The sequence below is a fragment of the Xenopus laevis genome, chromosome 7L, assembly GCF_017654675.1.
Source record: "Xenopus laevis strain J_2021 chromosome 7L, Xenopus_laevis_v10.1, whole genome shotgun sequence".
In the NCBI taxonomy this organism is placed as follows: Eukaryota; Metazoa; Chordata; class Amphibia; order Anura; family Pipidae; genus Xenopus; species Xenopus laevis.
In genome coordinates this window covers 132555345-132627433 of record NC_054383.1, presented here as the reverse complement: position 1 = coordinate 132627433, position 72089 = coordinate 132555345, and the positions used below count along the sequence as shown (strand labels likewise).

Genomic DNA, 72089 nt, shown 5'->3' with positions numbered 1-72089 from the left:
TCAGCATTGGGTTTTTTAAAAAAACTCAAAAAAGTCAAAAAATTCAACATAAAAAGTACAACCAGATACATTCAGAGTTTAGTAAATAATCTCCCTACTTTGTCCAACATTAAAGGGATCCTGTCATCGGAAAACATGTTTTTTTCAAAACGCATCAGTTAATAGTGCTACTCCAGCAGAATTCTGCTTTGAAATCCATTTCTCAAAAGAGCAAACAGACACAGATTTTTTTATATTCAATTTTGAAACCTGACATGGGGCTAGACATTTTGTCAGTTTCCCAGCTGCCCCCAGTCATGTGACGTGTGCCTGCACTTTAGGAGAGAAATGCTTTCTGGCAGGCTGCTGTTTTTGCTTCTCAATGTAACTGAATGTGTCTCAGTGGGACCTGGATTTTACTATTGAGTGCTGTTCTTAGATCTACCAGGCAGCTGTTATCTTGTGTTAGGGAGCTGCTATCTGGTTACCTTCCCATTGTTCTTTTGTTTAGCTGCTGGGGGGGGGGGAAGGGAGAGGGTGATACCACTCCAACTTGCAGTACAGCAGTAAAGAGTGATAGAAGTTTATCAGAGCACAAGTCATATGACTTGGGGCAGCTGGGAAATTGACAATATGTCTAGCCCCATGTCAGATTTCAAAATTGAATATAAAAAAAAATCTGTTTGCTCTTTTGAGAAATGGATTTCAGTGCAGAATTCTGCTGGAACAGCACTATTAACTGATTCATTTTGAAAAACATTTTTTTTCCCATGACAGTATCCCTTTAACATTTCATTATCTGCTGATGACTTTTGGAGAGTGGATGGTGCAGGGCCTGGTACAAGAAAAAGTGAAAAGAGCCACAGTCAGCCCAAATAAACATTAGTATCTGGCCATCATTATACAGTAGATGGAAAATATATCACTGTACTGTATATGCATTATATGTCTGAAACTGGGCCGACCATTTGCATATCATACTATGACGTTTGGCAGAGTATGGTAACCTTCTAAATACAGTACAACAGCAACTGTTTCACAAACAGGGTGTGCCTGTAATTCATGCTTGATTCATCACCGACAATAGGGATACCATTCTAGGTGACTTCCTAAATTTGGCTCCCTTCTTTAAAAAAAATTACCATAATTCTCAGGAAATATTATCCTTGTAGAACAACTTCAGCTCCATTTTATTGCCAATTCCTATAGGGGAGAGTGCATCATTTCTAATATCTAGCCATTGTCCACGCACCTACTGTATATCATATGTACAGGTTATCCAGAATGCTTAATGCATCAAGGATTTTTCCTTAATTTGGATTATCATACCTTAAATTTACTAGTAAATCACTGAGACATTAAATAACCCCAATAGGCTAGTTTTGCCTCCAATAAGGATTATTTATATCTTAGTTGGGATCAAGTACAAGCGACTGTTTTATTATTACACAGAAAAGGGAAATCATTTTCAAAAATCTGGATTTTTTTTGGGATAAAATTGAGTCTATGGGGGACCATAGAGCTTTATGGATAACAGGTTTCCATATAATGGATCCCATAACTGTATTTGAGTGAGGAATATTTCCTTCCTCTGTTTGCATCTAAGGTGATTTCGGGGCTGCACCTGGGCAAACATGCACTTTTATACATGACGGCCTACTATATCCACACTATACACACAATTTGTTTTTATAAATGAAGTTCCTATTAAGGAGCACCAATGTTAGATCCTACTCAAAGCTGGAATAAAAATGACATTTTTGGATGTTAAAACTTGTACTTTGTGACTGTATAGAATACAACCTTGGATACACCACTAGTGATGGGCGAATTTATTCACCAGGCGAAAATTTGCAACAAATTTCCGTGTTTCGTCGCCATAGAATAAATTCGCAAAATTGCAGCGGAACTTCGCCACGTCAAAATTGTAACCAGCACCAATTATGACGCCCGCAAATTGACACAGGCATCAAAATTCTTGTTTTGCAAATTTTTTGCCGTTTCAGCAAAGCGGAACAAATTCACCCATCACAATACACAACTCCATTTATAGATTGAAACAGTGGCGTAACTAAAGGTGGCCATACACTATAAGATCCACTCGTTTTTCAAGGTTGACAAACAAGCAGATCTTGACCTGATATGCCCACTAACGGCTGGCCCATATCGGATGAATCCGAACGTTCGGCCCTGGATGATTATTACGATACTACGAATGGGCTTCGATGGGTCGCAGTCCTGTATCGTACAAAAAAAAAACAACAAACTTGACCGATCTATATCTGGCCGATTTTTGGCCTGATATCGATTGGTTGGACCCGTCGGGATCCCCCACACATGGGCAGATAAGATGCAGAATCGGTCTAAAGGGCTGATATTGGCAGCTTTAATCTGCCCGTGTATGGCCACCTTAAGTGTTATTGGGCCCAACAGCAAATTATTTTTGAGGCCCCCAAAATGTTTAGCAGTTGACTTGTTATACCAATATTTATTAAGACTTTATATGAAGTAGGGCCTCATGGGGCCCCAATACCTCCTGGGGCCCTCTGCTTCCTCTGTAGTTACTCCACTGGATTGAAACACTGCCATATTTGTTTGGCTCAGGCATTCAGAAGTGCACAAAACGTGTGATTAAAGCCGATTTTCTACATGAGATATGAAATTTGGTGAAAAGTTAGTGGTCTAGTTAATTGCTTTGGAAACACAACAAAACCTGCATAATCCCACTGGAAATCCCTGGCTTCCATACTAATACTTCCAATGAAACTTAGATTGGTTTGTACCCAAGGTAAATGCATCTATTATTTGTGTGGTTATTATTTATGGTACAGCCCAAAAATTACTCAAAAGGAAGTCTATTAGTAATATTATAATGTCTATTATCTTCTTTGAATACATTTTTCTGACCTTGCCCAACCTCTTATACCTACAGTATGATATAAAAGTAGGACTCTGCCTGTACTACATCACTTCTCTCCTGTACACGATGCTCACAATGAGATCAGCTCTGGGAGTCCTGTGTGTCCTCCTATCTCTTCTTTCTACTGGTAAGAACTAACTTTATGGGGGTTATTTATCAAAGTCCAAATTAATCTCAATATTTTCTGCTACAAACTCCGATCAAATCCGCTCAGGGTTTTTTGCACAATATATTTCACAATATATTTTTCATCCGATTTTCAAGATTTTTTGGGATTTTTCACCTGAATACTCAGATTTTTGCCCGAAAACTTGCACAAAACCCAGTGCACATCAAAAAATCATGGGGACTTCTCCCATTGACTTATATGCAACTTCAACAGGTCTGAGATGCTGGATTTTCTGATTCGGACTTTTCAATCTTCAGGGTTTAATAAATTCAAAAAAATTCGTGATTTTTTAAAAGTCAGATTTTATTAAAAAAAACTATTTTTTTTCGTGATTTTTACATTCGGAGTTTAGTAAATAACCCCCTATGTGTCTGATGAAATCAAGATCAAGCAATATTGAATAGTTGTAGAATTGATTAGGTTACACATTGTTGTATTTGTTATTTAGCTCCAGAAATCGTTTTTCCAAATTTATGGAGGAAAAGTAACTTGCTTAGTCAAGGAAGTAGCAATCATGATTCCTTTCTCTCAGACACTGTACTGAGCAGTCAAGTTGTAGAACATGTGCTGAGCTAGAGAGGTCCAGGGTGTCAAATATTCCTTCAGAAGTTCTTTGGGTCCATCTTATAGAAGGTTGTATCTGTTTATTAGAGAAGAGAAGCTAGACTATGGGCCGGGAATAAGAACACTGAGGGTCTGCTGTATGGTCCTCATTAGGGATGTGCAGGTCGGGTTTTTCCTGACCCTAACCCGCCATCCCGACTTCCGGGTTTCTTTTATAGACCCGCCCCGCCAATGATGTCACAAAAGGGGTGGGGCGAGCAGGCACGTCATCTATAAAAGAAGAACCTGGAAGTTGGAAGCCGGCACTGCAACATAGCGGGCGGGGAGAGCAGGAGAAGAGCTCAACCCACACCCGCCACCCGCGAAGAGGAGTGCGAGGTCGGCCTGCACATCACTAGTCCTCATGGTTTACCAATTCACTGTCTAGCACCTCTGGAGTTACAAAGTGTTGTTGCCCATGTGTTGTGGCTCTAATTCTAAAATATTACATCAAGGGGCAAATAATTGAAAATTTTAAGATCGCATTTTCTACTGCAATTCGAGGCGAAAGATTTGAGTTTTACAAATTAGAATTTTCAAGCTTTATTCATCAAAATAATTTGTAGTCGGTGAGAGTTGCATTTTTGACATTCAAGATTTTTTAAACAAATTGTAAAATAAATGAACAATGCCTTTTATATTGCAATTTTGTTACAAAAAAAGGTTTTTCTATTGTAGTTTTATATATGCAAGTAATTGAGAAAAAAGTTGCGATTGTAAAAACTTGGGATTAATTTGAAGTTTTGTTTTTTAAATGCACAAAATTAAAAAATTAGCAAATCTTTTTCCTTCACTCTGGGGGAACTGAGAACAAGCACAGTGGGTTAAATAATGTAGTTAAACTTCAGCATCATTTCATCTTTAGATTGCATTGCCCTAGTAATGTAATGTATGCAATGAAATACAAAATGATAGCATCGACCAATAAATTCTAGTAGCGCCCTCTCTGGTGAAATAGGGGATTGAAGGAACAGCAAAAACCTGATTTATAACTGCTCACATTGCAAGTGAAATTATCTTTATACAGATCCAAATATATATATTTATTTTTAAGTTTTTCTGCATTACCAGTCATCTGTTCTTATCTCAGCCTCTTCTATACGATACAATAGGCTCATTGACATGGCACATCTGGTTGGACAGTGGTGTTAATCATATATATAGACAATTTCTGAGCCCCTTAGTCCTTTTGCAGCCAGGGTTGCAGTCAGAGTTCCATGGTGTTTCTGAGACATAAGTAGGGTTATTTATTAAAATAATTAAAATTAATTAAAATTCAAATGTATCTTATTGTTTTATTTAAACAAGCTCGACCAAACTCCTGATCATGATTTTTACCTTAATTATCAATAAAATAACTTTAAAAAGTCAGATCGGGAAAAGACTCGGATTTGACACCTGAATCACTAAATTTTTTCGGGTTATCGCCCGAAAACCTGAATTTTTTGGATTATGGGGGGAAACCAAGTGCAGATCACAATATCTTACAATATCATATTATAAAAGGGACATCTGCCATTGACTTCTACATGACCTCTGCAGGTTTGAGATGGTGGATTTTCAAATTATGACTTTTAGAAGCTTCAGGGTATAATAAATCTCTAAAAATGTGAGTTTTTTTCCATGAAAAAACCTCGACCAGAAAAAATTGAGGTTTAGTAAACAACCCTCTAAGTGAACATTCATAACATGATATTGTGATTTATTCCACAGCTTCTTCTCTCTCCTGTGTGCATTGCACTCAGACCGGCGCCAGAACATGCAGAGGACAGAGTATACCATGTGCCCAAAGACAATTTTGCGGATCTTTATTAACACTCTCCACAAATCCAGGTATGTGTGTGTGTCTGCCACTTGCTTTATTTCTGTTTGAAATTCCAGATATTTTAGTCTCTGTTTTGTTTCAGTGCTGGAGCGGGCCCATCAGAAAACCTTAGACCTGAGTTTGCCTTGCAAATTCTTCCTTGTCCTCTCAATTTGTTGTATATCTCTTCTCCTATTTGTTGTGTCTGCTGTACTGGAGGTAAAATAAAAATGCTCTTCCTTGTCATCCTTTAGAGGGAACCACCGTGGCCATCACAAGAGCATGCTTTGATAGAAACCAGTGTATCCTGCAAAATGCAAGTTATAACGTTCTGGATACAAAAACCAAGATGGCCATCTCCTGTTGTTTAGGTGACGACTGCTCTCCAAGTAGACCCAACTGTAAGTGTTTCTATCCTGCCACCTGAATATTCCAAAGGCTCCATATTTCATCAATAAGAGTGGAGTACCTTATGCATATGTTTACTCTTTTACACGAACACAGTCACTTACCTACAAGGAGTGCAATATACTGTATGCTACTGTGTATATAGATACTTATACCTTCTAATTGACAAGTTGCCCAAATAGCAGACTGCTACCTTGCAGTCACACAGGGTGCTCCAGTTACATTGCTAGTCAGAGTAGCCTTGTGAGAGGGTATGAGTCTGTTGATCCATTGCAACGGCTGAACCTATGTTAGCTTATCCAGTGGAAGGCACGGCTCTCTGGAGCCCAAGTCAGTCCTGCACTTATGAATGAGGTACAGAGCTCCTATTTAACCTCACAGGTGCTCCTTATAATGCATGTGGAATGGCATTAGTAAGTAGCATGTAGGTCAGTGATCTCCAACCAGTGGCTCATGAGCAACGTGCTGCTCAACAACTTCTTGGATGTTGCTCTCTTTGGTCTCAAGGTAGGTGATTATTTTTTAATTCCTGTTTTGGAGGCTCACGAGTAAAAAAGGTTCGGAACCCCCAATGTAGGTGGATGGCCGTGTGCCACCCATAGAGTAAGATGGCCAATGAGACAGACAGAGGGGCACACCTACACCTGCTACATGCCAATATATATATATAATACACAAAAGCCATGAATATCCTGTAAATTATATCCTTATAAACGGTGAGTTCTGATGTCATCAGTTATAAACGGTGAGTTCTGATGTCATTTCTGTCACATGACTCATTGAAATTTGTGTATTATAATAAATAAAGTACCCCCAGTTGTAAAATATGAGGATATTAGAAGTTACCTCGGAGTTCCATGACCTGTATAAAAACACTCAGCCTTCGGCCTCGTGTTTTTATATGGTCATGAAACTCCTCGGTAACTTATAATATCCCTATATTTTACAAAAGGGGGTACTTTATTCACTATATATATATAAACATATCATAACTTTCAAACATTTTGTCAGCAGGAATCTCTTGCCATTCCATTGCCCTAATACTACAGTGACGGCCCTCCTATAACCTGTGACTTAACTAAAGAGAAACAGGAGGCTACTTATAGCATTACAGTGATGTAAAGATAGAAAGCTTTATTTGTTATGGCCAATTTATAAAATAAAGCACATCTCTTTTCTTTCTCAAAGTGCCAGAAGATAACAACCGACTGAATGGACTCACTTGCCCAACCTGTTTGTCTACGGCCTACAAAACATGTTCTGGCCCAGAGACTCTGGGGTGCACTGGGAAAGAGACAAGCTGCTTTACACAGTCCGTGAAAATGTCAGGTAAATCTAATCATACGCTACTACTCTCTGAACTCACTGCATCTTGCACCCATGTCTAAATCATATCTGCTGAATTTTGTTTGGTATATCTAAGGATATAGTTTTCTAGAAGACAGGTTAGTCAACCAACGTCTTGATCCATGTATGGGCACGGAAAAGATTTGGATGCATCAAGTAATGTTTTTAATAAAGAACTGCTCTGAAGTTATATTTGTTCTCTACAGGAATCCACACAAGCACCGTGGTGTATCATGGTTGTTCTACCGAATCCTTCTGCAAAATGGGCAACCGCACCATGAACTCTAACATTCTAAATGTGGACACTACAATTTCCTGTACTAATGGTGTCAAAGGCAGTACTGGCCCCACCACAGGAAATAGTTGGACCACCACCAGAAGCACTGGGACCACCACAGGAAATCCTGCAACCAGCAGCATCAATGCAACTACTAGAGGAAGTCCTTCCAGCACAAGGGGAAATTTTACCACCACTATGGGAAATTCTTCTCGCACCAGTGGAAATGGTGTAACTTCTAGAGGATTTCCTTCCAGCACCAGAGGCAATATTACCACCAATATGGGAAATTCCTCAGGCACCAGAGGAACTCCTGTAAATACCAGTAGAAGCGGTGCAACTACTATGGGAAACCCTTCCAACACAAGGGGAAATCTTACCACCAAAATCGGAAATTCTTACAGCACCAGAGGAACTCCTGTTATCACCAGTATAAATGGCACAACTACTAGAGGAAGCACTTCCAGCACCAGAGGAAGCTCTACCATGACTAAGGGGAACACTGCAACAACCAAAATAAATTCTACAAGCACCAGTGGATATACTGCAACTACTAAAGTCAATAGTTCAAGCACCAGAGGAAGTTATTCCACAACTAAGGGGAACACTGCAACAACCAAAATAAATTCTACAAGCACCAGTGGATATACTGCAACTACTAAAGGCAATAGTTCCAGCACCAGAGGAAGTTCTACCACAACTAAGGGGAACACTGCAACCACCAAAATGAATCCTACAAACACCAGTGGAAATGTTGCAACTACTAAAGTCAATAGTTCCAGCACCAGAGGAATCTCTACCACAACTAAGGGGAACACTGCAACCACCAAAATGAATCCTACAAACACCAGTGGAAATGTTGCAACTACTAAAGTCAATAGTTCAAGCACCAGAGGAAGTTCTACCACGACTAAGGGGAACACTGCAACCACCAAAATGAATCCTACAAGCACCAGTGGTACTGTTGCAACTACTAAAGTCAATAGTTCAAGCACCAGAGGAAGTTCTTCCACGACTAGGGAGAACACTGCAACCACCAAACTAAATCCTACAAGCACTAGTGGGAATGCTGCAACAACTAGAAGAAGAAGAAGGAGGACTACTCTCAGCACTACCACCAGACGAATGGTGTAAGGCACCAGTGCCACTGCCTGTTGGAGCAAAAAGCAAGATATATTTAGAATACCAGTAAATATATAAGTGATATGAATAATAAAACTAGATAATACAAAACACAGTGATTTGCACAGTTTTACTTATAATGATTAACTAGTTTTTTAGTAAATTAAAGGGGACCTGTCACTAAGAAATAATTACAAATCCTTTTTTAATCATGTTTATTGAGTGAAACACACTTCATTAACTCCACATACATTATTTAACTCGTTTTCTTCAGTCTGGTAACTCGTAATCACAGCAAGCAGGCAGGCGCCACTTTGTGGACACTGTTAATAAAGGAAAGTTTTGTCACCCCAAAATCTTATATATGAGCCAGAATAAGGGACCTAAAGCCCACGCCTATGCACAGGCTAAACAATTATAGAGCACAGTGACTTCTGGGAAGTACTGAATGAATACTAATTGACTGCTGAGACAGACGCAGAGCTGGCAATATATAATTAATAGTTCAGCTTTTTAAATACATTTATAACAGTTTTTGATATTTTAATAGAGAAGGAAACCCCCAAGTGATTGTATTGACTTACCTGAAACCCAGGGCTGGTGCTCCTATCAGCAGAAAACTGCACCGGCACAGGGTTATACCAGTGAGCACCACAGAGCAATTCTCTTCCAGCTTCAAATTTCCCGGGGCAGACGCATGCAAGTAGAATGAAAAAGCCGACTTTTTTAGTTAGATTTCGGCTTTTCACTCTAATGCGCATGTGGACCCATGAGAAGAAAGAAGAAGCCAGAAGAGAAGCAATCTGTGGTGCTCGCTGGATTAACCCCGGGCCGGTGCAGTTTTCTGCTGATTGGAGCACCGGCTCGGGGTTTTAGGTAAATAAATACATTCGCTTGGGGGTGTCTAACATTTGGCACCCCCAAGTGATAATCGACTTTCCTTCTCTTTTGATATTTTTGTGCCCCCTAAGAATCCATATCACGGATATATGGATTAATTTGCAGTCACTACTATGTTAGTAGACATAGACACACACAAAAATACAAAGAATCCTTCACAGGAGGTTCCTAACACATTCTGGGGGGTATTCCCCCCCAGTGTATGACACTTCATATATACTCGAGTATAAGCCGACCCGAATATAAACTGAGGTACCTAATTTTACCTACGAAAACTGGAAAAACTTATTGACTCGAGTATAAGCCTAGACACAACTACAGCCCTGTCTCCCAGCAGCGCAGATTCCGCCAAAGCGACCCCCCCAGCAATCAACCAGACTTCTTTGCAAAGTTGATGGGTGACAGAGAATTGCCAAATGGATTACTGTGTGCATTGTCCCACTGTCCCACTACCATGTGCAGAGGGTGCTGTGTGATATTGCCATCACTGTTAATCTTTCGTATAACCAACAGAGGGTGCTGTGTGATATTGCCATCATTGTTAATCCTTCATATAACCAACCAACCAACCAACAGAGTGTGATATTGCAGTCACTGTTATTCTTTCATATAACCAACAGAGGGCGCTGTGTGATATTGCCATCACTGTTAATCCTTCATATAACCAACAGAGGGCACTGTGTGATATTGCAGTCACTGTTATTCTTTCATATAACCAACAGATGGCGCTGTGTGATATTGCAGTCACTGTTATTCTTTCATATAACCAACAGAGGGGGCACTGTTATTCTTTCATATAACCAACAGAGGGCGCTGTGTGATATTGCAGTCACTGTTATTCTTTCATATAACCAACAGAGGGCGCTGTGTGATATTGCAGTCTCTCCCCAAGCGAACTGTTGGTATATGAATGATTAAAAGTGACTGCAATCTCAGCTACTGCCCGCTGACCCGAGTATAAGCCGAGGTAGACTTTTTCAGCACATTTTGGATATTGAAAAACTCAGCTTATACTCAGAGTATATATGGTAGTACATTTTTCTCTGTACAGGTATGGGACAAATGCTCGGCACCTAGGGGTTCCTGTAATTTGCATCTTCATACCTTAAGTCTACTAGAAAATTATGTAAAAATTAATTGCTTCCAATAAGGATTAATTATATCTTAGTTGGGATCAAGTGAAAGGTACGGTTTTATTATTACAGAGTAAAAGGAAATCATTTTTAAAAAATCTGGATAACAGAGCCTAAGGGATGACGTAATTCAGAGCTCTCTGGATTTCTGGATCCCATACCTGTAATAATAAAACAGTCGCTTCTAATTGATCTTGAATCTTGAATAAGATATAATTAATCCTTATTGGAAGAAAAAACTGTCTATTGGGTTAATGTGGGGGGGTTATTTATTAAGGTCCGAATGAAAAAAAAATTGTAACATTTGTGATTTATTAGTCCTTGATGCTGCAAAAAGCCAGAATCCGAAAATTCGGCATCTCAGATCTGTCAAGGTCCTGTACAAGTCAATGGAAGAGGCACCTATCTCAAATGTAAGTTATCGGGGTATTCAGGGGTTTTGCCCAAAAAAACGGGGGTTTTCGGGAAAAAAGGCCAAAAAATTTGAGTGATTCTGGTTTTTCTGTGCTTCGATTAAATCGAGTTAATTGATTAATAAATTATGGAAAATCAGGCATGGGAGTTTGGTCGCGGTTTCTATTAATGAAATATGAAATAAATTCAGTAAATAACCCCTTTAGTGTTTAAAGGAGAACTAAAGCCTAAATAAAGAAGTAGGTAGATATGTTGTACATGATGTTTTGTGCTTCTGTACCAGCCCAAGGCAACCACAGCCCTTTAGCAGTAAAGATCTGTGTCTCCAAAGATGCCCCAGTAGCTCCCCATCTTCTTTTCTGTTGATTCACTGCACATGCTCTGTGCTGCTGTCACTTACTGAGCTTAGGGAGCCACTCACAATATACAGTACACATAGAATAGAAATGTCACAATATAAGGCTGATTAGTAATTAATACACATAATTACTACATGGCAGCACAGAAACCAGTGCAATTAGCATCAGAATTTAATAATCAGCAAACCTGTAGCATCAGCTTATATTACAGCCAGGGAAGCTCATTTTCTGCTGGATAATTAGTGACGAGCCCTAAGCTTAGCTTCTCAACAGCCAATCAGAGCCCACTGAGCATGTGAGTGTCACAGACCCTTTCCAAGATGGTGACCCCCTGTGACAAGTTTGAAGTCCTGGATCATTGCTGCTATTGACAAACTCAAACTTTAGCCTCGTGCAATGAGTTCACTATATAAAATATGCCATTTTTAGCCCTATTCGTTGTTAGGGTTTAGTTCTCCTTTAAATGATTATTTAGCAGACTTAAGGTATGGAGATCTAAATTACTGAAATTCTGGATAACAGGTCCCACACTAAGCTGTACTTCCTGATTGCTTTTTGTCTGTTTAGCAGTGGTGAGTCATTATCAGTCCTGGAGTATCTTCACCCTGGGTAGTAACCCATATCCACCAATCAGCAGGGAGAATTTTTTTTTTCTTTAATGAAAGAGAGAAGTGCTGGAAGAACGGCTTTACTTATTGAGAGGTGCACGTGTGAGATCCCTTAGAGGACTCCATACCAAAACCATGGAGAGGTTCTCTGACAAGTCTGTGGAGGTGGGGGAAGTGTGGCCAGTGGGGTTTTAGGAGGTAATTTATCAACGTTCCAATGCCAAAAACTCGAAAAAAATCACGTTTTTTTCCTATAAAATCTGAATTTTTAGTGGAAAAAAAACTAAACTTTTTCAAAATTTACTAAACCCCAGAGGGTGTTAAAAGTCTGAATAAGGAAGTAGTCCAACTGAGACCTGCTGAGTTCATGTAGAAGTCAATGGGAGATGTCATGAAGATATTATGATCAGCGATGGGTTTCGAGCAATAATCCCAAAATTTTGTGGTTTTCTGGGCAAAAATCTGTACGATTCGAATTTTTCACAAATTTATTGAGTTATTTTCCCGCACAACAAATTTTCGGAAAAAAATGATTTGGAATGAAAAAAAGATTTGGTCGGACTATTTTACTGAAAATGATCAGAAATGTTTGGACTTAAATAAATAATAAATATAGTACAGTTATAGGATCCCTTATCCGGAAACCCGATATCCAGAAAGCTCCGAATTACGGAATGGCTGTCTCTTATAGACTCCATTTTATCCAAATAATCCAAATTTTTAAAAATGATTTCCTTTTTTTTTGTAATAGTAAAACAGTTGCTTGTACTTGATCCCAACTAAGACATAATTAATCTTTATTGGAAGCAAAACCAGCCTATTGGGTTTATTTAATGTTTAAATGAATTTCTAGTAGCCTTTAGGCATGAAGACCCAACTTACGGAAAGATCCGTTATCCAGAAAACCCCAGGTCCTGATCATTCTGGATAACAGGTTCCATAGCTGTATGATATAGTATATTCCACTTATTGTAAAAATCATGCTACTCTTGAGCATTCTCATAAGCAACCGGTGGCTCAGACACGAGCTCTATAAAGCAAAGCAAAACAAGTATATCATAGGAGGTTACAACAAATCCCCTTGTGAAATCATTCTGGGCAAGTTCTAACACATCGAAATCAAGGTGTGATTAATTGTTTATAGCTCAAAAGACTTCAGCGCTACTCTCCATTGCATAATGAAGTGTAAGCTTGCATTTCCAGTCTTGCTCATTTCAAATTCTGTAACTCCGGTGTATAACTCATATGGCGTTGCTTTAATTGACTGTCGCTGCTGTTATTATTCTTTCTATGAAGTAGACGTTAAGCAAATATAATAATATTGTATATGCTATATTATATGAGTGAGTGTTGAAAACTAGTAATAGGTAGTAAATGGTTTAAACCCCCTTCCCACTGTAACATCAACAAGGTGGATATAGAAGATATAAACCTTGGGCTCCCAGGTGTCAGGAGAGCACCAGAGCGCCCACTCCCACAGCGAATTCAAGATGGGTTTGCCCAATCCTCTGAAGACACCTTGTGTAGTGACGTGTCGATGTGAGAATTCATTATGCCAAGTTTTGTTGAATAATTTTGAAATAAAGACACCGGAGACCAGGGTTCAATGCCCAAATATAGGTCCTTTTCCAGAGAGTTCCTGGGTGCTCTATAACTGTTATATGACTCATTCCGATCACTGCCTGCCCCTGACTTCTTGCCTGGAAATCAACTTCTGCTAAACCCCTTGTCTACTGCAAATTGGACTATTTTCTGTCAAGTTCCAACTCCAACTCCCTCATCGGTCCTGACTCTAAGCTATTGACATGTAGAGTTCAATGGTAGACTGGCACAAAGACTGGACTTCCCTCCAAAAATAGATGCAAATTAAAAAAAGTTTGATTTATACAAAAAGGAACATCTCAGAGGGAGGCCTTACGCGTTTCGTGCCTTCTGGGCACTTAGTCATAGGCTAGGGATACTCTGTGCAACCAGTGATATTTAAATGAAAATACACCAATCAGAGAAGTGATCTGGTTAACCAATCAGAATGCACATAGCATTAGTGACAGGTTTATCCAGAAGAAATAAGCACAAGTACAAATAGAAAAATACAAGTAAAAATAGATAAAATGACATGTTATACAAAGCAGACAAATGTATTTATAACATGAGAAAATACTTTTTGTAATAAAAAAAGTTGTTTCATTATAAGTAATATATAATTCAGTATTGTAGCTAAGGTGACAATTCAGTTTCTATTATTAGGACAGAGAGGATGTATATTAACATCTAGGGGGCAGATTTATCAAGGGTCGAAGTGAATTTGAGGGAATTTTCAAAGTTAAAAAATTCGATGTAATTTTTTGAATACTTCGACCATCGAATAGGATACTACGACTTCGAATTTACTTCGACTTGGATTTGAAGTAAAAATCTTTCGTCTATTCCACCATTCAACTATTACAAGTGGTAAGAGAATCCTGACCTTTTACAATGATAGTAAAATACCGGTCTTCTATTTTACATGAGAAATTGCTGAGGTTGAATGACCCATCTGATATTTCTTCAGTAAGAAATTGTATCCTTAACTCTGCCCTTTTTTCAGATCTGCAGGAAAAAGCAAGAGAATGCAGAATCTTCTTGCAGTGGGACTTGTGATATTATTCGGTAAATTTTCATTGTTATTTTATTATTAAAAGTATGCTATCAAAGTATGCTAGCTTAGTTATTTGATCAGAACTTTGCTTCTATTAACATCGTATACCGAGCAGTTAAAGTGGAAGTTGTATTTAGGGGGCAGATTTATCAAGGGTCAAAGTGAATTCGAGGGAATTTTCGAAGTAAAAAAATTCGAAATTCGAAGTAATTTTTTGGATACTACGACTTCGATTCGAAGTAAAATAGTTTAAATATTCGAAGTACTGTCTCTTTAAAAAAACTTCGACTTCAATTCTTCGCCAACTTAAACCTGCCAAAGTGCTATGTTAGCCTATGGGGACCTTCCAGAATATGAAATTTTTTATATTTGAAGGAAAATCGTACGATCTTACCATAAAATCGTTCGAATCGTACGATTCAAAGTATGATCGGAGTACGATCATACGATGAATAAAATCCTCCTACTTCGAATTCGAATGTCGGAGGATTCTATTCGATGATCGAATTTCAAAGTATTTTCCACTTCGAAATTCGACCGTTGATAAATCTGCCCCCACTGCGATTTACTCAAAAGTATATTACTAGAGACAATTTTTCATTTTTAGGGACAAATTTCCTCAAATGTGAAGGGAAGTTATGAAGAGAAAAGTTTCAAGCAAAACAGGATACATTGTATTGAGTTCCTGTGAATTGTATTACAATGTTGTGGTTAAAGAGACATTTACGAATTTCAGTATTTGGACAGAAAAAAAAGATATATATATATATATATATATATATCTATATATATATATATATATATATATATGCTAATATATATATATATATATATATATATATATGCTTAGCATCTATGGTTTCTCGAAAATATTTTTTGAGCCAACAAAATGTAATGGCAGATAGAAGTCTACTGACTATGGGTTGGAGTTTTCTGAGCCAACAAAGTGTCCTGGCAGATAGAAGTCTACTGACTATGGGTTGGAGTTTTCTGAACCAACAAAGTGTCCTGGCCTATAGAAGTCTACTGACTATGGGTTGGAGTTTTCTAGGCCAACAAAGTGTCCTGGCAGATAGAAGTCTACTGACTATGGGTTGGAGTTTTCTGAGCCAACAAAGTGTCCTGGCAGATAGAAGTCTACTGACTATGGGTTTGAGTTTTCTGAGCCAACAAAGTGCCCTGGCAGATGGAAGTCTACTGACTATGGGTTGGAGTTTTCTGAGCCAACAAAGTGTCCTGGCAGATAGAAGTCTACTGACTATGGGTTGGAGTTTTCTGAGCCAACAAAGTGTCCTGGCCTATAGAAGTCTACTGACTATGGGTTGGAGTTTTCTAGGCCAACAAAGTGTCCTGGCAGATAGAAGTCTACTGAGTATGTTGGTTCTAACTAACCCTACCATAAAGTAAGTAATGTACAGAAAAGTAAAAACACCACATGAAGGCCCAGTGTGATGATTGTAGAAAAAAATAAGGTTGCCTCTTCCCCTAATAACTTTCTGTTCCAGGCACATGGCCAATTTTGGCTTCTCACAACTGGGACTGGGGTCTGCACCATCTTTAAGTCCTCTCCTAATTGTTTAAAATTAGCACTTACAAGGCCATAGCATATTATCTCTGTACAGCAAACCAGCACATCATACCATGTGGCACCTACTCAGTGATCTAATGATAACCTTAGTCACATGTAACATCAGTTTATCTGTATGCATCTGAAGGTTGGAGATTATGGAGAAACCCAGAATTAAATTAAAACCAGAAATGCTCTGGCTTGTTTATGACTAATATTCCCTCCCCAGCTACACCTACAACTGGAATCATCAATTAAACCTCTCTTTCAAGCTGAATCCTCTCACTTGGCATCACTGTCAGTATCACTATTGTTGTGGAACCTGCTAATAATGATATTCGTATTGGGGCTCCTGCTCTCGGTTGTTGTGTCAACAGGTAAGAAATCACATTTTCAAACTATTTATACAGGGGTTATCTATTGAGTGGTCATAGTTATACTTTGATATACTTTTTTGTCCAGGAACCCCCATATTTTCCCAGCAGACCCATTTTTTTAAGGTCTAAAATTGAGAAGGATGAAATGGTCTCCCTGCTGTGGGTCACAATATCAGTTTGGATAAACTGGTAAACTGTAAGTTTACATGTAAAGATGTTGTTGCTGAGCTGAAAAAACCCCAGAGAAAGAAAAATGATATTTCCCCTTTTCTTGTGTTCCTGTTCCTACCTTAGGGGCAACACTATATGTTTTTGCACATTAAAGGGCAAGACTTATGCAAAAAAGAAATTAGCTTCTTGACTTGTTCTTCTTGACTGTTGCCTTGACCAGTGATGTGCTGGGCAGTACTTGGGAGAGAAACAGTAAAGGAATGAACACAAATGTTTATGTATATATTTGTGTGGTGCAAAATGAATAGTTGAATTCTGGCCTTTGAAGAGGCTACAGTAACATAAGCACGTGGAGAAAAGGGCAGACTTTGGAGTTCACATTAAACAAATTGCTGCAATTTGCTTTCACAAAAAACAAACTCCTTTCATTATTCATGTGCAACTCCCATTGATCAATTGATCTCACTTTCTCCAACTACTAGGTTTGGAATCTTGGTTACCTGATCTCTAAATACTTTTTTCCTAGTGTGCTACAATAATAAGACATTGCATACCTTGCATACATTAGATGCTTTTACTGTTGGATTATCTTACTCCTAGCTACAGTAGGATTTGGATTTTTCTCCCTGCCTTGTCCATATCTATCACCTGATATTTCCAGAATCTATGATCACATTTCTTCCTTCACTTGTTTCTGCATTGCTGGTTGCACCAACAGCAGAAACATCAACAACCAAACTGTCAAAAACAATGAAATTATCATTGTAGACTGTCATAGTTGGCATTGTTTGTTTCTCTGGAGAAAAGGCACTTGTAAGGGGAGATGATTACTCTTAGAGGATAGTCTACAACATAGAAGCTTTTCTCCCATAGAAAATAACAAAGAACCAGAGGCCACTCCTTTAGACTTCAGGAGCTCAACTTACATTTGAAGCCACATAGGTGGTACTTCACAGTGGGGACAGTGATGTTGGGATAACTGATTCTATTAATGCTTGGAAGATTTCCTTAAAAAGCATAATATCCAAGGCTAATATGGTCTCAACTTCTACAGTTTAATTTAGATACTGTATGTGTGTATAGATCTTATATTCCGAATGCTGCCGCCAGGCTCATTCATCCATCTCACCGCTCAACATCAGCTGCTCCCATATGTATGTCCCTTCACTGGTTTCCAATCTCTTCTAGAATCAAATTCAAATTACTAACACTCACATTCAAGGCCCTTAACAATGAAGCCCCTCCCTATATATCATCTCTAATCTCCAAATACACTCCTTCACACAACCTTCGATCTGCTTCTGACCTTCGCCTCACTTCTCCTCTCATCACTTCTGCCCATTCTCATCTACAAGACTTCTCTCTGGCTTCTGCTTTTCTCTGGAACTCTCTGCCTCGAGCTGTCAGACTTTCTCCTTCTCTCCAAACTTTCAAACACTCCTTAAAGACCCACCTGTTTAAAGAAGCTTATTCATTGTATCAAAAATCACAAAATTGTATCCTAACTTTTAGTTTGTAAACTCTCATGTGTAGGGTACAAAAGAACTACCAGAAGAGTTATATTGTGTCGCGCCATCCATAATGGATGGTAGTTCTTTTGTAAAATTTTTTGGAGTTGTCTGCACATCCATTTTCCTTCAATTTCAATAATGATATGTTAGAAGGTGCAGAGTAAAAAAGATCAACAGTTTTTGATTTAATTCTTATGTGTAAGACCCTCTAATCCTATCGTACTCTATAAAGCCTTGTTTGTTATTTACCATTTATTCCCTGTTTGTTATAACTACTGTAAAGCACTGCGTAACTTGTTGACGCTATATGAATAGATGATGATGATATATGTATGTATATATGCACTGGGGGCTTATTTGTAGGGGTTGATCTTGATGGCATTTTTACTTTATTTTAACCCAAACTAACTATAGAAAAAAAATTAGAAATGTTGTTTTTGTTGTAGGCAATATACAGATCTTTTACAACAGTCAAACCATGAAATAAAAAAAGAAGGTGTCATTGTTGTGCATGGATGTGAGAAAAGGTTCTCCTTAGGGCCATGGTAGAGCTGGTGCATTATAGCCATCTATAAAACTACAAAAAATGGCTCCTCAACATTCTGCTTAAACTAAATGCAAGAAAAACCTGGCCAAACCAAGCCAAATGCAATGGATTTGCTCATGACATTAGGACCTGCCTTATACAGTATTTCCATCCAAAAGCTCATAAGAATATACAATGTAAATAAAGCAGTTATGATGAAAAACAAATTAAAAATGTAATAAAAAACTTTATCAGAATAATTATGTTCCTGTTATTCAATTTAAAGAGGTCCTTTATTGTTAAAATGCATGGTTTTTCAATATTTACTAAATACACCTCGTGCAGGGTACAATTTATGTTTTGTTGACATTCCTGCTAACTTTTATTTAATATTGTTTCTATATTTTATCCAATCATTCAGCGACTTGTCACATTTTGATATAAACTGCCCTGTGTTTATTTATTTACAGCTTCTTCTCTTTCCTGCATAACTTGCTCTCAGAACAATGCCACGTCTTGCCAAGGATCTAGCATGCTATGTCCCATTGAAACAATTTGTGGCTCATTATCGTTATCCATGACTAAAGGTAATTTGATTTTTTTTTAAAAATTATTTCACTTTATCAGTTGGAAATTTGGAAGTCGAAAAGAAAATATCTTTGGCTTTTGGCCATTGACGGGATGCTGAAAGTTGCCATAAGAGCTAGACATCCCTGGAATAATCAGCATATCTAACATGTGTTACAACCTGTCCATTATACTGTTATGGAATGGTTCTTCTCTAATTCTGGGGCCTAGGGTAAGTGCTGCCTCCACCTCAGCCTAAATCTGGCCCTGCCTAAACCTCCTCCTTCTTTGTTGTTCTTAGATGGACAAACTCAAAGGAATATTGCTAGAGGATGTTTCCAGGAGAAGCAGTGTAATCAAACTATGATATTCCGAATTACTAATGCTACAGGCAAGAACATCATCTCCTGTTGTTCCTCAGACGATTGCACTCCACCTGTTCTCCAATGTAAGTGTCTCTGTGCTCTTTAAAGACAAGTTCTGATGGGTTACCAAAAAGCTGCAGGAGCTAAAGAGTGGAGGAAAATGAAGTTATGTGTTGGTGTGGTACAGTCAGTTAGCAACAAGTGCACTTAATGGGCAATTAATGATATAGGTACCATGGCCCAATGCTGTCCATGCTGTGGGTGTCAGTAGTGCATTGTTGGGTGGAAACAAGTTAAGTTCAAGTGACATCTGTCAGTGACTAACAGCATGAGTGTTTGCAGCCAGAGAAAACGTTAGGTTGAGAAACTTAAAAATTGATTACATTAGCTGTATCAACAACAGTAGGAATAATATAACTATATCTCCCAACAAGGGAAATCAGTGCAGGGCTTCCTACAGGAGCAGGAGAGGGCCACATCTATAGAGGTATTGCCCCAAACCCCCCAAACCCCAAAATGCTCATTCCATTCACTTTTACAATCTAGTTGACAAACATAAGCTTCTTTCAGCTTATTGAATTACATTTCAGGTGCTAGTATAGAGATGGCGTGCTATTTTCGAAGGAAACCGATAAGGTTCTTAGGAGAATTGCTGCTCTCACCTTATGGGAATGAAAAGCCAGGTTGCTCTTGGATTGCAGCCCGGATTGAAACCGAGCATGGAAAGCTGGCCCTCAGCCCGTTTATTTAATGACAAGAAAACCTGATGTATGGCTGCTCCTGTGGGAAAGTGCACTCAGTAACTTCATTAATATTTATTAAATGTTTCATCACCTTTTTCAGGTGTTGGACATGTGGGTGTGGTGCCATGGAAGACTTTTCTTGTACTGTGTTATCTTTGAAACAACCCTCAACAACAATAGGCGTTAGACTTATGAAATAGATTGTTTCCAGCATTTGGCAGCACTATATTCATGAAAGGTGGGTAGGAGAGGCACATAATCATCCCCCTACTAGCCCCAAACTTGTGCACATGTCTATGGGGCAAATTTACTTGGCTACGCCGCACTTCACCAGGCATCAATTCGCCAGGGCTGCGCAAATTCACGAAGGTCCGAAGTTGCGCACAAGTTACCGTTCATTTGCGAAGTTGCGCTAGCGATGTTACGATCAACGGTTCGAAGTTACGCTAGCGAAGGCAAATTTGCATACGGCGTGCAGTTAAAGTACAATGGACGTATATGCAGCAGCAAATACATGACACTATACAAGGCCAGGGAACCTTAATAAATGTGTTCTAATGCCCTACACATGTGTCCACAGTATAGTTTAGGTGCCATGTGTTATCAAATGTAGGGGGGAAGGAGGGTACCCTAAATACCCTAAGTACCCTATAATAAGTAAAAGACACCAGTGTTTTTTTTTTAGACTTTTTTTGTACCATCCCTATCTACTCTATTGCACTTCGCCTCGTCTGGCGCAAGAGGTAACGTTCACAAAAATCCACAACTTAGTGAACTAGTGTAGTTATGTTCCTTCACCAGAGAGCAACTTCGCCTGGCGTAAGGGTGCAAAGTAGTATTAGAGTAGGTCCACTTCGCTAGCGAATTTAAGCCAGCACCTGTTAGTAAATCAGTGAAGTGGCAAAATGACGTCATGCTGGCGAATTTTCACAAGCGTTAGCCACTTCGCCCTTTAGTAAATTTGCCCCATGCCTCTATGGGTGCTGATAAACACAGGGTTGCCTTGTGCCACCCCACTCTTCATTCTACACCTAGGACCGGATTCAAAATTACAACAAGACCAGACCCTGGAAAAAAAGTGTGTGTTTGAACCACCAGGGCACATGATTTTTCATCCCTTAGTTTTCTGCATCTGTGGTCAAAGTAAATTACCGCTAATTTGATATTTATTGTTGGTCAGCCTGGGCACAGTGCAGATCATATAGTAAGGTCTTGCCCTTTTGGTTTTTTTATTCACTAATTGACCTTTCCAGGAGACATAAGAATATCCCTTGGGATACAGGTTTAATCTGCAAGACAACGATACATATGATGATTCTAGGCATTTAGTTGACCAGGCAATAAACCTGTGGGAGGGTAACTGCTGCAAATTTCTCCTCCTTGAGTTGAACATCAATAGCTTGAGGCATATGCTTTGCATTCCTTTTTGGCAAATGAGAAAATACAAAGCCATTGGCATTAATACTCCAAGTACAATGATGGTCCAAGGGCTGGACCAATTACCTTTTTTTGGAGACAAAAATTAGTTTCAGTCTCCTGAAGAAACATTGGAAACAGTTTTCATGGTCTACGTAGGAATTATTGAGATAATATTTGAACTTTATGAACGAGTGTCTTTTTTCCAAAATTTAGCTACCACATAGACCTTTAATTTACACTAACAAGCCAGAAACAACTTCAGGACATGTCTTAGGTCTACTATTAGTATCATAAGCCTCTCCCTTTTTACCCCAAAATACCCAGTTGGGTTTCAATGGATTTATTTAGCAAATCTCATAGGCTATGGTAATTATAGGCAAGATTCTGAACTGGATACCCAACAGTGCCCCCCTTGTTTGCTGGGTGTTTTACTTTTTACAAATCTAAGCAAAACTGTTGCTATGCACAAAGCCTGAGTTCTTTCCAACCGCTCCTTCCCTGTCAGTGACCTCTTTGATACCTGGAAAGAATTACTGTCGCCCTCCAGGTATTGTTGTATAATTTGTGCAAAAGGTAAAGGCATGATAACCACCAGGACTAGTACATATTCAAAGACCCCAAGACATATATGGGTGCAACTCTGGTGTGTACATCATCCAATAGTGTTACCAAGCAGCCTAATGACCTGCATTCATCTGCTTTCAGCTGCTATTGGCACTGTTCACTTAAACCCAAAAAGCACTGTACTGAGCTCCACTGTATCCGCACCAGTATAACCACTGCGCATTAGACTCCCAGCCATATATAAATTATCAAAGAGAATATAAAGTATTTATAACATTTAAAATCTAAACACCTAATGTTTAATTGTTAATCTTTCTTGCTTACAGTACCAGATGATAACAACCTGCCCAATGGCATGACTTGCCCAACTTGTTTCTCCGATCAATCTAACGATTGTATTGTCAGTGGGACAATAAACTGTGCCGGGACGGAGACCCAGTGCGCCTCTGTTAAACTGTCAGGTAAATACAAAAAAACTGCAGCCAACAGTAACATAGAAACATGACTTTATTGGTGTTTGTGTAGATCGTCTATTAACCACTTCTTATACGCCTGCTGGCCAGAAGATGATGCAGGCCCTTTGCTGGTGCCGGTGTGACATGGTTAAAGAGATAATTATCATTTTAAAGAGAAATTAAAAGGGATGCCCCTTTTACATTTTATATTTGTATTTAATTTATTCTGTTACTTAATATATCCAGATTTCATCAAATCGCATTACAACCGATGACAAGTTGTATCGTTTCCCTCTTAAGAGCTAAATATCCTGCAGTGATGTGGACAATAGGTTTTAAGTAGGACCTCTGGAAAATTCTGTCTTCATTTTAACAGAGAAGCCTCTTTATATTGAGCTGCTCTTAACCTATAAAAATAACCAGCTCTAGCGGGGGGGGGAGGGAGAGGTCTGTTTATACAGAGGCTTCTCATTGGGCTGCTGGCTTGATTCATTTTGATCCTTGGGATCATGGAGTAGAATGTGGATTTAGATTCATTAGTTATCAAAACCCATAGATATTCACAAATGAAAGAAATAGGCAAAACTATGTTCAACACAAGCCCTATTCATTGAACCAATGCATTGCTGAAAATATTCGACACAAATCCACAGAAATTGATTCAGAAAGGATGAACAGAGAAGGACTCTGAAACTTGCTTGGTCCAAATCACCTCTATTATACGTATAAAAAGAAAGCTCTAAATACTGTGTATACAGCTCTCCAAACACGGAGACATGGCAATCCAGAATCTGAGCCAGGCCAATAACTAGATTTATCTGTTTGAAGGCAACACAATAGGGCACATTTGCTACCCCCTGGCCAGAGTGTAAGAGCACTAATTGGTGCAAGACTGAATCCCTTGATCGAGTTGCATTAGAAGTTGGGGGGGGGTCACCAACTTGCCTCCCCCTATCTGTACTTTATGAGTGTTTGCAATTTAGATCAAAATCAGCCTTGGTTCTATTTGCATTAAAGGTCATATATTAATAATACTTTTCCTATGGTTTTTATTGTCAGGACCCTTAACAGGAACAGTCTCATTCCAAGGTTGCGCAAACGTCAATCTCTGTACATACGCCAATCACACTGTGAATGCCTCAACCAGCTCCAATTTCTGCTCCAATGCTACTAACATGAACACCACCACTGGAATCACAGAAAGCAATTCTACAACCACCATTGGAAATAATATAAATACAACTGGGTCTTCTAATACCAATAACACATTTGGCTATTCAACTTACATTCCTTTTACTATTACTAGTGATATTAAGGAAGATGCTGGAAATGGCTGCGGTGGACTTCAGGGGGACTTTTTATTGGCAGCCGCTCTTTTTTTTGTATTGATGAACCTATTATCTTAAAGGGATACTCTCGGGAAAATTTTTTTTTTCAAAATGAATCAGTTAATAGTGCTGCTCCAGCAGAATTCTGCACTGAAATCCATTTCTCAAAAGAGCAAACAGATTTTTTTATTTTCAATTTTGAAATCTGACATGGGGCTAGACATATTGTCAATTTCCCAGCTGCCCCAAGTCATGTGACTTGTGCTCTGATAAACTTCAATCACTCTTTACTTCTGTACTGCAAGTTGGAGTGATATCACCCCCCCTCCCTTTTCCCCACCAGCAGCCAAATAAAAGAACAATGGGAAGGTAACCAGATAACAGCTCCCTAACACAAGATAACAGCTGCCTGGTAGATCTAAGAACAACACTCAATAGTAAAAACCCATGTCTCACTGAGACACATTCAGTTACATTGAGAAGGAAAAACAGCAGCCTTCCAGAAAGCATTTGTCTCCTAAAGTGCAGGCACAAGTCACATGACCGGGGGCAGCTGGGAAATTGGCAATATGTCTAGCCCCATGTCAGATTTCAAAATTGAATATAAAAAATCTGTTTGCTCTTTTGAGAAATGGATTTCTGTGCAGAATTCTGCTGGAGTAGCACTATTCACTGGTGGGTTTTGAAAAAAACATGTTTTCCGATCCCTTTAAATACAATCAGGATTATGATGATGATGATATGTATTCAGGTGGGTCAGTAGCAACCAATAAAAAATATGATTTAATTAATGTCTTAGACCAGTTAAATCTACTTTAACTGCTAAATGGTTTCTATGGGTTGCTACACTGGGGTCACCTCTGTCTAATTTGCTACAAAATATCACGTTAAAACGACTGTTCTTTAGGGGCAAACACAAATGTTTTATAAGGTTATTCCACTTTCTGTCAAACCCTGTGACACTGTTACCTCAACATTGTATATTTGAGATGGATTAAAGGTGTTTATTATAATCATATGTGTCAGGGACTATACAAGGCTCCTTATACTGTGAAAATATTCTATGATTGGTCTAGTAACCCATAACAGCCAATCAGATGGTTGCTTCAAACATCAGCCCAGTGCCGTCTGACTTGGACACTTGGGGCTCAGCAGAAAGCGATGACAAGAGCCCCTGTTTTAATTGTGGTTCTATGAGTCTCTCAGAAGTAATTCAAACACACCAGCTACGTATAAGCAAAGGTTTATTACATACATAGAATGAAGAAGATATACATTACCTTGTGAGCAAAGTATGCAAGCCCCCCCTCTCTGTCTATATGACCCCTGAACAGTCCGCAGATTGAGGCTCAAACGGTCTCCAGAAGACCCTGCGCGGGCACGCGTTATCCCCACAGCCGAATCTCAACTGACCGAATGGAGACCCCCAGTTTATATAGGCTTAGCAAACAATGAGCTCATATAGTAATTTAGTAAGAAGATACAATGATTTGGTTAATAACAGATGTTGCTTCCCATGCGCTCATCAGGATCTGGCCAGACTCCCAACAAGCACATCCGAAGCAGAGATCTTATCTAAGCTAACTGGTAGCTGAATAGCATATTGTGCCCCTATCTATAATAAAGAAGAGTCTGATAAGGGCTTCAGAAATCATAAGCATATTAGATAATATTATAAGAATATCCAGAATAAAGAACAAGTATTAAGTCATCGAGTTAGTTAGTTCCCATGACTTCTCTTGCACAAAGCTTCATTATACAGAATTATAGATTATAAGGCCATACTATGATACAAAGCTTTGTTATACACAAGTATACGTTATAAAGCTGTCTTTTTACACTATGAGGCAAATTCACTAAGATGCAAAGTTGCGCCAGGCGCAACTTCGCCACACTTCGCCAGGCGTAGTTTCGCCAGCGGTTCGCAAATTCACTAAAATCCGAAGTTGCGCACAGGGGTAGCGTAAGGTTGCGGAGTTGCGCTAGCGTTGTTTCGCTATATAAAGCGAAGTTGCGCTCGCGAAGGCTAATTTGCATACGGCGCAAAAAGGAACACGTATCTGCACTACAAATGCCTAGAAAACCTTCAAATCTGCAAATAAAAATTTTATTTTGCCCTACACATGTGCCCACTGTCTAGGTAAGTTGCCATGAGTCAGGAAATGTAGGGGGGAGGAAGGGGAGCCCCAAAAAAATTTTCAATCTTTTTCAGCCTATCACCCGTCATGTAGAAAACAGGCCAGCGTTTTTTGGGAATTAGAAAAAATTTTGACTTTTTTTGAAACAATCCCTATCTACTCTATTGCGCTTCGCCTGGTCTGAGGTGGCGAAGGAAGTCTAGCGTAAAAGGTAGCGTTCGCTACACTGTGCAAGTTAGTGAATTTGCGTAGTTTCGTCGCTAGTGAAGATTCGCCTGGCGTAAGGTTGCGAAGTAACGCTAGCGAAACTACGCCAGCGTTCGTTAGTGAATTTGCGCAGTAGCGAAAATGGCCAATGCTAGCGAATTAACGCTAGCGTTCGGTGCTTCGCGCTTTAGTGAATTTGCCCCCAAATTGGGCTCAACATACGACATTGGGTTCAACAGTAGCACAGTTCTTTGTGTTATATTTTTATACAGTTCTTTATTAAAGTATTGCCATGAGCTATTGGGTTTAATCAGAGTATTACCATGAGCCATTATTGAAAAAATTCCTATTAATACAGCCCCCAAATAATTTCAATATTTTTTCTCGTTTAAATGCAGCAAAATATATCACGTATGCCAAGTAATGACCTTCATGCTTAAATTGGTTTATTCCATGGTGAACTTCAAGTAGATATTGGTTAATGGGCACATGGCTTAAAAGGGTGTGGAAAGAGCTAAGATCACTACAGGTAAAGCTGGATTCAGGATAAACATTATATGGTGCTACAGGGCCAAGGGACCTATAGGAATATTATATACTACACTGGCCAAGACTGTGAGAAGTGGAACTCAAAATCCTGCCAACATCATTATTCCACGCTCATTTAAAGGCATGGGGTGCTATTTGTCTGAGATGTACCAAGAAAGAGTATCTTACACTATGGGGCACATTTACTAAGGGTCAAATATCGAGGGTTAATAAACCCTCGAATTCGACCCTTGATGTAAAATCCTACGAATTCGAAATCAAATGATTTACCGCAAATCCTACGAATGAGTGATCAAAGGAAAAATCGTTCGATTGAACGATTCAAAGGATTTTAATCGATCGATCGAACGATTTTCCTTTGATCAAAAAAACCTTAGAAAAGTGATGGGGAAGGTCCCCATAGGCTAACATTGGACCTCGGTACGTTTAAACTGCTGAAGTATGTAGTCAAAGTTTTTTTTAAAGAGACAGAACTTCGACTATCGAATGGTTGAATAGTCAAACGATTTTTACTTCGAATCATTTGAATCGAAGTCGTAGTCGAAGGTCGTAGTAGCCTATTTGATGGTTGAAGTACCCAAAAAAATACTTCGAAATTCGAATCCTTCACTTGAGCTTAGTAAATGCGCCCCTTTGTGTGTACTTCGACTTTCGAATGGTCGAATAGTCTAACGATTTTTACTTAGAATCATTCGAATCGAGGTCGAAGTCGTAGTAGCCTATTCGATGGTCGAAGTACCCAAAAAAAATACTTTGAAATTCGAATCCTTCACTTGAGCTTAGTAAATGCGCCCCTTCGTGTGTATGAATAGAGTAGAAGAAGGTAGGTAGAAGGAAAACTGCATGAACTGCAGGGACGGTAGGTAGTAAAGAGTTGGACAGTCTTGGCAAACAATTAAGGATCTAAAATGCATGAATAATTGATAATGAGCACTGCATCCATGATCAGCTGGAGACTTAGCTGAACACATCCGAGCAAGTTCAGTTTAAGCCTGAGACAATGTCTATAGCTTTGCCACTCTGTGTAACTGTACAGTGAGTACATACACACAGTGAGTACATACATACAGTGAGTACATACATACAGTGAGTACATACATACAGTGAGTACATACATACAGTGAGTACATACATACAGTGAGTACATACACACAGTGAGTACATACACACAGTGAGTACATACACACAGTGAGTACATACACACAGTGAGTACATACACACAGTGAGTACATACACACAGTGAGTACATACATACAGTGAGTACATACATACAGTGAGTACATACACACAGTGAGTACATACATACAGTGAGTACATACATACAGTGAGTACATACACACAGTGAGTACATACATACAGTGAGTACATACATACAGTGAGTACATACATACAGTGAGTACATACATACAGTGAGTACATACACACAGTGAGTACATACATACAGTGAGTACATACACACAGTGAGTACATACATACAGTGAGTACATACATACAGTGAGTACATACATACAGTGAGTACATACATACAGTGAGTACATACACACAGTGAGTACATACATACAGTGAGTACATACATACAGTGAGTACATACATATAGTGAGTACATACATACAGTGAGTACATACACACAGTGAGTACATACATACAGTGAGTACATACATACAGTGAGTACATACACACAGTGAGTACATACATACAGTGAGTACATACATACAGTGAGTACATACATACAGTGAGTACATACATACAGTGAGTACATCCTCTGCTGCTCGATGTGCCTTCACCCTAATACATTGTCTCGGCTTGGGTCCAGACAACATTTCATACCAAAATCTGCCAGGAGCATCGAGCTGCAGTGGAGGAGCGGATTGTTGATCTGCATCATCTGGAACCAGCTTTTGTCCCCACATACCATTTCTATGCCCTACTGTTCTCAGTTCTACAGCTCTCTTCTATTCCATGTCCCTAATCTCATGAGCCATTATCTCTACAAATGTGTTTGTTAATCCCCATAGTGGAATGTGCTGCCGGACAGATGAAAGCACTTGGTGTGGATTGTCAAGCAATTTCAGCACTCTGTTCCATCAGAAAACAAACTGAAGATGTTCAATAGACCAGCCAAGCCTGCATGGGGCTAATTTCGGCATGGACATCATTTGCAAAATATTCACAAAATGGGAAAAGTTCCCCACTCATATTAGTCCAATCTTTGCACCCTATTTATTTTATAATCTCTGGAACACTCCAGTGTATTTCTACATTCACTTCTGTTTCCCAACGTCGAAATCACAACTCTTGTGCAAAAATGGGCAAGGATACGCATGTGAGCTTCTTATGGCTAATAAATCACCATTATGGCTTATTGAACTGCCAGAGCTGGGATAAATGCCAATGGGAAAATGGATAGAATTGATTTATTTACTTTTTTTAATTGGCTATTTGCTTCATTTTCTCTAATAGCTTCTAGTGGAGACTATGGGTGCAGAACCCTCTGTATTGTTAATGAAGGAAGAAACAGAACCAGCCGACAAAGAGAGAGGCTGATGCCATGTTCCATCATCCCTCAGCCTGGAGCCCATATTTGTCACCTTATAAGAGCTCAGCTTCTTTACGTCCCAAGGAAGCTTTGGACTAGTTCTTACAAGTGGTAAGAGAATCCTGACCTTTTCCAATGATAGTAAAATACCAGTCTTCTACATTACATGAGAAATTGCTGAGGTTGAATGACCCATCTGATATTTCTTCAAGTAAGAAATTGTATCCTTAACTCTGCCCTTTTTTCAGATCTGTCAGCAAAAGCAAGAGAATGCAGAATCTTCTTGCAGTGGGACTTGTGATATTATTCGGTAAATTTTCATTGTTATTTTATTACTAAAAGTATGCTATCAAAGTATGCTAGCTTAGTTATTTGATCAGAACTTTGCTTCTATTAACATCGTATACCGAGCAGTTAAAGTGGAAGTTGTATTTAGGGGGCAGATTTATCAAGGGTCGAAGTGAATTCGAGGGAATTTTCGAAGTAAAAAAAAAAAATCGAAATTCAAAGTAATTTTTTGGATATTTCGACCATTGAATAGTATACTACGATATCGACTTCGATCGAAGTAAAATAGTTTGATTATTCGACCATTCGATAATAAAACTTTGATTTCAATACTTCGCCAAATTACACCTGCCGAAGTGCTATGTTAGCCTATGGGGACCTTCTAGAGCATTTTTCTACGTTTTTGGAAGTCGAAGTAAAATCATACGATCGATCGCTGAAATCCTTCGAATCTTCGATTCAAAGGATTTAATCGTTCGATCGAACGATTTTACTTCTACCGCAGGATACCCAAATTCGATGAAAAAAAATTTGACTTCAATATTTGAAGTCGAAGTTTTCCAATTCAATGATCGAATTTCGAAGTATTTTTAACTTCGAAATTCGACCCTTGATAAATCTGCCCCTAGATGCTTTATTTACCAAAGTAGCTGGTGCCATTTGAAAGCCCGTGGTTACAGACTAACTTCCCTAAAATAGATTGGGAAATATGGAAATAGTTGCCAAATTGCTTGACTGGGTTGAATCACAGATCATAGAATAATCATGGCGTATACGCAGTTGGATGGATGCGGACTGTAAGAAAACAATTTCTTTACTCAATGAAAAGGAAAATATCAACTTCATCATACTGAAATAAGAAACTTTGTAAATATAATCAAACATTTGGTACCATTTCAGAAATAATTAATTTTATCTTCAATTTTATCTCTCAGCATCTGTTTCCATTTAGTCTTCTTCTTGCATGATTTGGGTGTCAGATTTTGATTGATTGAATAAATTAGATCCAATCTATCATTTGGGAAGGCTCTGTTTATTTAGCAGATAACTCTGATAACTGACTCCAGCATAAACAAAATCTTACAAAATAACTGACTCTGGCTCCTGCAAGTATTTCTGGTGATTTTAAAAGAATGAGCTCTAATAAATCTACTAGGCAAAATGAGCCCCCAAATGACCTAACTGTCATTCAAAATAATAATTTTATAATCCACAGAGCCCCATAAAACATATTATTCTTCTTCCAATAAGGGAACATTGTTTTCATATATCAAAACATGGCAGATGAGAGAGACGCAGAAAGGAAGAGAGATACCCAGACTAAGTCTAAATCAATTTGGGTTTCTACTGCAATTTGTGTTAAACCTAAAGGGTGGTATTTACTAAAATCCAAATTTTTGTCATGGTTTTAATAAAAACAAAATCGACCATCCACAAATTTCTCTTCTTTACTAATATTTGAAATTGAAAAAATTGGATTGAGAAAAAACGTGAAAAATTTGAATCAAGTGACAATCAGAAAAAATTGAGAAATTAGAATTGATGAACATCAATCCAATTTGTTTTATCCGAATGTATTGAGTTTGACACCCAAAATTCTTTGGATTATCATACAAAACCCAGTGTACACCATGTTATTTTCAAACTGGGATAGGGACATCTGCCATTGACTTCTACATGATCGCAGCAGGTTTCAGAGTATTTTCGAATTCTGACTTTTAGCAGCCTCACGGGATAATAAATCTTGAAAAATTAGAGTTACCCCCTCCAGAAATAACACAACTGGATCTTAAATAAATAACCCTTAAATCAAGTATAAAGTATCAAGTATAGCTAAAGAACTCAAACACTCAAATGTTAACCTTTGGCATCTAAAAGCTTGCAAGGTCATGAAGAAGTCAATGGGAGCTGTCCTAGTCCTATTTATTCTTATATTAATTTAATTTTTTTGAGGTCGTAAACTCACTCAAGGTATTCAAGTGTTTCCCACAATTTTATTTTTAAATAAGTTAATACTTACTTTTTTTTTTTTAAATGTGAGTTTATCCGAGTAGAAAAACCTCTAAAATTACACAAATTAAACTTTGATAAATAGGTCTCCAAGCACCCCTTGCGTTGGATTTTCCCCTCAATATTTAGGCTGACTGGTAATATGTATGTTTTTTTATCCTATGGTTACAGCTGCCCCCCTGATCCTTCTGAAGGGAGAAGAACTCAATGACACAAGTAATCATTTCCATAATATTATCATATTAAAAAAGTTTTTAAACATCTTTGCTCAAAATGCAAAGTCTCTCTTAGAAGCAGCTGACCAGTAGTAGATCAAGAATGTTTTTAGTGTTACTAATACAAGTTCCAGAGACAGATTTCCTTGATGTTTGGAAGCTTGGAAAATTTTTTGAGGCAAACTGGAGAGATAGGGAGGTTCTATAGGCTCAAGACAACAGTAGAAGAAATCCATGTTCCTTGTGCTGAGTCTTATTGGAGAGCACATGTATGATGCTTCAAGGGGACAATGTGTGCCCCTAAGCATTCAAGCACATGAATCGTAAATATATGTAGCAATCAGAGAGTTTATTTTTAGATGAGTTTCTCCTTTAAAGGGGGTCTAAATTGAACATGAATTTTCTATATTTTGTGATTTCTGAGATAGAAGCAGCACCCAAAAGTCATTAACATTTGTAATTTATTGTGCTTCCTTTTACAGAATGCCCCGACAACATGCATTATTCTACATGTGGCTCCACTTGTCCTTTGACCTGCGAGAACTTTCGTAGTGGCACAATATGCCGGAATGACTGCGCTGAGGGATGTTTCTGTAACAAAGGATACGTTCTTCATGCAGATATCCCCATGCTTTGTGTGGAAGAGAAGCAGTGCCCCTTATGTGCAGGTACAGGACTTGAGTAAAGGGATCTTTCTATATATTTTATACATATATCCTCCAGAACAGGTATGGGACCTGTTATCCAGAATGGCCGGGACCTGGGGCCTTTCCGGATAACGAATCTTTCTGTAATTCATCTTCATACCTTAAGTCTACTAGAAAATCATGTAAATATTAGGTGGCCGATTTATTAAGGGTCAAAATTCACACTTAATGGGGCAGATTTACTAAGCTCGAGTGAATAGTTTGAATCCAAAAATATTCGAATTTTGAAGTAATTTTTTGGGTACATCGACCATCGAATTGGTCAAATTCGATCGAATGGTTCGAACGATTCAAAGTAAAAATCGTTCGACCATTCGATAATTGAAGTACTGTCTCTTTAAAAAAATCCTTTGACTCAATACTTGGGACATTGTAGATAGGTTTGGGCACTTTTTATGATCGAATAAAAATATTCGATCGATGGCTTAAAATTGTTCGAAACGTTCTATTCAAACTATTTTATCGTTCGATCGAACTATTTTTATTCCATCGTTTGGTCGAACCTTTTGTGCTAAAATCCTTCGATTTTACTTCGAGGGTTTTTTAAGCCTCGAAATTCGACCCTTGATAAATCTGTCCCATAGTGATGGGCAAATTTTGATGCCCACGTCAATTTTGATGCCGGCGTTAAAGTAAGTAGAAATCTGAATAATGTTGACGAGTGACGGTTTTGACGCAAGCAACTTCTCAGACGCGCGTCCAAATTTTTTTTGCCGTTTGGGGATTTTCAGCGGTGAATTTTCGCGTTAGTTTCAGGAATTTATTCACCGGCGGTGAAACGCGCCTGCCAAATTTATTTGCCCATCACTATTCACACATTCTAATTTTAATCCCCCAATTTGAATGTATATTCGAATCTGAGCTTTATCACACGACCATGGAAAAAGTTCTTATTTTAATATTCGCAACCTAAAACCTGTTGAACAATTTGAAAATGTTAATTGCCTTCCTGACATTCGAGGTAACTGAATTTGATTACAATTTTCGGGTCGGGACTATTCGATCGAATATAAGTCATTCAAAATTTTTCTTAAATAACCTCCCAGTCGAATTGTGAGTATATTCGAATTTCTTCAAATGAATTCGAAATTCGACCTTTGAAAATGGGCCTCCAAATAAAGCCAATAGGCTGGTTTTGCTTCCAATAAGGATTTATTATATCTTAGTTGGGATCAAGTACAAGCGACTGTTTTATTATTACACTGAAAAGGTGAAATCATTTGTAAACATTTGGATTATTTGGATAAAATGGAGTCTATGGGAGACGGCCTTTCTGTAATTCTGAGCTTTCTGGATAACGGATCCCATACCTGTATTAATAAAAGATTCTGACGTTATTTAAAACTTTAACATTTCTTTAACATTTGTTGTGTGCTCGTGTGTTTATGTGACAGGAGGTAAGTGCATCTGTGAGCATGAAAAGCGACAGTTCAATAGCTGCGGCAGCCAATGTCCCTTCAACTGCCAAAACCTAAATTTCTTTACTCCCTGCGGAAGAAAATGCGTTGACGGCTGTTTCTGTCAGGAGGGGTATTTCTCTAACAGCCAAGGAGACTGCGTCCTAAAAGATGATTGCAACACTGAATGATTTGCTGCTTGAAAATGAAGGATTTTCTGTGAAAACGCAGCAAATAAAACCCACTCACAAATAAATGCAATATTGGCAGTTTTAACTTTTTATATTCTATTCATCTATTCTATCCTAATCAGAGGCAAAAGTCCCGGCTTCATTATTTGTATAAAATAGGACTGACAAAGTTCTAGAACATGTCACACAGGGTCTGCTGGAAGTCACCCCGTGTGCAGGGATCTACTTTAGAGGGGGGCATGGGAAGGATTGCCGACTTTGGATGCACCACTGGTTATCACATGTAGCACTGAATTATCAATGCCCAGTTCTTTGCAAAATACAAAAACCAGGAGAGTTTGCCAAATTTTCATTTGCATTTTCTACCATGCCAAAATGTTTGTAAGTAAGGCCTTCTGTTTTAGTGAACAACTTAAATTGTGGAAGGGTTCTGCAACCTTGGCTTTAACAGGTGGACATAGGCAAGTGCTCACTATTGGGTTTCTTTGCACATTGCTATAGTGAGTCTTTTTTGCATCTTTGAATATGATTTCTTTAGGCATTCTTTGTAGCAGGGCTGTCCAACTGGTGGCCCACAGCCACCCTTGTGTGGTCCCCCACATGAAAATCTGCCTGCTGTGATTGCTTGTCTTGTGTAAACTTTAAAAGGTATCATTAGTGAGAGATTAACTAACCCCTGCATTGTTTACACCTCAAATTCAGACTTTAAACTCTGGCATTGTTCACACCTGTAAAATACTCTGCCTGCCATATGCTCCCTGTGTGTGCCATACTCTGCCTGTCCTATGCTCTCTGTGTGTCTTACTCTGCCTGCCCTATGCTCCCTGTGTGTGCCATACTCTGCTTGCCCTATACTCCCTGTGTGTGCCATACTCTGCCTGTCCTGTGTGTGTGTCATACTCTGCCTGCCCTATGCTCCCTGTGTGTCATACTCTGCCCGCCCTATACTCCCTGTGTGTGCCATACTCTGCCTGTCCTGTGTGTGTCATACTCTGCCTGCCCTATGGTCCCTATGTGTGCCATACTCTGCTTGCCCTAGGCTCCCTGTGTGTCTCATACTCTGCCTGCCCTATGCTCCCTGTGTGTGCCATACTCTGCCTGCCCTGTGCTCCTTGTGTGCCATTCTCTGCCTGCCCTATGCTCCCCATGTGTGCCATACTCTGCTTGCCCTATACTCCATGTATGTGCCATACTATGCCTGCCCTGTGCTCCTTGTGCGCCATACTCTGCCTGCCCTATGCTCCCTGTGTGTGCCATACTCTGCTTGCCCTATACTCCATGTGTGTGCCATACTATGCCTGCCCTGTGCTCCTTGTGCGCCATTCTCTGCCTGCCATATGCTCCCTGTGTGTGCGCCATACTCTGCCTGCCCTAAGCTTTGTGTGTGCCATACTCTGCCTGCCCTACACTACCTGCGGGACGTGAGCCTGGTAGGGGTTTTTTAGCATTTGGAAATTGTTAGGGGCCCCTAAGGTATTTAATCATGTGATGGGGGTTGCTGTATTATCCACAGGGGAAGAGGAAGATTTAAGGGTACATTTTAATATTACTTAAATTTTTCACAAATAAGTGATATCCCTGCAGTGAGCACCAACCATTTGGTTTTTAATTGTGCTACCACCATTACTGTGGACATTGTTTTAAAAGTTGTTGTGGTAACATGGATGTGGTTTAAAAACAGGGAGCGGTCAATAGTGACTTCTGTTATCTGCCCTCCACCAAGTAGGCCAGAAAAATCCGGCTCTCAGTAGCACATAAGTTGGAGAGCAGTGCTTTATATCATTTTAGTGGTTGCACAATGATACCCATGGTTACACTGCTGAACTTCAGTGTCATAAAGTCTTTTATCCTCACTCTTCTCAAACAGAGAACAAATTGAAGACATCAGTACTAAGGTCAGGCACTTAAATTTATAGTTTATTTTTGAGTACAGAAGCAATTATGGCTAAGCATGAGGACCAAATATTGAAAAGCAAAGCATGTACTATAATATGTCAGAGGCTTAAAAAGGTGACACAATTATTTCGGCTGTACCAACAAACGCAGTTATTTTTTTTTTTTTGGCACACTCTGAATCCAGGTTCATAGGAGAAAACATGAAGTTGGCTCCTGGCTCCAGCCCAGACTGCAAGCTCAGATACAATTCTTTTCAAGGACGCAGATTCCCCTTCTGTTCCTGAGGTAGCCATGTTTACACTGACACCCCTCTTTCAGACACACTTGGATGCATGCAATTTGCTCATGCCTATTAGCACAGGTCAGTGGGCAATTGTTCATGCATGTACTATACTCCTCATTGCGCCCACAGACTTTAACTGGAAAAACAAGAAAGGTGACGTCAAAAGAATCTGAACTCACATGTTCCCCATAATATTAAAGTTATCTCTGGTCATTAGTATATGTGTCCCTGACTAAATCCCTACACACACAAGTAAAACCATATAAGGTGCTTATAAACAGATCCAAACTGGGTTTCAAAATAGGCCTTGGAATTTCTTACAGAAGCCACAGCCAGTTCTGTTTATATAAAGATGTAAATGTATTCCATATGCTCTACTGACAGTCGTGTTGTTTTCTGTAACATTATTTTGACTAGTATTATATACTAAATAGTTTTTATGAGGACCTTCTGCACTCACAGGCCTGATCCCTAAGCCTCCTGGCTCACATATGTAAACAGGTTCATCCAAACAGAAACCTGTAGGACAGGTCTGGTTTACTGGATTTATTCAACGAGTTTATGGCTAAAGGCTTCAACCAAACCAATAAACTCAGTTTCTGCCCCAAATTATTTTCTGCATGCAAGATCTTTCTAAAGAATGGGCAATTCATGGTGTAATAACTCTTTTTGACACAGCGTGGAGCAAATGGGCCAACAGAAATAAACATATACAGTATGCTTGGAAGAAAATTTAATTGATGTAGAATTGCAGATTACTAATTTTGCCTTAACTATTAGAAAGGGTTGTAGTACTAGGAAGGAAGAAGCAGGTGCAGTTAAAAAGCACAAGCTTGTTATTAGTGATAGTTGTGATCCATTGATGAGAAGATGGTTTATTTAATAACAGGAGGCACAGGAATATTCAGTGTTGGACTGGCCCACCAGGATACCAGGAAAAGTCCCAGTTGGGCCAAGGTGTCAGTGGGCCCTTATGCTGATAGAAATTAGGCCTATTTCATGGCCATTCCCTATTTCTATGAGAACAAAGTGGCTAAATAGATGGAATAATAGATTATATTATGTAAAGAAAAGAGACTAGGAGAATAGAGGTTGAGTGAGGAGAGGATGAATAATAGTACTAAGAGTGGGCCCCTGGTCTAAGATTAATTGGTGGGCCCCTAGTCAAAGGTTTTTTGGTGGGCCCCTGGTGTCCCAGTCCGACACTGGGAATATTCCTGCATACCTGTGGTTGTTTGTCTTTTTTAAGAACAGTTTCCCCTTAAAAGGTCCAACCTTTCGTCAAGGGTTTTACTGACCTGGTTTTTTTACATCATCGTTTTTCTGTGCTTCGACCATCAGCATCACCATTAGGCCTACAGCTAAAAACAAAAAGTTCCATTGTAATGTAATGATAATTCCAGTATCTTATCCTACAGGTCATTGGTTATCTCAACCAAAAGTAGGACATAACCTAAAAGGGCAACTTGTGGTAGTCATCATCATCATTTATTTATATAGCGCCGTCACGATACGCAGTAGCCACATAATTACTGCTTGTTGAAAGTGTCTCTATTTTGTAATTAAGAAAATCCACATGTATTTGTTCGTTATTACATCAGTAGTGGACAATTGATTCTTCTTACACTTATATTCAGTAAATGCCTGAGTTAAAACAGAAACTATAATGAGTTCTCAGGGCCTTATTTCCCATTGCCCAGCGTACAATTGATATAGAGCACAAGAAAATGATCTGCTACGCTCTTTTTTAAATTGAGAGGAGCCCTGTACTTAATAAATGCATAGTTAAATGCTAGTGACTAAATAAAGATTGGCTTGATGAAATAAAAGTGAAAGCAGTTACAGCCTTACTTTTCTGCACAATTTACTACACAAAATAAGTGAGTGTTTCTGGAACAAATATAAAGTGGGTTATTTATTAAAGGCCGGATTGTGAAATCTTGAAAAATCTTTATTTTTTTTCACTAGAAAAACTACTACTACTTTACTAGAGGGAAAAAAAAAACGAGATTTTTGGGTGCTGGGTTTCGTACAATAATCCAAAGATTTCCACCGATTTTTAAAGTTTATATTGTCAACCCAAATTTTCCAAGTATTTTAAATGATAAAAAAGGCAAAATCATGGATTTATTTTTAATTAAAATTGGTAGAAAAATTTGGATTTTGTTAAATAACCCCATACGTTTATATTTGGGAGAACGCACTCAGCTTTTGACCAAATGATATTATAAACAGATAAATCATTTAAGCCGACTTTCAGATTTCTATAAGAAAGCTTTATTGCAATCTTATTGACTGCAGTGGGTAACTAGACCTGATTCAAACTTTGTTACTTTTATTACTGAACCCCACTGTTTGTAAAACACATTACTATATCCTCCATCACAGCTACAATAACACATAAAAATATATTTTATTTTCTGCTCATTTTAGATGAAATTCCTCCTTTTGTATGAAAAAACCCCCCAAATCTCCCTCTCTATAAATATATCCTTACCTAAGGTCATAAGGAAGATTTTTGCGAGTGTCTTCATTTTTGGCAGTCTAGATCATAAAAAAAAAAAACAAGTTAAGAGGAGGTTGGACATTCAGTATTAAATAACAAGCTGTGTAACTGTAGGCAGTATCACACTGTTGCTACTAAAGTAGTAAAGTTTTGCATAAAAAAGGGCATTAACTCAAGGGATAAAAACATAATTTTTAGGTCCCTTGTGAGGCCTCATCTGGAGTATGGGGGCAGTTTTGGACTCCAGTCCTTAAGAGGGATATAAATGAGCTGGAGAGAGTGCAGAGACTAAGTGCAACTAAATTGGTTAGAGGGAGGGAAGAGTTAAATTATGAGGGGAGACTGACAAGGTTGGGGATGTTTTCTCTGGAGGAAAGTAACTTACAAGGAAACATAATTACTATTTACAACTACATTAGAAGACATTACAAACAGACCTCAGGGATCTCGTTCATGAGTTTTCACGTGATAAACCACGAGAACTGAATCTGCCCGTTTATCTCATGAAAACTCAGTAGATGTCTAGGTGACATTTGTAATTGAATAAGAAAATGTGATTTTCTCATAAGATTGAATCTGGTCGAAATGATTCAATTATAGGTTTTTACCTGACTTTAATTAAATTAGAACTTCAGTTTCAACCATACAGAGAACTGGGGGCTAATGCTCTAATACCTCTTAAGCAAAGTAACGCTGGAATGAAGGATGTTGTATCTATTTCCTTTGTCGATAATTTGTGAAATGGAAAAATAATACGAAATATTTTAGTTATTCAGTTAAAGGTGCCTGATTAGTTTGAATGGAAATAACTTACCTTTCTTTGTCCAACAGGGCAAACGTTCTCTATTCTCTAACCCTTATGTATTATATACTGTATGTAGGGTGTGTTGGTCTATTATTAGCTAATGCAGGCGGTGGTTATGACTTTCCCAATGTATGCTGTAACGCGACCTATAAAATATTTGATTTCTCAAGATGATTGTTTTGTCTACACTGGTTTATTAGGTTTCTTGCATAAATGGGTCTTTCATAAATTACGCAAGAAACAGGACCTGCTGGTAAATCTGACGCAATGAGGCACACACTATTATTTACTGTTTTATAGAAGGAGGCAGTTTTGTATAAAACTCTGTCAGGGTCACAATATCCTTTTCGGATTAAATGGGAACTATAAGTAACTTTTAAGTAAGTTTATTGAAGATTGAGTTGCACATTATAGATTTATTATAGTCGTTATAGTCGGGATGTAGCGAACGTCGGAAAAAATGTTCGCGAACATGTTCGCGAACGTCCGGACAAAAATGCGAACGGTTCGCGAACGTTGCGAACCCCATAGACTTCAATGGGAAGGCGAATTTTAAAAGCTAGAAAAGACATTTCTGGCCAGAAAAATGATTTTAAAGTTGTTTAAAGGGTGCAACGACCTGGACAGTGGCATGCCAGAGGGGGATCAAGGGCAAAAATGTATCTGAAAAATACATTGTTGACACAGCGCTGCGTTTTGTGCTGTAAAGGGCAGAAATCACACTACGTCACTCAGGTGGTGTTTCTGGACATGGAATGTGAAAAAGCTCACACAGCTAGGTGGCACTTGGTTAAAGACTGGGCAAACAATGCCTGCAAGGGCAACGTATACAGTAGTGGATACGGAATATATTATTGCTGCTGTAAAAACATCACTCAGGTGGTGTTTACGGACACGGAATTATTATTGTTATTATTTAGACAGAATGTGAACAAGCTCACACAGCTAGGTGGCATTACTAGCCAGCAAAGCTACCTAACCTAAAATGTCCCTCAAATCCCTGCAGAGTTCTGTCCCTACAATACAGAGCAGTATCAAGTAGATTACTAGCCAGCAAAGTTACTATCAACTGTCCCTCAAATCACTAACAGCTCTCTCCCTACACTAGCTCTTCCAAGCACACACAGGCAGAATGAAAAAACGCTGCAGGGCTTCAGTTTATATATGGAAGGGGAGTGGTCCAGGGGGTGTGGGGGTGGTCCAGGAGGGAGAGCTTCCTGATTGGCTGCCATGTATCTGCTGGTCTGGGGGAGAAATGGCAAAAAAAAGCGCCAGCTAAGGCGAACCCAAATTGGCGAACGTTGCGCAACGTTCGCGAACATTCGGCGGACGCGAACGGTCGATGTTCACGCAAATTAGTTCGCGGGCGAACAGTCCGCGACATCCCTAATAGTCGTCTGTATAACGTTAAAGGGGATGTTCATCTTTAAATTACGTTTTAGCATGATGTAGAGAGTGATATTCTGAAACAATTTGCAATTGGTTTTCATTCTTTACTATTGGTGCGTTTTCGGCTTTTTATTCAACAGCTCTCCAGCTTGAAATTCCAGCAATTTGAAAAAGCTGGAAACAGAAGAACACAAATAATTGAAAAAAACTATACAAAATAAATAATGAAGATCAATTGAAAAAAAATGCTTAGCATTGGCCATTCTATAACATACTAAAAGTTAATGATAATGTGAACCACCCTTTAATAGCACAGTGACAATGGTGGAAATGTGATTTTTTTTTTATGTCAAGGCTTTCATCTTGAAATCTCACAAAAAATATGACAGAACAAAAAAACTAGAGAACTGGAAGTAATTAAAGATCCAAAAATGCTGCATCCTTAAAACTTTCCTTGTACAGGTATGGGATCTGTTATCCAAAATGCTTGGAGAGTGCACAAGGGAAACCTCCCATAGTATATCAGCAATGGTAAAATTATAAGGTTTAAAAATCCTGTGACCAACTAGCAAGTAATGTGAGTAAAATGCATGAGGTAAGGGTCCACTACAGTGCTCACCCTCTGTGATAAAAACTACTCACCCTGGTAGTCTAGTGGGGGGACGGCAGGGACGCCCGCCGGTTCCTTTCGCCGCGCATGGTGCGCCTCCTTGGGATTTAAAGGCGCAGGCGTGCTGGCGTGATGATGTCAGTGCGCAATAGCGTGAAATTTAAAAGGTATTTAAAGATACATTTTCTTTTTACACGCTGCCCGTGATAGGAGTTTGTTAGTGGTGCTTTCTAAGCGTTTGCTAGCCTGGTTTGAACCTGTTTGATTCCTTGTGTGACCCCTGCCTGGCTTTTGACTATTCTGACCTCTGGATCCTGACCCTTGTCTGTATACCGACTACCTCTTCTGATTAACCCTCTGATTGACTTCCTGGTTTGACCCTTGCCTGTCTGACTACGATTATTCTCTGCCTGCCCCGACCCGGCCTGATCTGACTACTCTATTGCCTGACGCCTTGTACTACGATCTTCTGTCCAAAGACTCTCGCTAACAGTCGTGCCCCTCTGCCGAGGGCTCCTCTCGAGGCCAAAGGCAATCACACTACAGGTGAAGCACAAGCCGAGACCAAGGTGCTTGGCATTTGTTCTGGTGTTGGGTGCTGACCGTGACACCCTCCCACCGATTTACAGGTATGGGCCTGTTGTCCTGAATGTCTGGGACCTGGGGTTTTCTGGATAACAGATCCAAAATAATTTCTAAAATTTGGATCTTCATACCTTAAGTCTACTAGAAAATCATATAAACATGAAATAAACCCAATAGGCTGGTTTTGCCTCCAATAAGGATTAATTATATCTTAGTTGGGATCAAGTACAAATTACTGTTTTATTATTACACAGAAAAAGGGAATCATTTTTAAAAATTTGGATTATTTAGATAAAATGGAGTCTATGGGGCAAATTCACTAAGATGCGAAGTTGCGCCAGGCGCAACTTCGCCGCACTTCGCCAGGCGTAGTTTCGCCAGCGCTTCGCAAATTCACTAAAATCCAAAGTTGCGCACAGGGGTAGCGTAAGGTTGCGGAGTTGCGCTAGCGTTGATTCGCTATGTAAAGCGAAGTTACGCTAGTGAAGGCTAATTTGCATACGGCGCGAAATTCAAATTTCAATGGAGGAACACGTATCTGCACTACAAATGCCTAGAAAACCTTCAAATCTGCAAATAAAAATGTTATTTTGCCCTACACATGTGCCCACTGTCTAGGTAAGTTGCCATGAGTCAGGAAATGTAGGGGGGAGGAAGGGGAGCCCCAAAAATTTTTTGATCTTTTTCAGCCTATCACCCATCATGTAGAAAACACGCCAGCGTTTTTTGGGACTTAGAAAAAAAATTGACTTTTTTTGAAACAATCCCTATCTACTCTATTGCGCTTCGCCAGGTCTGAGGTGGCGAAGGAAGTCTAGCGTAAAAAGGTAGCGTTCAGTACACTGCGCAAGTTAGTGAATTTGCACAGTTTTGTCGCTAGCGAAGATTCGCCTGGCGTAAGGTTGCGAAGTAACACTAGCGAAACTACGCCAGCGTTCGTTAGTGAATTTGCGCAGTAGCGAAAATGCCAAACGCTAGCGAATTAACGCTAGTGTTTGGCGCTTCGCGCCTTAGTGAATTTGCCCCAATGGGAGATGTCCTTCCCGTAATATAGAGCTTTCTGGATAACGTATCTCAAACCGTTATTGCATTTTCCTCCATTGTGTTTGTCACAATCGACAGCTGCAACAGCTCAGAGAATTAAGAAATCCGGTAATTCAATGCAATATCTTTGCATCCTGATTTTTCTCAGCTGCTCCAGAAGAGAATGAGATTGTTTGAGGGTGTTTGGTGCAGGCTTAGAAATAGACGGGTTGCATATATACTGTGCAACTCTCCTGTTGCTAAGCTAAAAAGTCAACACCAAGATGCATATATCTTTCCAAGATATATTGACATTGTTCATGCCTAAAGTAGAATCAGTGTGATGTTCATACCCATACTGATCTAGTCTAAAGACTTCTGTTAAGACGTATTGTTAGTAAAATAAAACCTCAGACTATTATCTCTCAATCTCGCTTTATGGCCAAGTCTGCATCTTCTGATGGCCAGCTCTTCAGATCTCTCATAGTGGGTGACCCCATTACTTACTAAGAACATTCACAAGGTGTCATATAGGGCTTATGACTTGTGATGGGTGAATTTATTCGGCCGCAAAAATTCACCGGCGTCAAAAAATGTTTTTGCCGTTTCGCGGATTTCACTGGAAATTTGGGAATTTTTCAGCGAAGAGAAATGCACCAAATTCACCCATCACTACTTATGACTGCATTTTAAGGACTTGTTTGGCTGTGGTCTAATTTATTGAGACTGCCTTTGTCTAGGGTCTACCAACAGGGTGGATGAGGAGCTGGCCACCTAATCAATTTGATAAATACGTTTTTTTTATTATAAAGTACTATACATTTATTTTAATAGCTACTGAGGATTAATCAATTATTTTAGTATAAAGTAATATACTTAACTTTCAATAGCTGTTGAGAATTAATCAATTATTTTAGTATAAAGTACTATTCATTTATTTTAATAGATACTGAGGATTAATCAATTATTTTAGTATAAACAACAATACTTTTCTTTCAATAGCTGTTGAGAATGAATCGATTATTTTATTATAAAGTAGTATACACAGTGATGGGCCAGGTGCGAATTCGCGGCGAATTTGCGCGATTCGCCGCCAGCGAATAAATTCGCGAAATGCCCGTGAAAATTCACCCGAAAAAATTCGCCAGCATCAAAAAACGGGCGCCGGCGTCAAAAACGAGATGCCGGCGCCGTTTCGCGCATCACTAAGTATACATTTATTTTAATAGATACTGAGGATTAATCAATTATTTAAGTATAAACAACAATACTTTTCTTTCAATAGCTGTTGAGAATGAATCTATTATTTTAGTATAAAGTACTATACTTTTACTTTCAATAGCTATTGTTTTTTTAAAACGTTATTTTAGCTGCTTTTGATGCAAGACATGTTTTTAACCAAAAACAGCTGGATATCTGGTAGTCTGGTGCTTTAGGCTTTTGATTTCAAAGTTGAAGTGGGGGGGGGGTTATAGTTTGTTTTTTTAAACAAATTGTAATCTTTTCTCTACTTAATATAAAATATTTTATGATACATTCCAGTTTATGTCACAGCAGCTGAGAAATAAAATAATACAGTTTGCCCTAGCATTTAAAGGGATAGTTTACCTTTTAGTATGTTATAGAATGGCCAGTACTAAGAAACGTTTCAATTGACCTTCATTATTTAGTTTTTGAAGTATTTGTGTTTTTCTTCTGACTCTTTCCATCTTTCAAATGGGGGGTCACTGACCCATCTAAAAACATATACTCTGTAAGGCTACAAATGTATTGTTATTGCTACTTTGTATTACTCCTCTTTCTATTCAGGCCTCTCCTATTTATATTCCAGTCTCTTATTCAAATTAATGTATGGTTGCTAGGGGAATTTGGACCCTAGCTACCAGATGGCCGAAATCAGAAATGGCTGAATAAAAAGCTAAATAATTCAAAAACCACAAATAAATGAAAACCATTTGCAAATTGTCTCCAAATATCACTTTATACATCAAAAAAGGTGAACAGCCCCTTTAATGACCCAGTTGCTGGAGCTTTTCATAGTTGTCTCTAGCCTAAATAGCTCTAAGTAACTCTGTTGATTCATTTAGGGGAATCATTTTTTCTACAGATATTTTGAACTGTTGGGATCAAACACATTTCCTTCCTGAGTAGAGTCCATAGAGGTAGAAGGATACGCAGGGATTGTAGGACTGTATGTACTGTACTCGCTAGTGTGTTAGTAATTAAGTTCCATATTACAATTTGAATTTTGATAAATTATTTTCTTTTCTTATGACATTTAAGCACGACCAGCCCATATGCTTTTTATGACTAAACTTTAAAGAGAGGAGGGAGTGCCCTTTCTCAAGAGAGTTCAGCTATGTAGTGATGGGCGAATTTATTTATGCGTTTTTTTGGACGCCGGCGTCCTTTTTTTTTGGACGCCGCCACATTTTCGCAAGCGAATTTGTGCCGGCATCAAAAAAACATACGCCGGCGTCCAAGAAACAGACACCGGCATCAAAAATAAGACGCTGGGGCTCTTTTGCGAATTTTTCGATATTTCACAAATTTCCCGGGAAATTCGCAAATTTTCCGGGTAAACGCGACAAATTCAGATCACTGCTGCTATGTGATAATGTTCCTTTTTATGAAAACAGCATTGCAAAGGGACGTAATCCATCGCATAATAATAAAAACAGTGCGAGTTCTGGCTGGAACTTGACATCAAGCAACTATGGAGTAGTGATAGAATTCAGGATATTTCATCAAGTGATTCATTTTATTTTTCCATAAAATGTGTTTTTATTCTTATATTGATGTACTAATATGTATGGAGACATTTGCGTTAAAAAGTTCTCACCTCCAAAAGTCCTTAACTTTGGGGCGGGGGTTTGCTAAAACTCGAATTAATCAAAATTTTTCCTGAAAACAAATCCGACCAAACTTCCTTTCACAATTTTAACTCATTTATCAATAAATAAAAATCGGAGTGACAAAACGTCACTACAAAATCACGTGTCAATTCAGATCGTTTGATTGATGTTTAGAAAACTCGATGTTAACACCTTACCTGGAGTTGAACCAGGGACCTGGTGTTTCTGTGCTGTTTGATTTGCCTCTGCTCTATGTGAGCAGACAGGTAAGGCCCTGGTTCACTCCTATGGCTATGCTTTGTAATTACAAGTAAAGGTGGCCATAGACGCAAAGATCCTATCGTACAAATCGAGGATTCGTACGATTTTCGGATCGTGTGAGGAGAGCCCCGATATTTTTCGTTCAGCGGAGATCGGCCGCTTGGCTGATCGGACAGGTTTGATTTTGTCCCGACCATCCCGCTGGAGCCCATTGCGCTCTCATGGTAATCTGATCGTTCGGCCATAGGGCCGAACGTTCAGATTACCCCCGATATAGCTGTGCCCGTTAGTGGCATATCGAGGAAAGATTCGCCCGTTTGGTGATGTCGCCAAACAAGATGATCTTTGCGTCTATGGCCACCTTAAGGCTTGTTTCATCTGTTGCCAATCTGGCCACAGGTGATCTGTGTAAAGGTGGCCATTGACATAACTATTACGATCTTTCTTGGAAAGGATCTTTCCAAGAAAGATCGTTGGTTTCAATAGACACGTGTAGAGCCGAATCGTCAGATATACATATAGAAACAATAGAATTCTACCTGTATCTGACGATTCAGCACTAACAATGGCCGATGTTTGGGTTCCTTCAGAGGCACCCGATCAAAAGTTTCTGTCCAGCCTGATCGACGAGCCGACCGATATCCAAGTCTTCTGCCGATATCGGTCGGCTCTTTTTCAACCATACACGCAACGAATATCGTATGAAAATTAGTTTTGTGCGATATTATCTGTGCGTCTATGGCCATCTTTATCCATTAGTCTGGCGATATAATATAATATGACTTTATAGGGGCACTATTAACACCCTCCATCAAACACCCATAGGTCAGTCTTTCCGTATTAGCAAGGAAATTTGGAGGTGCCATTATCATTTTATATTATTTTATTAGTCCCTTTATACAGACTATTACAGTTCTCCTTGTTATTTACTATTATTTACTATTATTTCATCTAGCGAAAGGCGGTTGTTAGAGGAAGAAGTGAGAGCTGAGACCGGTACCTTGGGGATTGTTGGATTCAGATTTTTAGCAGCTTTGGGGTATGATAAATCTCTAAAACGGTTTTTTCCAGAAAAAAATTTGAGTTTTCCCCCTAAAAACCTTGACCAGAAAAAAAGTTAGGTTGAATAAATGGGTCCTTGTAAGTAAAGAAAATATAATTCTATAAGCAACTCTACCATATACATTTGCATCTACTTTATCTCAGCATATTGGATGGATGTTTAATTTACAAGGATCTGGTGACCTACCACTCTGTAGAACAGGATTCTTTCTGCCGGTGGGCCCTTACTGTAGCTTTGAAGAGAAAGTATTAGTATTAGGCACTCAATAGCAAATGTCTAGGGCAGCGGTCCCCAACCAGTGGCTCGGGAGCAACATGTTGCTCTCCAAACCCTTGGATGTTGCTCCCAGTAGCCTCAAAGCAGGTGCTTATTTTTTAATTCTTTCCTTAAATACAAGGTTTTGTTGCATAAAAACCATGTCTACCGCCAAACAGAGTCTCCTGTATGCTGCAAGTCCACATAGGAGCTGCCACTACCCAATCACAGCACTTATTTGTTTTGTTTTTTTGTTTTGCATGCTTAAGTTGTTCTCCAACATTATTTTACACTTGAATGTGGCTCACGGGTTAAAAAGGTTGGGGCCCCCTGGTCTAGGGTCTCAAGGTGGTGCTCTTCATGGGAATTCTCTATCTCTGCTCTTATCTGCTTTAATACTAACACTGGGGATAGTTTTTTATTTCTTCCTATTAAATGTTGGGTACAGACCAAATTTTTGTTGACATCACTAGTAAGTAGAGTTTTGTAGGAAAGTTATGTTGATGAAATAGGGTTAGCCATAGATACTAATACATAGAACAGTTAAATATACAGTACAATACAGCTGGGCGTAGGCTTTACAGCCCCTTTTGTGTGGTTGTTTGCTATTTACACAGCTACCGGAATTACACATACTTAATTTTTAAATATTACTCCCTGTGGTCTGAGCCAATATCATTTCTATCCTGTCTGAATCAGTTTATTTAAAGGAATAAGAGGCTGGTGATTGATGTGACATATTGACTGGTTTTACAGGACAAGACATGAACAAATCACTCCCTTTGTATTGCGTGAGAGATGTTTACTTACACCAATGTTCTGACCTATATGTGTAAATTATTGAATACTCATGTAATTTAATTAGAGCAGATGCAATGGAACCTCCTGCTATAACAACTTTTCTATATAGATATAGAGATCTATCTATCTACCTATTTCTATCTATCTATCTATCTATCTATCTATCTATCTGTCTATCTATCTATCTATCTATCTATCATCTATCTGTCTGTCTATCTATCTATATCTATCTATCTATCTATTATCTATCTATCTATTATTTATTGATCTACTTATTATCTGTTTATTTACCTATTAGCTATCTATCTATTAACTATTTATCTATCTATTATCTATTTATATACCTACTTATTATCTATCTCTCTATCTACCCATTATCTATCTATCATCATCTACCTATTTAATTATTATTTATCGATCTACCTATTATCTATCTATTTACCTATTAGCTATCTATCTATGTCTATCTCTCTATTATCTATTTATCTATCTATAATGTATATCTATCTACTTACTTATTATCTATTTATCCCTTTATCATCTCTCTCTGTCTGTCTCTTTCTCTCTCTCTCTCTCTCTCTCTCTCTGTCTCTCTGTCTCTCTCTCTATCTCTCTGTCTGTCTGTCTGTCTGTGTCTCTCTCTCTCTCTCTCTATCTATCATCAATCTATTTGAGATTCTCATTTGCATAAAAAAATATACAGTCATTTTAAAAAGAAAACCCTTAATTTCCACAAAAAGTATATGAAAATATTTTTTTACTGCTTGATTATTCTTTTGGAGGGAAAATCAAAATACACAGGGGCGTAACTACCGGGGGCGCAGGGGGTGCAAATGGGCCAGGGCCCGCACCCCCGCAGGGCCCGCACCCCGCAGGGCCCCCCTCGGAAGATCGTGTGCGCTGCAGCCGTCTGGAGTCGGCTGCAGGCGCAGTGATACATCGCGCACACGAGGGTGGGGGCGGGCCCATCTGCACGGCCCGCACCAGGGCCCGCCCCCACCAAGTTACGTTACTGAAAATACACCATATACAATATATACAATAAAGGGGTGCTTCACCTTTAAAGCGATACTGAAACATTCCTATAAAAATCATAGGAACGTGTCAGCATCAAGTATGTGCTGCACCCACAATAGTTCCCCGCGAACCTGCATTAACCCGACCGTCAGACCCTGGGCTGGGGGCAGTGCGATCCTTCCATAGGCTAATTACAAATCAAAACAGCACTTCAGCCTACGGAAAGATGGCTCCACCCCCAGCCCAGCGTTACTGAAACAATACGGAAGATCAGTTATGTCAGTAAGTCACTGACCCCGTCTAAAAAAACAAATGCTCTGCAAGGCTACACATGTATTGTTATTGCTACTTTTTATTACTCCTCTTTCTATTCAGGCCTCTCCTATTCATATTCCAGTCTCTTATTCAAATCAATGCATGGTTGCTAGGGGAATTTGGACCCTAGTAACCAGATTACTGAAATTGTAAACTGAAGAGTTGTTGAATAAAATGCTAAATAACTCAAAAAACACATATAATAAATATAAAAAGAATATCACTCATGATACTAAACATTTACTAAAAGATGAACAACCCCATTAAAGTGTACGGCTGCAAAGGCAAAAAAAAATGTATCCCCCCGTCTGAATCATGATAAAAAGTCCAAGATCTTTCCCAAAAGGGTTAATGAGAAAACTTCTGTCTGCTCATTATAAAATGTAAGCTGCTTTATTCAAGATGGATTAAAAAAAGGCACATATACTGAGAAAGACTTGCCATTGATTTTGACTAATGCCTTTGGAACACCTTTCTTATGTAATTCCTTTCTAAATCAAATTACATCCCAAATGCCGTCAGGCATTTAATTAGTAGAATATTATTACTGTATAATAAATTGTTATAGGTCATAAACTCAATTCCAAAAAGTCATCTTTTATATTTACTTGGCCTTGACATATAATGTGCCCTGAAACCATCTTGATTTAAATGTATTATAAGCTAACTGCTTTAGAAAACATACAAATGCATGGGCTGTGCCTTCCTTTTATACCTAAATGAAAGATTAATACAAGGCATTTTCTACTAGGAATGTTTAGAAATATTCATTGACTCCCATCATGATGAAACCCAAAAGAAGTGTCTAAAGTCTAAGTCTAAAACTTACTAAGGGGCAGATTTATCAAGGGTCGAATTTCGGGGTGATGGGAGCTTTTCTTAAACTCCCATCAATTCGAAATTCGAATAAAAGGAGACCAACCGAAATTTATTTAAAAAAAAAAAATAGAATTTTTTAACTTCGATCATTCGAATTGAATTCAGATCGCATTCAACCTAATTTGATTAGAAGTATTTAAAAAAAAAAAAAAACATTGATTTTTCAAAGTCCACCAAATGACGAGGTCGAATAGTCGAGTCGAATTTTTAAAGAGACAGTACATGATAAATTTCGATATTCTAATTTTTGACTTTAAATTCGAATCGAATTTAGACTATTCCCTAGTCACTAAAATTAGCTTGAATTTCGAATTGAAAAATTTGATTTTTCAATTCGACCCTTGATTAATCTGCCCCTTAATGTCATGTACGGACCAAAATATATACAGAAAGGCCGTCTCCTATAGACTCCATTTTATCCAAATAATCCACATTTTTAAACATGATTTCCTTTTTCTGTGTAATAATAAAACTGTCGCTTGTACTTGATCCCAACTAAGATATAATTAATCCTTATTGGAAGCAAAACCAGCCTATTGGGTTTATTTAATGTTTACATGATTTTCTAGTAGACTTAAGGTATGAAGATCCAAATTACGGATGGATCAGTTATCGGGAAATCCCCAGGTCCCGAGCATTCTGTATAATACTGAATATATAATTATATATGATCTATAATTACTGAACATCTTACTTCTAATGATCATGAGATAAAGAGTTGGATGAAAGGAGTTCTCCTATTAAAACTACATGAAAATATCCAGTAGGAACAATGAGATCTTTTGGGATATTTGGTGCATTCTCTGAAGGGCCCCTCCTGTCATGCTGCAGTGTTCTTATGGGTTAGGGATGGTTTTAAGGAATAAAATATTTGCAAATATCTTATGTAGCCAGAAGGTGTCATGCAAGGTTTTCAAATGAACACATGACTAATAAAAATAAGACTATACTTAGGGCACATGGGACATTTTAGCCAATGGAGAAGCACCAGAAACTGCCCCATTTCCCACTGACTGAAATGCAAAACCACCGCTGTCAGTTCTTTTTCCAGTCATTTTTATTGGCATTTATAATGTAAACCACAAAGCATCAAATTAGAATAAGAACATTGGTGATCGTATTTCAGTAACTGCAAATTTTGAATTCTAATTAACACAAAGTCAGTAAATACAAAATACATATAAAATAGCGTAAAGAAATCAAGATAAAAAACAAGCAAATTAAAAGCTTCGTCATGACTATTAAATATATAATTCAAAAAACGAGAAATATGTTCTCTATCTTTTTTTGCTCAGAAAGTCACAAATATTTTGCTCAAAAAGTATGGAGACGATTTTATCATGTACCGTATTCTTTTCTGAACCCACTGTCAGTTCTCGGTGAGCAATGCTCTAGCCCTCCTTTTTAGATTGAGAATGTATGTTTTTCGGATGGTTTTCATTACAGTAAATAGAAGGTGATAAGATAAGAAGCTTTAGGCACTTCTCTGGCAGAAGGAAATGGTTTAAATCCTAAACTTTATATAACACCATTACATTCCCTTTCACTGTTCAGATATTGGGGGGCACATTTACTATTGGTCAAATATCGAGGGTTAATTAACCCTCGATATTCGACCGTCAAAGTAAAATCCTTGGACTTCGAATATTGAAGTCGAAGGATTTACCACATTTCCATCGAATCGAACGATTCAAAGGATTTTAATCCATTGATCGAACAATTTTCCTTTGATCAAAAAAAGCTAGGAACGCCTATGGGGACCTTCCCCATAGGCTAACATTGGTGCTCGGTAGGTTTTAGGTGCCGAAGTAGTTGGTCGAAGTTTTTTTAAAGAGACAGTACTTTGACTATCAAATGGTCCAATAGTCGAATGATTTTTAGTTCGAATCGTTCGATTCGAAGTCTAAGTCGAAGGTCGAAGTAGCCAATTCGATGGTCGAAGTAGCCAAAAAATACTTCGAAATTCGAAGTATTTTTTATTCTAATCCTTCACTCGAGCTAAGTAAATGTGCCCCTGAGTGTAGAGGTATGGGATCCGTTATCCAGAAACCAGATATCCAGAAAGCTCGGAATTACAAAAAAGGCAGTCTCCCGTAGACTTTTTCTGTGTAATAATAAAACAGTAGCTTGTACTTGATCCCAACTAAGATATAATTGGCAAAACCAGTTTATTGGGTTTAATGACTGTGTCAGGAGCGCCCATTGACACTTCCGTCTCTGGCGGTGTCCCATCCAAGATGGCAGCGACCGGGAACCACGCGGGCCGATGCCTGGACACCGAGGTGGCACAAAAATTTTAAATAAAAGGTCTCGGGTTCAATGCCTGATTATAGGAATTGCTATTCCTGCGTGTTCCTGATTGCCTTTCTGGACTTTACCTGAACCTGTTTCCACAATCCTTTTCTGCCTGCCTATTGAACTACTGCCTGGAATTGACAACGATTACTCCTGATCCCTTTTGATTACCGCAAACTAGAACTTTATCCTGAAGTTGGTTTGGACTTCAGGCTTCCCACCTTACCTATTACCTTTAGAGTTTTTCTCTGCAGTGTCAGAGCGTTACATTGAGAAAGAAAAACAAGGAGAGTCTAGGGGGGTATTTATCAAAGTCCGGTTTTATCTCAACTTTTTCTGCTACACACTCTGATCAAATCCGCTCTGGTTTTTTACACTTATTTATAGCTAAATTTTTTAGAAAATTTGATTTGCGGGAAATATAATCAGATTTTCACAATTTTTCCGGATTTTTTACCTGAAAACTCAGATTTTTATGCTTTTTTGCCAAAAAACTTCGGGGTATCGCAAGAAACTCAGCAGACATCAAAAAATTATTGGGACTTCTTCCATTGACTTATATGCAACCTCGACAGGTCTGAGATGCCGGATTTTCTGATTCTGACTTTTTCATCCTCTGGGTTTAATAAATTCTGAAAAATTCATGATTTTATATAAAAAAAATTGGGATTTTTGCATTCACGGTTTAGTAAATAACCCCCCTAGGACTTTGTTTGATGTATCCAGAGAATGGGTGTGTCACATTGTAGGAAGCCAGTATGAAGTCAGACAAGACTCGTTCAATGTACTGATTTTATGTTAAAGTGGGTCAAACAATGAGTACATGAGTACAGGTAAGACTATAAAATACTGTACTCGGAGGCTTATTAACCAAATTCCTATTTGTGTATTTTAAAAGGTTTTGTTTTTTAAAAGGTTTTCTCTACTTAGAATAAACTCACATTCAAATTTGTGAATTTACAAGCTCAAAGTAATTTCTAAAAATATGGAATTGAATAAATAGCTTAATTATGCTTAGGACAGCTCCTATTGATTTCTATATGACCTTGCAAGCTTTCAGATTCAATGAAACATTATTTTTTAGCTTCATAGATACTTCATTTTAAGTTATGAATCTGGCCATAGATTTCTGATTCAGATGTGAGAGTCTAAAACTTGGTTAAAGTAAAATTCAAGAAATTCAGAAATTATAATTCAACAAAAACCTGTTGTAAAAACTAAGAAGTCCAACTAAGAAGTCAGGCTCTTCCAATGATAGGGTTCCTGCAAGTAAAGGCAAGTTCCCAAGGGAGGACCCAGTTTTTATTAATGCACACACACCCCATTGTGGTTAAACACATCCCTGCAATTAAAATTCACTGAACTATGTAAATCCACCCAGCTAGATTATTCAGAGCGAGCTGATTCTGGGTCACTCCTTTCACTCTTAAACACACCCAAACCATTAAAATCCTGCAGACCACAGTTTAGGAGTTTTCCTGGTTCTTGCACACAGGTAAGTACTGACTTTTTTTACGTCTTAAAAATACTATCTAGCCCACTACAGAAATAGTGTGTAAATGAAACCAATTCACTTGTAAAGACTACATATCTTTTTGGACAAGTTTTATTTAAAAAAAAAAAAAAAAAAAATAGTCAAAATATGTTAGAAGCTTTTATTATGTTCAACAGTTTACAGGTGTTTCCACTGTTATGGCATAAGACTTTCATTGAATCTTACATCATTTCACTAATCACATATTGGAGCACCTTTATATTCTATCCTTCTGCTTTATTTATAAGGAGGCTAAAATACACTAAATCCTAAAAAATCGAATCGTATATGCCTTACCATACTGTGACTCATCGCTGTGATCAGATATTGGTTGGCTTCTATTGCTGCTGCTTACAGCATATTTAGTCAATTACATGTTAGAAGACATATGGGTTTCTCCTTTTAAAGAACTACAATGATAGAAACATCCGTGAAGTATACATAGGGGCCAATTCACTAAGGGTCGAATATCGAGGGTTAATTAACCCTCGATATTCGACTAGGAACTAAAATCCTTCGACTTCGAATATCAAAGTCAAAGGATTTAGCGCAGATAGTTCAATCGAACGATCGAAGGATAATTCCTTCGATCGAACGATTAAATCCTTCAAATCAAACGATTCGAAGGATTTAAATCCAACGATCAAAGGAATATCCTTCGATCAAAAAAAGTTAGCCAAGCCTATAGGGGCCTTCCCCATAGGCTAACATTGACTTCGGTAGCTTTTAGATGGCGAACTAGGGGGTCGAAGTTTTTTTTAAAGAGACAGTACTTCGACTATCGAATGGTCGAATAGTCGAACGCTTTTTACTTCGAATCCTTCGATTCGAAGTCGTAGTCGTAGTCGAAGGTCGAAGTAACCCATTCGATGGTCGAAGTAGCCCAAAAAAAACTTCGAAATTCTAAGTTTTTTACCTTCGAATCCTTCACTCGATGTTAGTGAATCGGCCCCATAGTGTTTAACACAAAGAACTACAAAAATGCCAGTTCTCCAAGTGCGAGTTGCAGTTTAGATGATTAAACAAAGAAAACAACTATGCACTTGATCTTCCATTTTCTATGTGCACCATCTCTGTTACTGGCACTTTTTTAATCTCTATGGAGTTATTCCATTATGACAGTTGAGTTGGTGCCCTTTTTTGTAAACAATTGCTTGCAAAATAAGCTGTTGACTGTTGGAAGATGCTTCCCATAAGGGTTAATCATTCTCTTGAATGCCAAATCTACAGCATACTCTTGGGAACACAAATATGGAATAGCTTAGAATCGACACCGTAGTTACCTTATGTTAATTTCAACCGAGGATCAAAACAGAGGTCTGACCGGAGTCAGCACAAATATGATTAAGAAAACAAAAAGAAAGTACCCCGTTTTTACCTAATATACTATCACTTCACAACTCTTACTCCTATATTCATATGTAATGATAATAATAAATTAAAGTAGGAAAATCAATTATATTTAAAAAAAAAAAATTTTACTAGTTGATTAACCTCATTGGCGTATAAAGCACAAATGCTTGTAGTGAAATCGAAATAACTAAAGTGCCGTGCATGGATATCAATTAATTACTTAAAATAGTAGATCGATTATACTAATAGGACCAATTCATCTATAATTTCTATATTGGCTGAAACTGAATAAATAGTAATGCAAGAAGACTAAAGTGCTGTGCGATAAATAATTAGAAAAATTTGATTCCCGAATAACTTAAATAATTAATTACCGAGAGGAGTTGTTAATCATAATTTCACAGAATAAATTATAAATCCACTTGCTCAGATTAAAAAGAAAGGGCAAGAAAATGATATAGAGAATGGTGGAGTTGTCCCAAAAGCTGTTGCCTGATAATTTCTATCCCTGGGACACCACAAAGCTGGAGAAGGCAGCGTAACTGTGACTGTGGTCTCATTTTTAACTTACCCTAAGCTGTGAAGAATTGTCTAAGGCTGAAAAACCACAAATCAGCGGCCCCTTGAAGCAAGTAATAGGAGTTGCACTGAGAAGGAAAGTAAAGTAGAGCTGAGCAAGTGGCACCTAAAACGCCACCCTTACAAATCAACCAAAGGACCAAAATTATTTCAAAAGAAAACCAATCTGGTATAATATCAATTAAACCAAATAGAGCACCCAAATGCTAACGCTTTCACTACAATAACTTTTACAAGGGGATTGGTAGTTTTTCAAGGTGAATGGCGGCCCATCATGGTCTTGAGTAGGAACACTTCAGCCAGTGACCGTGGCACCAAAACATACAAAGATCTTATCTCCACCAATGGAACTTCTTTCCATTATAAGTAGTGATGGGCGAATCACTCATCACTAACTATAAGTCATCATATCACTATATCACAAGTTTCAGTAGCTCATTGACTATTATTATTAGGAATATATTTTAATTTACCTGAGCGGGAACAAACATCTTTTCATGTGGCTATGAAGGTTTTAGTTCATACAGGTCATGGTATATCTAGTAGAAGTAAATCTTGAGAACTTCTTCCAATAATCCAACATTTACTTACGTGGAAATTTTCGCTTTTGAAGTCTCTGCCAGACTTTGCGCAACTCGGTCAGACGTTATTTTGTCACAAATATGCGTATTCATCAAACTGCACAATTATGTTGCTTCATAAGAACGTTGGTGTTCTTTCATACTTATGCTTACGCCAATTTAAATTTTGTGGGTATATATAGGTCATATGTCTGTATTTATCAGTGATGTTGGGAAAATTGCTGAAAGTGGCCACTTTTTTTAAAAAAATGTCCAAGGAAGCAAAATTAAGACAGAGATCCTCTATTGTCCTAGGTCATGAGTCCACCTAAAACAAATGTGGCATGAGCTTCAAAAGTAATTTCATATTTTTAAGTTACAACTTAATCCCACTTCAAATATGAAAAAACACCAGCATTTTGACTTTTGCCGATGACGTTTTTGTTTTGTTTTATTATGTCACTGACATAATAATGTTGAGGATGCATCTTCATTGTATTAATTAATCAGTCAGAACCTGGTGAAATCGATATTTTCACATTTTGATAAAGTAGCGGATTTACGATCGTTCGCCTAAGCGAAACTTTGTCTGGAGAAATTAATGAAAGTTCTCCAGCGAGGTCCATCGAGGTAATTCACTGGCAAAGTGTGTTGTTGTTATTTAGTAACTAGGCTAAGTCTCTGCAAATTGTCTTTATTAGCGAAAATTCATCATAAAAACACAATTTACTAACTTTTAGTAAATGTGCCCCAAAAAGTTCATATGCCAAAGAGTTTCTGTACCACTCAACTGAACTGAAGATTCTGATGGAATGATAGATTAGTGAAATGTCTTCAATGATTACTCGGCAAGTTCACTTGCTTTAGATTGACTTCTACTACATAAACATTTTTTCTTGTTTCCATCTTTTATTGTTAAAGGGGAAGGAAAGGCTAAAACTAAGTAAGCTTTATCAAAAAGGTCTATATAAATATACCAGTAAACCCTCAAAGTAATGCTGCTCTGAGTCCTCTGTCAAAAGAAACATCACATTTCTTTCCTTCTATTGTGTACTCATGGGCTTCTCTATCACACTTCCTGTTTTCAGCTTAAACCTCCAGGGCTTGGGCTTGAGCATGCTCAGTTTGCTTCTCTCTCCCTTACCCCTCCCTTCTCTCTCTCTTCCCTTCTGTAATCTGAGCCCAGAGCTATAAATGAGCAGGGAGAGACTCCGACATGAAGTGATGTCACACCAAGCTAATATGGCAGCTGCTATCCTAAACAAACAGAGAAGTTCTAGAGCTGTTTCCTCTGGTATGGTAAATCATTCTGCAAAATAAATATAGCATTCTTGCTTGCACCATTGTGGCTAATATTTTGATAATAAGCTGCCTTGGTAGCTTTCCTTATCCTTTAAGCTTTCTACTCATCGCCATCTTACATTCCCTCCACTGCCCCACACTCACAAACTTCTTGTCATCATTGATTTTTTGTCATATTCTTCCAGTTTTAACAAGTCATGTCCAAAATCATCTGTATCGTTTATAATAGCGGCAAAGGTATGAGAACATATTGAGGCTACGTTCATTACTAACATTTCCTATTGTAATCCTAGGTGGTGAGGCTATGAGGCTTAAATAAATGCAAATATGAGATCATTGTTTCTCTTTGTGCTTGGTGAGTATAAGAATATATTAAACATGTATACATATATGGACTATTTTTACCCCAAATTTAAGCTTTTGCTCATTACCACTAAATATCAGCTGATGATGACTGGAAAGGGTCAGTGTTGCAGCAAAACAGTATGACAGAAGAGCTACTTAAAGGGTTTCTGTCACTGGAAAACAAGTTTTTCTACAAAATGCACCAGTTAATAGTACTACTCCAGCAGAATCCTGCATTGGAAGCTGTTTTACAATAGAGCAAATAGATAATAATTTTGAAATCTTACATGGGGCTATATTTGTTGCCAGTTTCCCAGGTGCCTTCAATCATGTGTCTTGTGCTCTAATAAACTTCAGCCATGCTTTAATAGCTCCCTAGCACCTCCTTTACTAAAAAATTCTCCCAACCCTCTAGTGGTAGATACCTGTATAAGAAAAATTATTTATTGGTTCAAGAATATTTTAAATGGTACAATGAATTATGTGCAATGGACACCGTAATTTAGCAATACAAACTATTCCATGAAAAATATTACAGAATAGCCTTAAAAGTGTTCTTATGTGTGGATACATGTTTGCAGTAGTCAGTCCTAGCTTAGAACATAATACTCTAAAAGAGAGATTATCAGCAAGGATGAGCAACTGAGGAATTAATACCAGGCCTCGGGAATGCTAAAGAATTCAGAAAAGGACTTGATTTGTTGGATTGAGATTGGTGAAGGTTGATGGGACTGTGAGGAATTATGACCAGGCCTAGGGTTGGAGGGTTAAGCGAGGAACAGATCTTCAGAGTCTACCAATTTAGCATCCCTGGTCTACATTATATGGACATATATTATTTCTGCCTGTTTGAAGTTGCCTTTAGAAAATGTACTTTGGAATGTAGGAAACAGAGCAATCATATTCACATAGCAATCTATTCTGTGTTCAATTAACAACTGCTAGATTGTCTATGGACTGATTCAATATCCTCCCCAACAAATACCCGCTCCTTCATTCTGTGGTCTTGTAGAGCCTGCTATTAGATGTTTCCTTTACGGCTGGTTTTCCCTAAAGTTATGTGTCTTTAGTCACTTTGTATGTGAATGTTACTGATAAATAACTCCAAAACTCTTTGTACTTGACAGGTTTGGCATTCCATCTTGTGAGTGGACAAGATACAAAAAAATGTGAGTAGGACTGGTGAATACTGGCAATTGGTTGTCCCTGTACAAAGGGCCACCAAACAGATGATCTACTAAATGTAACAACTACATAAGATTTCAGTAGAACTGCATAGCATTTACTCCAGATTGTGGCTGCTCTCCTGATGCTCTGCACCTAGACAGGTGTCATTTCCATTACATGCGGCAGACATCACTACAGCAGCAGCATATGGAAAAAAACACCTAAAATACTTAGACTAATTGGTATCTTTTACTATAAAAACACAGTACATCCTTGCAAAATCCAGCATGGAACATAGTTTGCACAACTTCATCAGCAAAAATACAGACAATACTTTCAATGCCCACCTCCAGATCATTAAAGGGATACTGTCATGGGAAAAAAATGTTTTCCCAAAATGAATCAGTTAATAGTGCTGCTCCAGCAGAATTCTGCACTGAAATCCATTTCTCAAAAGAGCAAACAGATTTTTTTATATTCAATTTTGAAATCTGACATGGGGCTAGACATTTTGTGAATTTCCCAGCTGCCCCTGGTCATGTGACTTGTGCCTGCACTTTAGGAGAGAAATGCTTTCTGGCAGGCTGCTGTTTTTCCTTCTCAATGTAACTGAATGTGTCTCAGTGGGACATTGGTTTTTACTATTGAGTGTTGTTCTTAGATCTACCAGGCAGCTGTTATTTTGTGTTAGGGAGCTGCTATCTGGTTACCTTCCCATTGTTCTTTTGTTTGGCTGCTGGGGGGAAAAGGGAGGGGGGTGATATCACTCCAACTTGCAGTACAGCAATAAAGAGTGATTGAAGTTTATCAGTCACATGACTTGGGGCAGCTGGGAAACTGACAATATGTCTAGCCCCATGTCAGATTTCAAAATTGAAAATAAAAAAATCTGTTTGTTCTTTTGAGAAATGGATTTCAGTGCAGAATTCTGCTGGAGCAGCACTATTAATTGATTCATTTTTTCCCATGACAGTATCCCTTTAATAAACAAGTTCAAATCCAAAGGACCAAGGACAGGCCCCTGCTGTACTCAACTAACAACACTAGTCCGTCACATTTTGTAATCTATCCTTTACCAGTTCTCTATCCTAATAAAAATATGTTCCAGGTCAATATTCCTTCATTTAATCAGTAACCTTTTGTGTGTTACTGTATCAAATGCTTTAGCAAAGTCAAAGCAGATCACATCCATTGCCATTCCAGAGTTGCGGTTCCTGCTCAACTTCTCATAGAAGACAATTAGATTTGTTTGGCAAGATCTGTTACACATAAAGCATAAACTCATAGTATTGTAATTTGCAACTGATTCTAGTATGTTATACTTTTTTGCCCCCTCCAAAAGCTTCCCTACCACTGATGTCAAACTAAACCGGCCTATAGTTTTCAGGCTCAGAATGGGATCCCTTTTTTGAATAGCGGCACCACAATAGATACTCTCCAATCTCTCAGAACCATTCCAGATCTCAAAGAATTCTGAAAAATGAAATACATTTATTGGGATGCTGGCCATTTGCTTCTAAGTGCTCCATGGATGAAATAACACAGAGCTGATCTCAGTTATGTTTTTTTGTTCTCCAGCCCCCACTTCTGCCTGTGGAGAACACAAAGTGTACAAAAAATGTGGAAGTGCCTGCCACCCAAGCTGCACCAATTATAACTTGACTCGTCACTGTAGCAAGGACTGTGTGGAGGGCTGCTTCTGCACAGATGGGTATGTGGAAGATGTATCGAGGAACTGTGTCACTTTGGAAATGTGCAAATCCTGTACAGGAAACACGACATTCACTTCCTGCTCGTTTGAGCACCCTCAAATATGTGGCAAAGAGAAGAAGCCGCAGTCTGCACTGGAGAAAGTGAAATGTTATATAGGTTGTATATGTAAGTCTGGTTATGTGCAACTGCCTGCAGACAAACTCACCTGTGTGCTGCCTAATGACTGCCCTTCCAATATAACCATTCCCTGAAGAAATATTTCCTTTTCAAACTATTTTTAATACCATTTTGTGGACATTAACAGATACCTCTTAATATTCTCATGAAGAAATGTAAGAAACCTGATTCTCTCCCATGCTGTGCCCCAATTGACCCTACCACTTCTGCTACGAATGGGATTACTGGTTCCTCGGTTTGTTTGGCAATAAATAAATACGTTTAACATGATGGTTTAATTATTTGTGGCTTCGGAAAAGAAAATAAACCATTACAAAAAATATGTGCAACATAGTAGCACCCACTGCCAACCAGCTCAAAATGCAGCGCCACAGTAAATTGAGGGCATTTGGGTGCATTGTGCATCTGTAATTAAAGAAAAACTATACCCCCAAAATGAATACTTAAGCAACAGATAGTTTATATCAAATTGAATGACATATTAAAGAATTTTACCAAACTGGAATATATATTTACATAAATATTGCCCTTTAACATCTCTTGCCATGAACCACCATTTCGTGACTCTATCTGTGCTGCCTCAGAGATCACCTGACCAGAAATACTACAACACTAACTGTAACAGGAAGAAGTGAGGAAGCAAAAGGCAGAACTCTGTCTGTTAATTGGCTCATGTGACCTTACATGTGGTTTGTATGTGTACACAGTGAATCTTACGATCTCAGGGGGCGGCCCTTATTTTTTAAAATGGCAATTTTCTATTTATGATTACCCAATGGCACATACTACTAAAAAAGTATATTATTATGATAATGGTTCTTTTACATGAAGCAGGGTTTTACACATGAGCTGTTTTACTCAGTATCTTTTAGCAGAGACCTTCATTGTTTGGGGGGTATAGTTTTCCTTTAAGGAGAAAACACATACAGTATGGCAGGTATAGATGATAAACACAGAGAGACTTTAGGGACACCATGGAAAGGGAATTTAGTACCTTCCACCTGGTTGAAGTAGGTTAAGTACTGGATTATTTTGCTCTGGAACATGATGTCCCAACATAGAGGTGTGCCAATAGATGCAAGCACCTTGACTATGACACCAGCCTATCAGGTGACTACAGATGAGTTGGGTAAAAGACATTATGGGGCAAATTTACTATGCGCCGAAGCGCCTAACACTAGCGTCAATTCGCTAGCGTTGGTCATTTTCGTTACTTCGCAAATTCACTAACGAACGCTGGCGTAAATTCGCTAGTGTTACTTCGCACCCTTACGCCTGGCGAATTTGCGCAACGGACGTAACTACACAAATTCACTAACACGCGCAGTGTTCTGAACGCTACCTTTTACGCCAGACTTCCTTCGCCACCTCAGACCAGACGAAGCGCAATAGAGTAGATAGGGATTGCTTCAAAAAAAGTTCAAATTTTTTCTAAGTCCCAAAAAACGCTGGCGTTTTTTCTATATTATGGGTGATAGGCTGAAAAAGATCGAAAAAAAAATTTTGGGGCTCCCCTCCTTCCCCCCTACATTTCCTAACTCATGGCAACTTAACTATACAGTGGGCACATGTGTAGGGCAAAATAAAATTTTATTTGATGTTTTGAAGATTTCCCAGGCATTTGTAGTGATTGCACGTATTCCTCCATTGAAATTTGAATTTGGCGCCGTATGCAAATTAACCATCGCTAGTGTAACTTCGCTTAGTGAATCAACACTAGCGCAACTTCGCAACTTTACGCTACCCTGAGCGCAACTTCGGATTTTAGTGAATTTGCGGAGCGCTGGCGAAACTACGCCTGGCGAAGTGTGGCGAAGTGCGGCGAAGTTACGCCTGGCGCAACTACGAATCTTAGTGAATTTGCCCCTATGTGCTTTCAGATTTTCCCAAAAAGCTTTAAAAACTATACATCTCCAACTTCAGTTGATCAGGATCAGCACCTGGCATCTTCACAGGTTGAGCTCTCCATGCTGCATTTAGAAAAATTCTCCATAGTCTGAGATAATTTCTTCATTAAAGCTCTATAGCGAACTATGGGTAAAACTATCATCTATTCTAGTGAGCTGTCTATTGAGCCTCTGTTAAACATACTCAGTGGTGATAATGGGCAATACCACGGTTTATATTGTAGCTAGCTGAGAACTGCATAATAATAATAATATCTAATTATCCTCCCATAGAAAGAGACAACATTTCCATACATATAACAGAACATAGAACCAGAAAAAGATGGTAATATCTAGAAATATATTAAGCATTACATATTGGTGGGACCAAAAAAAAATGGTGTAAAAACTTAAAATCAAGGTATGTAAAACTGAGGTTTCACTGTAATGGCCCTTGTGACCACATTCTATATGTCCTCCTTTTTTATTTACTAGGGATTTAGGTTCCTATAGGTGTCAATCATGTGCCAACTTGCTAGGAGGCGCTGTGTGCTCACTTATATAATCTGATGTGACCTCTTCGTTGTTAGCCTAAGACTAAGGGAACCTGAAACGAGCCATGGTTTATCCTAATGTTTGTATGAGAATTTTTAATAAAATTTTTGGCATAAAGAATATATTTTCTTGTTTTCATCTCATAAAAAAATATAAAGAAAACTCTGCTCCAGGCAGCACATTCAGGACATTGTAGGGGGGAGGAGGGTCAATGGAAATCTGAAACCATGAGGAATCCTTGAGGCTCATTTATTAAAATTTATTTTAGTGGCATTAGAGCTTTTTAAAACCATGATTGAACTCCATGGGGCAAATTTACTAAAGGGTGAAATGACTAACGCTAGCGAAAATTCACCAGCTTGACGGCATTTCGGGACTTCGCCGATTTACAGGCGCTGGTGTAAATTCACTAGCAAAGGAGATAAAGTCTAGCGCTACTTTGCACTCTAACGACAGGCGAATTTTCACTCTGGCAAATGGACGTAACTACGCGAATTCATGAGCGTTACCTCTTGCGCCAGACTTGCCTTCATCCCCTCAGACTAGGCGAAGTGCAATAGAGTAGATAGGAGTTCCTCAAAAAAACGCTGGCAACTTTTCCATTTTTCAGGGTGATAAGCTGCAAAAGATCGTACTTTTTTTAGGGTACCGGCTTCCCCCCTACATTTCCTAACATTTGGCACATAAACTATACAGTGGGCTCATGTGTAGGGCAATATAACAACTCTATTTTCTTTTATTAAGGTTCCCTGGGCTTGTGTAGTGTAATGTATTTGCTGCAACATATCTGTACATTGAAATTTAACTTCCCACAGTATACAAATTAGCCAACACTAGCGCAACTTCGATTTGCTTGCCAAAATTAACACTAGTGCAACTTCGCCATCGTTCGGCGCCCTGGACACAACTTCACATTATAGTTAATTACTGTAGCGTTGTCCTGGCGAATTTTCGCCTGCCGAAGTATGGTGTGTGAGCAAAGGCGTCACTAGCGAATTTCTAGAGGTTAGTGAATTTGCCCCATGTCTCTCAAACTATGAATGCCATGAATTTTATCAAAAGATCCAAATATAAGGGCAGAGACACACGTGGAGATTCGGGGAGATTAGTCGTCCGGCAACAAATCGTCTCTTCTTCGGGCAACTAATCTCCCTGAATTGCCTTCCTGACAGCTATCATCTAAATTGCCAGCAGATGGCACTCGAAGAGTTTTGTTTTCCGGTCATCTTCAGAAAACGAAGCACATCAAATGCCAGCCGGCGATTTCAATTCTAGCCAGCAGGAGGGCAGTTCGGGGAGTTTAGTCGCCCAAAGAAGAGGCGATTTGTCACTGAGCGACTAAATCTTCCCGAATCTCCAAAAAAAAAGAATATTATAAGCGACAGTCTGAATGGCTTAAAAAAATGTTCAATAGGATCAGCGCAGCTCCCACTGACTTCTATGGGATCTTGACTGCTTTTCCTTGTAGAAGTTTTATATTAGAATTGTTCATGTTCAAAAAATCTCAAATTTTTTGAGTTTTAGAGAAATAAAGAAAACCAACATTTTTTTGTGATAAAATACAATTTTCGGGGAATATAATAGAAAACATTTGAATGTTAGTAAATTGGCCCCTTCAGTTTGGTTATTTGGCACATTTTAAAAAGATTTGCAAATCATCGATAATATGTTTTCTCATTCGTTTTATTTTAATTTCATTGCGGTGCCTTACATTTACATCATGAGACACAAGATCATTTGTTACTTCCTAATTGCCGACAGGGGGGCATTCAGAGGTCCGCACACATCGATCAGAGCCCTTGTGGGCAAGCACAGTGCCAGGCATACAGAAACACGACGGGACACAGTTCCTGCCGCAGGCTACGATTTTGTTCAGTGTGCCACAAGTGGGTGGGCATGCAGAGCCGCAGGCATCAAAGTACTTGCCAGCGGGGCATTCTGCGAAGGAAGGAAAGAGCCAAAACTTACTGGAATGCTTGAAAAAAATAATCTAGGAAAACGCAGCAGGTTTTTAAGGGCTAGTCCACACGAGGAGATTCGGGGAGATTTTGTCGCCTGACGACTAATCGCCTCGTCTTTTGCGCGACTATCTCCCCGAACTGCCTCTGCGTTTTTCCCCATAGGCTACAATGCAAAGTCGCCTGTACTTATGCACACGCGGCGATGCGTTTTCAATAGTCGCCCGAAGTTGCCTCGCGTAAAAGACAAGGCGATTAGTCTCCAGGTGACAAAATCTCCCCGAATCTCCTCGTGTGGCCTTACCCTTAAACCACAAATTCACACTCACATGGGTTTATTAAAGTGTTTTTATTGTAGAGGCCTATTTACCAGTGAGAAAAGTGAGAATATATACGCTTTTGAAAAACCCCATAGAGATAAATAGAAAGCAGTGGAATTTTTTTTCTTCGATTTCACAGCCATTAACTCTTTGCTGCTTGCATTTAGTAACAACATGAAGCTTCTGTTGTGCTTGTAAAGACAATGTAATTTTGGGGCAAAAGACTGCAGGTTATATATAACAATGTTTGCCTTTTTTCCTATTCTTTGCATTTTAGCTGGTAGGCAGCATTAAAGGTACTTACCATCATCATCATACGTCCCCAAACTTGGCAGAGCTGGAGAAGAAAAAAAACAAAAATTGTAATAAAACAGAGAAAGTACAGAGGAGAGTGACTAAACTGATAAAGGGAATGGAAGGGATAAGTTATGGGGAAGGGCTGGCCAAGTTCGGGTTGGTTACACTGGAGAAGAAGCTGCTAAAGGGGTTGTAAACCTCTAAACATCTAAACCTATTATTGGTGTAGCGCTATAATAAACAGACTTTATAGAAGTCTGTTTTAGCTACTTTCCATGTGGGTTAATACCACCCATAAGACTAGTTTCTCAGGGGTAAGCCCTCGCAGCAGGGTGGAGGCAGGGTGTAGTGCAACTGTAACTGTGTGGAATGCACAAGAGATTAGGCGCCAGTAGTTTTATTTTGCTTAAATCATAAACTGAGTTTATTAACCAAAACCAGAGTTCACAATGGAGTATGGAACATAGAGTAACACATAGATCAACCAATATAACAAGATTTACTCACTGTACCAAACATAGAATGACTCTTTGCAAAGTAGAGAGTACACGTAGAGAATTAGGCAGCTTGTCAGAAGGTATTTCCCCACACTTCAGGATTACCTTAGGTGGAACTCAGAAGACTATGTACTCCCCTGAGTCTAACTACGGGGTCAGTAATACCCAGGATCTTAACCCCTCTAATATCCTCGTCGGAGCTTTGAGCTGCTCAACTACATACCCTATCTATCACTCCTAGAGTGATCTATTAAAGGGTATAACTATCACTTCACTATACTCAGGCTGAGTTCCACCACCCCTTACCTCTGCGGCATAACAGAGGAAAGGTTCAGCAGCAATGGACCCTGACCTCATGGTTTGTAATCCTTTTATATTATGCCACAGTGCCATCTAGCATCCACTGTGAGAACTGCAGGGATTACATAAACACAAAGCCCCCATAAGGACCCACTTAGGTGTCCATATCACTAAGGATGTGCCTGTCAATAAAGGGTAAGGGTGTCAAGTTTTCACATCCCTACATTGGCAATAAAGCCCCATACAGAGCTGCATACTGTATATTAGGTTAATAAAATAAAAAAAAACACTGCTTTACATTAATATCCATATAGCTTTCTGTTATCCTACCATACCCGCCATTTTTCAAATTTTTCTGAAAGAGGAGTGATTCTTCCTGCCCACCACTACATCCTTGTCTCCAGAGAAGGAAGGTACATTGATATTGTCCTTTTTGGCACATAAAGTTAATGAGAAGCAAAGGTGTTTTTATAAAGGCTGTCACATGTGTGCCCCGCCCCTTCTGTGATGTCAGAGGGGGCCAATAAATGAAGGGCCGGATTAGGGTCAGGTCTGATCACAATTTGGGGGGGGGGGTTGAGGGCATTTTTTTATAGGTTGTGAAACATATTCAGCTAAAATCTGTTCTATTACATTCTAATATTGGATTTATTGAAGGATATATTGCAAAGTTTCACTATGGAGTATATCTAAAATCCCTGCCATAAACATAGGCTTCAGTTATTAGCCAAATCAAAGACAGACATAGTGAGTGTCAGGAAACAGTTAACATCATTCCAGACAGAAAATAATTGGTCTGGTTTACTAGTTTATGTTAAGTTGTATGTTATAGAATGGCTAATTCTAAGCAACTTCAATTAGTCTTCATTTATTTTTTTTTTATACTTTTTTTAAAACTAAAAGCATTGCGGGTTATGCTGCGGCCTTGTTTCCTTTTTGTAGCAGTGACCTGGTACTTAGTTCGGTTGTATGCCGATGAGGTCTTGTTATATCTCTTTTGTAAAACAACCACAGTGAGGTCTTGTTATGTCTCTTTCTGTAACAAGAATTTGTATAGTGCCTGTTTTAGGACTTGTTCCACCTGGGGAGTCTTAACTCTTTTACCTAGAGTGCTCATGAATCTCTCAACAATTCCATTGGCCGGTGGTCAGCATGGAGTTATTTCCTGTGTTTGAATCCAAGGTATTCAGAATATTTTTGAAATGTATGTCCATTGCAAGGAGGACCATTATCTGTCTTAACTACGCAAGGTATGTCGTAGGCTGAAAAGATACTGTCCAGAGAGTGCAGTACACAGACAACTGAAGTATTCATCTACGACAACAAGGATATATTGGCTGTTTGGCAGTGGACCTTAAATGTCTATTGCAACTTCATCCTAAACATTTGATGGAAGTGGAGACATTTGTAGTGGTTCAGGCTTGGAAGAGTTGGTTACTAGCTGGCATGTACAACAGTGTTTTATTGTATTTTCCACTTTGGGGAACCAAATTTTTTCTCTAAGGAGTTTTTAAGTGCTGACTATTCCAAGATGGCCTTCATGAGCAATGTTTATAATGGTTTGTCAAAGACACATTGGAGCTACAAGTTTAGTTCCTCTGAGAACCAGATAGTCCTTAGTGATGGTGAGTTCTCCTCCGACAGTTGAGAAGGAATTTAGTTCACGAATATCGACTTCAGGATCTGGAAATTTGGTAAGTGCTTACATCGCCGGACAACAGGCAAACTTTCTTTTTCTGGTTGTGAATATTTCATTCATGTGGCTGTTCTTCTGCTTGAGTATGAAATCTGTTGGGCTTTGTTATCTGGTTTATATTGGACAAGAATCGCTCCTAGTCCTACTCCTTAGTAAAGGATTGAAATAAGCCATGGTGCTCGTGGAACTCAGTTCTTGCTTGATTGCATCAAATGACTGTTGACATGCATGTGAACACTAAAAAGTACATCCTTGTTTCATGAAATCTCTCAGAGGTGCATTGATTATTGAAAACTCTTTAATGTATCTAGAACAGTAACTGGCCATTCCAAGAAATGAACAAACTTCATTTGCATCTTGCAGAATAGAGGCCAGTTTAGTTGCCTCTTACCTTTTTTTTGGGGGGGGGGGGCAAAGGTGGGGGGCAGGTGGCCCCTGAAACGTTAGATTTTGTACTCCGCACCAATAAATACTTTTTTACTTTTCTACACCACATCAAGCTGTAAGTGTGCATCTTTTTTCTACATTTGTAGCGGATAACGTTCATGCTGAGTCACGTGACTTAAAGAGTGTTTGCACCAACCAAAAACTGCAGGACGTGTTTCATCAAAATCGTAAGTGTATTGAATCCTTCTATTTTGTTCAAGGTGACACACCTGTTCATCAGAGCCTTTTCCTATGGCAGTGGTTTGTTGTTCTGAGATCTCAAGAGCACCAGCCGTTTTAAGTAGGTCTTGCAGGGAGCAATCATAATGTAGTGCTTTGCGTCTTATCTTGGAAGAAGCACATGATACAATCACTTGTGCTGTAATTTCATCATTAACATCAGTAAAAGAACAGCTTTGAGCTAAATCTCTTAATCGTGTGACAAATGCATCCCTAGTCTCTTGGGTAGTTGCTTAGCAATTCTGAATTTGTATCTTTCATATCTGACAATATGGGGCAGGTTTATCAAGGGACAAGGGTCGAATTTCGAAGTGTAAAATACTTCGAAATTCGACCATCGAATTGAAATACTTTGACTTTGAATATCGAAGTCGAAGTATTTTTTCACCGAATTTGGACATCCTGTGATCGAAGTAAAATTTTTGATTGAACGATTTGAGTGTACGATCGACCGATTTTACTTCGATGTGTAAAGACTTAGAAAATGGTTGTAGAAGTTCCCCATAGGCTAACATAGCACTTCGGCAGCTTTAATTTGGCGAAGTATTGAAGTTGAAGTTTTTTTTAAAGAGACAGTACTTCGTTTATCGAATGGTCGAATATTCGAACTATTTTTACTTCGAATTGAATTCGATGGTCGAAGTATCCAAAAAATTACTTTGAATTTAGAAAATTCCCTCGAATTCACTTCGACCCTTGATAAATCTGCCCTTATGTGTTTATGGAAACTGTTACTAAAGTTTTTACATACATTGCAAAGATTACAAAAGTTTAGGGGCCCAGGGGGCCCCAATAATTAGTCATTTCACTGCTGGAAAGTTAATGTAGGAGACATTAGTATAATTCAGTTAATAGATCCAAATATAAACAGCTGATGTTACGCTATAATAAATAGTTCATATACATAGTTCCATTACATAATGTGCTAATTAATCAGTCAGTTCAATGGGGGGCAGTGGGATTGTAAACACCACATACCTGGACATTATCTTGTCAATGATAAATAAAATAAAATACGTTTCAAGGCAGGCTTTTGCAGAAGATACATACATTGTGTAAATGTAAATGTAAATCGATACGTAAGGTATATAAATAATATACAAAAGCCCCCCTTTGGATTTAAAGTTCAGTAGACTCACCCAGTGCCAAGAAGAGGATAACTGTACAGAACATCTTCTCTCTCTGAAGCTGAAATTGTAATAATAAATATTAGCAAAGCTTTGGGAAAAATGTGACGAGTTGCGTTTCTTCTGGCTGTGTACATAGCAGCGTCAGATGCCTTTAAATAATAATATAATAAACCGGCTTCCCATGATCCTTTCCACTAATGACTGGATAGCAAAGCTTGGGACTGGTCCATTCCAGAGAGAGAGTAATAAGCCTTAATCTACTGATTATTATCCATGATTACTGCATATTTACAGGGTGGCCACTACCATAAACATAATGAAATTCTAAATTCAATTCTAAATTCAATTCTAATTCAATTCTAATAAAACCCTGACCTTTTCCTCTCTTATACATCAAATACTAATAATCTGTTCCCACTCCCTGTCCTTCTACTTCTCTATCGCCTCTCATTACTTCCTCACACTCTAACCCAAAGGGGTCACATATGCCTGTGTTAAATATGACTTCCATTGAAAAAGACAATTGATATTCCTTCAACATTTAAACAATTAATGGAAGGGCAATACACACAAAGATAGAGTGTTTGGTCACAAGCCGTATGACAAAACCAATCGACAAAATGAACTTTGTTAAATAGCTTTCCCCACACAATCATCTTCATCTTTCAAATGACACCCCTGACCGATAGGACTTCATTTTCCAT

At 38.6% G+C, this 72089-nt stretch overlaps 4 protein-coding genes across 4 annotated transcripts; 3 read left to right on the top strand and 1 right to left on the bottom strand.

The window, feature by feature from the left end:
- The first annotated feature begins 2919 nt into the window (after positions 1 to 2919).
- On the top strand, positions 2920 to 8740 carry LOC121395669 (sericin 1-like). Its single transcript, XM_041569767.1, has 5 exons — positions 2920 to 3026; positions 5385 to 5504; positions 5730 to 5876; positions 7072 to 7212; positions 7437 to 8740. Exons 1-5 carry the CDS (start codon positions 2966 to 2968, stop codon positions 8639 to 8641), a joined length of 1674 nt encoding a protein of 557 aa, XP_041425701.1. The 5' UTR covers positions 2920 to 2965; the 3' UTR covers positions 8642 to 8740.
- A 7769-nt stretch (positions 8741 to 16509) lies between these two features.
- LOC121395668 (phospholipase A2 inhibitor and Ly6/PLAUR domain-containing protein-like) lies at positions 16510 to 24395 on the top strand. The gene is made up of 5 exons (XM_041569766.1): positions 16510 to 16625; positions 19304 to 19420; positions 19702 to 19848; positions 22818 to 22952; positions 24006 to 24395. Exons 1-5 carry the CDS (start codon positions 16580 to 16582, stop codon positions 24350 to 24352), a joined length of 792 nt encoding a protein of 263 aa, XP_041425700.1. The 5' UTR covers positions 16510 to 16579; the 3' UTR covers positions 24353 to 24395.
- A 12016-nt stretch (positions 24396 to 36411) lies between these two features.
- On the bottom strand, positions 36412 to 40070 carry LOC121395667 (chymotrypsin inhibitor-like). The gene is made up of 4 exons (XM_041569765.1): positions 40012 to 40070; positions 39189 to 39235; positions 37990 to 38052; positions 36412 to 36827 (listed from the first exon to the last, which is right to left on the bottom strand). Exons 2-4 carry the CDS (start codon positions 39223 to 39225, stop codon positions 36646 to 36648), a joined length of 282 nt encoding a protein of 93 aa, XP_041425699.1. The 5' UTR covers positions 39226 to 39235; positions 40012 to 40070; the 3' UTR covers positions 36412 to 36645.
- A 14692-nt stretch (positions 40071 to 54762) lies between these two features.
- Positions 54763 to 62350, top strand: LOC121395666 (otogelin-like protein). The gene is made up of 4 exons (XM_041569764.1): positions 54763 to 54845; positions 58972 to 59033; positions 60151 to 60192; positions 61769 to 62350. The coding sequence occupies exons 2-4, from the start codon at positions 59006 to 59008 to the stop codon at positions 62152 to 62154; spliced, it is 456 nt and encodes a 151-aa protein (XP_041425698.1). The 5' UTR covers positions 54763 to 54845; positions 58972 to 59005; the 3' UTR covers positions 62155 to 62350.
- The last annotated feature ends 9739 nt before the right edge of the window (positions 62351 to 72089 follow it).

Coding starts and splice junctions, on each gene's coding strand:
- LOC121395669 (XM_041569767.1), top strand. CDS start 2,966: ATGCTCACAATGAGATCAGCTCTGGGAGTCCTGTGTGTCCTCCTATCT. Junction 3,027..5,384: donor CCTATCTCTTCTTTCTACTG/GTAAGAACTAAC, acceptor TTTATTCCACAG/CTTCTTCTCTCTCCTGTGTG. Junction 5,505..5,729: donor AACACTCTCCACAAATCCAG/GTATGTGTGTGT, acceptor GTCATCCTTTAG/AGGGAACCACCGTGGCCATC.
- LOC121395668 (XM_041569766.1), top strand. CDS start 16,580: ATGATATTCGTATTGGGGCTCCTGCTCTCGGTTGTTGTGTCAACAG. Junction 16,626..19,303: donor CTCGGTTGTTGTGTCAACAG/GTAAGAAATCAC, acceptor ATTTATTTACAG/CTTCTTCTCTTTCCTGCATA. Junction 19,849..22,817: donor CACTCCACCTGTTCTCCAAT/GTAAGTGTCTCT, acceptor TCTTGCTTACAG/TACCAGATGATAACAACCTG.
- LOC121395667 (XM_041569765.1), bottom strand. CDS start 39,225: ATGAAGACACTCGCAAAAATCTTCCTTATGACCTTAG. Junction 38,053..39,188: donor AATCTTCCTTATGACCTTAG/GTAAGGATATAT, acceptor TTTTGTTTTTAG/CTGTAGGCCTAATGGTGATG. Junction 36,828..37,989: donor CGATGATGTAAAAAAACCAG/GTCAGTAAAACC, acceptor TTGTTTTTCCAG/TTAAAGTCTGTGGGCGCAAT.
- LOC121395666 (XM_041569764.1), top strand. CDS start 59,006: ATGAGATCATTGTTTCTCTTTGTGCTTG. Junction 59,034..60,150: donor ATTGTTTCTCTTTGTGCTTG/GTGAGTATAAGA, acceptor TGTACTTGACAG/GTTTGGCATTCCATCTTGTG. Junction 60,193..61,768: donor TGGACAAGATACAAAAAAAT/GTGAGTAGGACT, acceptor TTTGTTCTCCAG/CCCCCACTTCTGCCTGTGGA.